The sequence below is a fragment of the Lactuca virosa genome, chromosome 2 (assembly GCF_052849685.1).
Source record: "Lactuca virosa cultivar CGN04683 chromosome 2, Lactuca_virosa_CGN04683_v6, whole genome shotgun sequence".
Taxonomy (NCBI): domain Eukaryota; kingdom Viridiplantae; phylum Streptophyta; class Magnoliopsida; order Asterales; family Asteraceae; genus Lactuca; species Lactuca virosa.
In genome coordinates this window covers 191,128,994-191,187,144 of record NC_136427.1, presented here as the reverse complement: position 1 = coordinate 191,187,144, position 58,151 = coordinate 191,128,994, and the positions used below count along the sequence as shown (strand labels likewise).

At 37.1% G+C, this 58,151-nt stretch overlaps 3 protein-coding genes across 3 annotated transcripts; 2 read left to right on the top strand and 1 right to left on the bottom strand.

The window, feature by feature from the left end:
• Positions 1-13,752: 13,752 nt before the first annotated feature.
• LOC145159899 (putative transcription factor At3g04930) lies at positions 13,753-15,396 on the top strand. The gene has a single exon (XM_079078955.1). It carries the CDS (start codon positions 13,905-13,907, stop codon positions 15,126-15,128), a length of 1,224 nt encoding a protein of 407 aa, XP_078935081.1. The 5' UTR covers positions 13,753-13,904; the 3' UTR covers positions 15,129-15,396.
• Positions 15,397-16,346: 950 nt separating this feature from the next.
• Positions 16,347-19,365, bottom strand: LOC145159898 (receptor-like protein 7). Its single transcript, XM_079078953.1, has one exon. The coding sequence runs from the start codon at positions 19,335-19,337 to the stop codon at positions 16,470-16,472; it is 2,868 nt and encodes a 955-aa protein (XP_078935079.1). The 5' UTR covers positions 19,338-19,365; the 3' UTR covers positions 16,347-16,469.
• A 6,120-nt stretch (positions 19,366-25,485) lies between these two features.
• LOC145159897 (Splicing factor, CC1-like protein) lies at positions 25,486-30,145 on the top strand. The gene is made up of 13 exons (XM_079078952.1): positions 25,486-26,242; positions 27,476-27,551; positions 27,654-27,710; positions 28,111-28,166; positions 28,260-28,491; positions 28,572-28,658; positions 28,778-28,852; positions 28,937-29,020; positions 29,109-29,173; positions 29,239-29,419; positions 29,524-29,612; positions 29,699-29,813; positions 29,903-30,145. Exons 1-13 carry the CDS (start codon positions 25,641-25,643, stop codon positions 29,942-29,944), a joined length of 1,761 nt encoding a protein of 586 aa, XP_078935078.1. The 5' UTR covers positions 25,486-25,640; the 3' UTR covers positions 29,945-30,145.
• Positions 30,146-58,151: the final 28,006 nt, after the last annotated feature.

Genomic DNA, 58,151 nt, shown 5'->3' with positions numbered 1-58,151 from the left:
TCTTAGACAATTCCCAACGCATCACAACCTCAATTTTGTTCGGGTCCACAAAGATACCACCCTGGTTGATGATGTACCCCAAAAACTGCACCTCACGCAACCAAAACTCGCATTTGGAGAACTTGGATAAAAGCCTCTCCCTCCTCAAGGTCTCCAATACCTCCCTCAAATGTTGCTCATGCTGCTCCTTGGTCTTAGAGTAGACCAGGATGTCATCAACAAAAACAATCACCGATCCAACATCGGTCTGCACACCCGGTTCATGAGATCTATAAACGTTTCTGGAGCATTGGTGAGCCCGAATGGCATCACCACGAACTCGTAATGACCATAATGAGTTCTGAAAGCCGTCTTCTGAATATCCTCATCCCTAATCCTCATCTGATGATATCCTGACCGAAGATCGATCTTGGAAAACCAAGATGCACCATGAAGCTGGTCAAATAAGTCGTCGATCCTCGGAAGTAAGTAACGGTTCTTCACCGTCAACTTGTTCAGTTCCCGATAATCAATACACATCATGTGTGACCCATCCTTCTTTTTCACGAACAGGATCGGTGCTCCCCATAGGGAACTGCTTGAATGAATAAAACCCCTGTCTAGCAGCTCCTATAACTGCGTAGACAACTCCTGCATCTCAGGCGGAGCTAGGCAATACGGAGCATTGGCTATCGGAGCCCTACCCGACATCAAATCAATCCGGAACTCAACCTGCCTCTCGGGAGGCACTCGAGGCAACTCCTCGGGAAAAACATCGGGAAAATCTCACACAATAGGTACCCTGATCAACTTTGTCGTCTTCTCTGCCCTCGAATCCGAAACATAAGCTAGTCGAACTGAGAGTTGGCCCATGCGAGGCTCTCTCACCATGTATGACCAGTTCTCCTCCACTTGGGGTTCGAACCCTCACCAACTGCTGCTCACAATCAATCACAACTTCATTGGGTCCTAACCAATCCATCCCGATGATTACTTTCAATCCCCTCAAAGGAATCGGTACGAAGTCGCTAGGAAACCTCTCGCCAAACATGTTCAGAATACTCCATTAAGACACTCTTTAAGATCTTACACTCATGCATGGAGCCATAACAATCATCAAGTTAGCATTTTTATGATTTAACCATGCCAAAGAACCTCCGATCTAACATTCCTAACCTCTGGAGTTTCTCAAACTCACAAGAGAGGATTCATGGACCCAAAAGTGGACTTCTACAAAACCCTAACTCAAACTGGCAAAAGGAATAGCAAGATGTAAACTTTTTACCTCCAAAGGCTCTCCCAGATGATCTAGATGCAGGATCTACAAGCTCTTCCACGTTTAAGACTTGCTCACCACTTTATTTTCCTTGATAACACACCAAAATGAGGTTACTTAAGGCACCTTTAAGCTCAAGAGTCACTCTCAAAGGAACTAGGGTTTTAGGGACGTTTGAAAACAATGGAGGTTGGTAAGGAAGAGGGTTCAAGGTCATAAATGAGCTTAAATAGGGCTCAAGTCTGAGATTTAGGGTTTTAGCCTTTGGCCTCGTACACCCCGTGTACATGCATGTACACCCCGTATACGAGCCTCATCCATCCGAAGCATCCAAATGTGTACGCTAAGCGTACATACACGTATGCCCAACGTACGGAGGGTCCTGATTTGCAACTTTTAAGTTCACTAAGGGCTTGAAATGAAATACATGGATTTTGGATGTTACAGCTAATACGCAAACTCACTTGGTAGGATATGCTGACTCTGATCATGGAGGTGATTTGTTGAATCGCAGATCACAGGCATGTTATATTTTCATCATGTTCGGATGTGCTATCAGTTGGAAGTCAACATTACAAGATACCGTTGCTTTGTCTACAACTTAATTGTTGGGTTTTCTACGCATCAAATACACTCTAAAACTAGGCAGCGGAAAAATCGAAACAAAGATATACCTAAGTGTACATGCATCCTATGGATCTATGGCTTCATGTTAACTACATCAACCCTAGAAAACAAAAACATAAGTAAGAAAACATACCTCTTATGTAGCCCTTGTTCTCCATGCTTGAGATCTTGAACCTCCATGAAGTTGCTTGGATGAAAGGATCCAAACCAGAATCCCTCTAATGGTATCACATCCAATGACACCAAAGCGTGGAATAAAAATAACTAGGAGAAGGGTCAATTTCACAAACCCAAAGGGGTTAGAAATCGTCCCTAAGAGAGGGAGGAAGAAGGGTTGGCGAATACTTTAAGCCAAGGTGCAAGGAGGAATGAAATCCATAAGGCCCTATTGATAGCCTTGGATGCCTCCTAGGGTTTAGTACTCCTTCCCATGTGGGATGGGAGCATAACCACAAAATTTCACTCCTTTCCCATGTGGGATATAGTGATTTTCATCCAACCCTAATTCCATAAGGTTCTGGAACATTCCTGATTAACCAACTATCGATTAATGAACATTCAACCCTTTAATTAATTAAACTGTTAATTAATTCCCATAATATATTTCCAAAATATATTTCCAATTAGTTTCTAATTAATTATTAACCATAATAATTAATAAACCAATTTCTCCTTTATTTATTCTACTCAATTTGGGTCTTGAGGGCAACCCAAAAAGACCCTGCTATTATTAGAAATATTACCAATAGTTAATGACCTTGGACACTATTCCAACAGTCTCTCACTTGGACAAGTCATCAACTATATGAGGACCAATATTTCTCCAATAATCAACAGAGAGTTAGCCATCCAATGCAACTACCGAACTCTTGATCTAATCAAGATTCAGCCCTTAGATAAGTGATCAACTATCCCTTCGTTCTATGATATCTGTATGAATTCGAGACATGTATAATGGTCAATCTCAGAATTCAAAATTATATTTCCCGATATAGATTTGTGACGACTGCATCTGACTACTAAATTAAACACATCAATTCCAGTCAGAGCTCGGCCAAGCACTTTAGATGGCAGCACCAAATCATCGAGGGGCCCATAGATATCGCTTTTCTTATTAAGGCAGAAGGAACGAATAAACTTCGACTACATAGTTTTTGTCTATTTCATCATGTCACACATGGACATACCCTTTATAACTACCAGTTACGGTTAGCGTTGGAGTAGACCAATGCATAACAGAATCATAGAGCAAAACCCCACATGTATCTAGGTTTGAAGAATAGAAGATATTATCGTCTTAGAATTACTTGTGACTGAATCCATGAAGTAATCTCTAAGCGTGGGTTGGTCCAATACTTAAATCTCTATTAAGCACTCATGAGTGTTAGCGCAATCACTATGCAATCAATATGGATAATCCACCAATACTCATGACAGTCTTGAATCACTACTTACTTCCAAGAGTATGACCGACTGTGGACGTTTGAGTAAATTAATCCTCGGGAAGTGGGTTCTAAACATGCAAAAGTGAGAACGCAGTGATAAGCTAATTGAAATGACCGAACTCCATCATATATTAAGATCACCACTTAATAATCGCCAAATCAAATTAAACTTATACCGCTTAAAGTTCTCGGATTTTTAAAACAAACCAAACTAAGAGTGTTTAAGCAAATCCATTTACAAATCTAATGCCTCTCGACTTTGTTAGACTGTCAGACATGGTCAATGACATCGACTTATGGAATGGATCGACAAGATTATCTTTCGATATGAATCATTGACTATGATGTCTTTACATTTGACTCACTATCAAATGTGTTGGTACTTACTGAGTATGTTTCATGTGAGCTCGTGTGACTTGGGATCCATACTCGAGGTAAGTTCACCCAAAGTCACAAGAAACTTCATAAGGACCATCAATGATTGAATTTCAACAAAGATGTCACTAATGAATCTCTTTCAGTCACATTGTCCACTTTACAATTTAACCAACTGCAATATACTCTAAGTATGTTAAATCCACTATGGTGTATTACCTGGTACTCTTTCAAGCTAATATATCACCATTCAGTAAAAGCACTAATTCCGACTGCGAATGGAATTGACTTTATTAGTGCGGAACTTAGCATCAATGTAACTCTTACAATGATCTCTTCCATACTATCAAGATCATCTCTTCTGTCCTCCAAGGACACTTAAGAATGTTCGTGGTCTTGATTCATTGATTCTTGCCAAATTGATCTAATCAAACTTGTCATGCTCAAGGCATACGAGTCATTAGATCTAGTACATGTCATGGCATTTATGATCGATCCCATAGCAGAAGCATGTGGGACACGACTCATTTGCTTTAGCTCAATAGTAGAACTAGGACATTAGCATTGCTCAATGTCATGCCAGCCTAAACTCCTTTTTGAGTTCTGCATGTCGAGTTTCCTCAACATTCAATGTACTTTGGCTTAATCCAATGAATCACTTTAATCTATCTCCATAGATCCTTATTATGTATGTGTTTTGTATCTCCCATGACTACAGTGCTCCCACTAGCACTGACATATATATGGCTTATCTATGTTTCTTGAAATTCAAACTCCTTGAACATTATCATTGAAACAAAGAATCTAATTACTCCCACTATCTTTGACATATATATGGATTATCTTTATTTCTCGAAATTCAAACTCCTTGAACTTTCTCATTGAAATAATGATCCATCTTGCGAGATGCTTATTTCGGTCCATAAATGAACTTGTTAAGCTTACACATCTTTCAAAACCTATCTTGGTTCAATTATGTGTTTGTTCCAATCCATGATTGTCTCTACTTGAAGATACACTTGCACTTAAGGGCTAAGGTCAAGTGCTTGATCTACCAAATTACAACATACATGGATTGAATCTCGCTTTCCATTTCCTCCTTCTATGTTGTAGCCTTTAGGGCCTACCATAGCTTCTGATAGTTGGTACACTCTGATTTCTCCATACCAGTGACTCATTTATCTCAGTAATATAAACTCTTATATAACTAGGTTCATGATGTCTTATATTAGATAAAGAAGAGGTGGAGGTATGTCAGTTTCCTTAATAGCTCTTTCAATCCCGGATTGAATGCTATGTCCAACTATAGGCCTCTCATTGGTTGACTCTCGAATCTTATCAAGAGCAATGTGGCTCCACTAGCTCTTTTGGAAAACAACTCCCTCTCTTGGAAGATTTCCCTTTGAGCAACATACACTTTGTTCTCAGAGGGATTGTTAAACAATTATCCAAAATGCTTGATGGGTTTTTCAACGAGGATAACACATCTCTATTCAAAGTCCCAGATTGTCGAACGCTTCACGACGAGTGTAAGCCTCATAATCGTAGACTTCCATATATGGCAGGCAGGATAGAATCCCACTTCACATATCATAGAGTGTTTCAAGAACCTACATAGTTGGCACAAGACCAAAGGACTTCTTGTAATACTATTCATGGTACAATCCACGAATTGTTAGCAAACATATCGCGACTCATCTAGTACAAAATCAATGAACGATTTGTTTCTCTATCCAACTAACACTTCCTAGTGGTAGTGTTTTGGGCGGAGATAGATCATGAAACTCTTTCACGATCACTTAGATGATCGATAAAGTTTGGACTGAGATTCTCACTATGAGTGTCTCATCCTATTGCCTAATTTATTCTTAACTTCGCTATATGAGAGCTCTAAACACATGAGAGGTTCCAGACTCACATTCATACAAAGTTGGTCTCACTATGTATCGTGGTTAATCTGAACGGTCCATTAGTGTGAACCAATTCCAACAGATACTCTCATCACCCAGTGACACATTCATCATCTATCTTGATAAACAATATTTGCATTTATCATAAGACTCGAGGTCAAATGATATCCAAAACATGATCCAACTGGATACTTGGTAATGCATTTCTCATTTATGTATCCAAGACTGTGATGCCACAAATACATTTCACTCAAAACTTTAGATGTATTTGAATCAGTACATATTGTGGTCATTCTGAACGATCAATTAGGTAAACTAATTTCAACAAATATTAACAATAATACACCTTATTCAAATATTCGAATCAACTTTGAAATATTGCTACTATACTAGTTTCATAGATTTCATGACTTTCTTTTAACATGTTAGAATGCTCTACATTTAAATAAGTCAGAACTATCTCATGAATCATAGTATAAACAATTTCAATTATAATACCATAGACTAAACATTTGAAGAGAATTGTCCTTTGATCCTATGAATGTAGCAAGGGCTTGACATTCATGATCAAATTATATTCTCCATGTTTCAGTCTTCTTACTTCATTTTAGCAACTGCACATTCTTGCAAATGTCAGTTCTTAATCCTTAGTTAAATACTCAAGATTTAGAAGTAATGTTTTGATGGCATTATAAATCCATATATTTGATTGAATACCAAACATGGAAGAACTAGTCATATTTTGATCCAATGGAAAGTAGCACGGGCTCGTGATCCATGATCAAATTTAACTTCTTCATGTTCCAGTCCTTTCACCTCAAATATACGTTTGGAGAAGTTTGTTTTCTTAGTCCTTTTCATGTTATGGAAACAAATTGCTATCAGAACATGTCTCAGAATAAGCCTTCCTTTGTCTTAGGTAGTTGGTCCTAGATTAGGTATACCAATTGCCTTTTAAACCATGGGCAATTGGCTTTCTTCTTCTTGACACTTCTATTCATGGTAGTAAAATATGGGAGTGTTTTGAAGTATGAGTTTCTATGATTGGCCATGTTAGTTCCAAAAGGACACCTTAACATGTTACACAACTCCTTAATGGATATTCCAAGTTGTTCATATCAAAATCAGAATGAATTGATCATATGCACATGTTAGCTAGTCGACTAACCATAGTCAACTCCTAACTCAAGGAAATTCCATTTTACTTCAATATGTCAATTTACAACGTACATTTGATAATTGCTCTTTCTAACAATTTAGAATGCAATGTTTGAAGTAACCTAGGAAGAGCTTTAACAAAGGCATGATCTTTCCTTTCGTTTATGAGAACTATTCCCAAACTACGAAATTGACAAGATTGATCATCCTCATAGCTTATCTTTTCAAAGGTTTTATAGCATTAGATTTTAGTGGATAAGGTTATAGACATCATTCAATAACAAATTCCATTACAGTTTGTTTTACTTATCCTTAGAAAATAATCACCCTAAATAAAATTATGTTAGAAGGCTAGGATCCATATTTGGCTCCATGATGTGTAAAGGGATGCTGTAAACACAGCATAAAGTTATTTAGGTAGGTAAAACCCTTTTCCAATTTCGATCACCACGAAATTCCTAGATCTTTGAGATTCATTGACTATCAATGACATGTTAATCTCGGATTATCTTCATCTCAAATTAAATTAAGGGGTCGTAGCGGATCACTGAACAGATGGTGAATCGACCATACAAAATCGCGTGGTCCCCGGCTCAAGTTACGCTTGAGATTCGCAAGTTCCACATCATTCTCTACCTATACTCTCAAATTGACGTGTCGGTTAACCACGCGAGCTCCATCAACAAGTTATAAAGAGAATGTGCAACTTTTATGGATAACATAAGATTCACATTAAATAGATTGAGAATTAACCTTGCAAAATCGCATGTCCCCCGACCCAAGTTACGCTTGAGATTCGCGAGTTCCATATCATTCTCAACTATACCCTAGATTCATATGCCGGTTAACCATACGAGCTCCACCAACATAATATAAAGAGAATGTGCAATTTTCATGGATAATATAAACTCACATTCTATTAATAAAACGAGATTTTGTTTTATACTTGTATTTAGAATACTTTTAGATTGACCATTATCACTATCAAACCCTTTCGGTAACTCCATTCTCAAAATGCAATTGGGCGGTGAGGGTGGTAAGCGCGAAGCATATTAAAAACCGACCTCATTAGGAATCAAAGAGACCTCCTTAAACCCCTACATTAGAACGGGTGAGCCTAGTCGAGGTAAGACTGACAATGTCAACATTTAAACACGCGATGACGCATGTTGTAACTTTCTTATACATATAATAAACACAATTCTAATATATATAAATACAAGGGGTAAATTTAAAACTCTTTAAATTTAGTTGTCTATTATTAATTCTGATTAATTGCGAGGACGCAATGTAACAATTAATAAATCATTTGGGGTTAATATTCAAATTTATAAATCCATATTATAAATAATATTAAATATTTAAATTCACTATTTAAATAACAAATAAATATTCAAATTCAAATAAACACATTTAAATAATATATATCAATTATCAAATAAATATTCAAATTCAAATAAACATATTTAAATAATATTTATCCATTATCAAATAAATATTCAAATTCAAATAAACACATTTAAATAATATTTATCAATTTTCCAGATTTAAAACAATTTATTTAGGTATTTATCCATATTTAATAAACCTTCATATTTGAAAAATGGCAAAAATCCGAAAACCCTAATTCTGTCGAGCTCACGTCGTGAGCTCCTAGCTCTCACGTCGTGAGCTGCGACTAGGATTTTAACCATTACGAAATTTTCAATTAATCTTCTATCATTCAATTTCAAACAAGTTTTTACAGAAAACATGGATCTAGGGTGAATGTAACCATGAACCAATGGCTCTGATACCACTGTTGGGTTTTCTACGCATCAAATACACTCTAAAACTAGGCAACGGAAAAATCGAAACAACGATATACCTAAGCGTACATGCATCCTATGGATATATGGCTTCATGCTAAATACATCAACCCTAGAAAACAAAAACATAAGTAAGAAAACATACCTCTTATCTAGCCCTTGTTCTCCATGCTTGAGATCTTAAACCTCCATGAAGTTGCTTGGATGAAAGGATCCAAACCAGAATCCCTCTAATGGTATCACACCCAATGACACCAAAGAGTGGAATAAAAATAACTAGGAGAAGGGTCAATTTCATAAATCCAAAGGGGTTAGAAATCGTCCCTAAGAGGGGGAGGAAGAAGGGTTGGCGAATACTTCAAGCCAAGGTGCAAGGAGGAATGAAATCCCTAAGGCCCTATTTATAGCCTTGGATGCCTCCTAGGGTTTAGTACTCCTTCCCATGTGGGATGGGAGCATAACCACGAAATTTCACTCCTTTTCCCCATGTGGGATGGAGTGATTTTCATCCAACCCTAATTCCATAAGGTTCTAGAACATTCCTGATTAACCAACTATCGATTAATGAACATTCAACCCTTTAATTAATTAAATTGTTAATTAATTCCCATAATATATTTCCAAAATATATTTCCAATTAGTTTCTAATTAATTATTAACCATAATAATTAATAAACCAATTTCTCCTTTATTTATTCTACTCAATTTGGGTCTTGAGGGCAACCCAAAAGGACCCTGCTATTATTAGAAATATTACCAATAGGTAATGACCTTGGACACTATTCCAACATTAATCTGAGTACATGTCTATGAGGGAAGGAATAAAGGATGATATATGGTTATATGGGCTTATTCAAAGTCTTGGCATGAAGGTGGGGAAGTCAGTATTGTACTGTAACAGTCATAGTGCATTAAATCTTGCAAAGAATCCTATGTATCATGAGAAGATGAAGCATATGGATGTCATATTGAATTTCATTCATGACATTATGGAAACAAATAGATTCTCAATTCTGAATATTGATACCAAGGTGAATCCAGCAGACATATTAACATAGTCGTTGCCTATGAATAAGTTCAAGCTTTGCTTGGACTTGGTTGACGTTTGTAGGAGGTAATCCCCTTCGGGTATCGATGGCAGGAAGGGAGAGGATGTTCTTGTTTGATGTGGAGTTTAGATGATGATCAAGTCAATGTGGATATTGTTAAATGTGACTCGAGTATTTGGATTATTCTCCTGGAGCTTTTAGAGCACTTAGATCACAATGGAGCACTTGAGGTTCATGGAGCATGTGACAAAGGAACGGATCATCTGAGATGGTTTTGGATCTTCTGACAAAGGAAGGAACGGATCTTCCAAAAGGGGGTTTGGAGAAACTTGTAGTGGCTTGGAGCAATTTGGAGTGATTTGGAGTAACTTGGAGTGGCTTGGAGCAACTTGGAGCACTTGGAGAAACTTGGAGCAACATGGAGAAACATGAAGAATGAAGTTGCACCATGTAGATGGAAGTTGCGCCATCTTTATGGATTTTGCACCATGGGGTTATATCTTGTGCCATTCATGAAGTTTTTAGGCCAAGAGGAATGGATTTGCGCCAAAGGAAAGGATGTTACACAATCTTTTAGTCATGTTGCACCATCATAAAGGGAAGTTGGGCCAAGGAGGAAAAGTTGTGCTATCTTGATGAGATGTTGCGCCATGGAGGAGATGTTGCGTCATCATGGAACATCTTGGTACATGATGCGCCATCTTGATCCCCTTGTTGTGCCATGTTGATACACGTATTCTTAGAAGATGATCATGCTCAAGAAATACACCATGTTGTGCCACTATGATGTATGTTGGACCATTAGCGTTCATGATGTGCCACCTGTACATTATGATGCTCCACTATGGTGAAGGTGGTCCATCATGTGTGTTGTTGATGCTCATGGGTTGTATGACATGGATGAATGTTCTAGAAGATGCTACATGGCGAAATATGATTGGTTTTCATCATTCATGGGCCTATGGGGCAATGTGCTTGGCCCGTTAATGTTTTAGGTTTGATCCCTTAAGTATAAATATGGATGTATGCTAGGTCATTTTGTATCTTGAATTCTAGAGTGTTAGGCAAATCTTTGTGAAAATTGTACTTGTAACCTCTGTTTGAGAGCTTTGAAATAAATAATACTCCCCTCCTGCCTGTGGACATAGGTCACATTGACTGAACCACATAAATATTGTGTCTTATGTGCTTTTGGTTTTGCTAGTTATCCGCTTTACTTCCTAACAAGCAAAGATTCACACAAAAGAGGCTTAAAAATCTTGGAGGGTGGGCTACAGTTTAGCCAAGAGTCTCTCGAAAGGGTGAAGGCTGAGGGTTGATAAACCCTAGCAGTCACATCTCCTTAAATAGGGCTCATGATCTGATACTTATGGTTTTAAGCCCAATATGGCGTCGTACATTGGCCATTAAATGACTACAACGTTGTGATGATGTGGCAATACCACGTCGTGGTAATCCAACTACTGCGTCGCGGGGGAACAAAATTCCCAAAATCAAATTAAACTTTGAACATGGAAAGAAGTATTTCATACCTAAGATTGGGTGTTACAGTTTGAAACCACTTTATTTGGTAATTTTATTTTATGTTGTGGTGTGGTCTTGGGAAATAGGCAAGACAAATTACTCTTTTAATGATGTTATATGATTCTCCATAGAATTGTATAAAGTTATAACTATTATATTTAATCATGAATTTTCATGCGAAAATGCAAAATGATTGGCCTTTTACATGATCTGGTTCTTGGTTATTATGAATTCCATTCAAGTTGGTTACAACTAATGGGTTATCAAGATGGAACCTTCTTATGGACCCAATTGGTCTTTTTACATTATTCAATTCGACCTTCTTATATGAGATTTTGTATTTTTTATAATTATTTACCAACTTTCATCATATATTTTATCAAACATATTTTATCAAAGATATACATTTTATCCGGTTAAAGCAGAATAGAAGGGTAAAATGGTCATTTGCAACAGTCAGTACAACCAATCAGATGTGTAATCAAACAACATGGTTTCAGTCAAAGTCAAATGTAGTCAGAGCTTCAGACCCAGTCGGACGTTAGTCGGTTAACAACTATCAAACAACCCCTGATATTGTTAATTTTTTTAGCAATTACATCTAACAAAATAAATCTAACTACAAATGGTTCTCTATGATGAGAGTTTTTTGGTAGGGTTTCGTCTCGTCGGTGATCACAATGAAGTGTTGTTATTTTAACCTTTTGGATTGACTTTGATTTTTTAAGGGATTAATTTTTTTTATAGCAAACACATCCCCTATATAATCATACTCCTAATTCTATACATTTTTCCACGACGAGATTTAAACACTAAACCACTAGGATGGGACACATTTCCTTCACACATAGAAGTTTTATGGATCACACTTTTTACGTGAATTAATTGCATGGTCATGTTTCTCGAGGCTACTTAAAGTAGAAACATGGCTAATACAACCATATTAATTCCGTCAAATTGCTAAATTAAATATAATCCAAATGCCAACCTAAATGTAATCCATATATAACATAAGTATAATCAAAATGGTAAGGATAATGTAATCTAAACAAATAAAAGATGTCTCTGATTACTTGAACACAAATAATGATCATAGTAAATTCAAACAAATGTTGAAACTACAAATTTCAAACAACTTAAGAGATGTAGGATATATGTACGACATTCAAAGGAAATTCAGAAGTAGGATGTATGTATGACATTTAAAGGAAATTCAAAATTTATTAACTTTAAACAAATGATGTAAATAGAAACTTCAAAAGTACCATTGATCATAATCCATTCATACATGTACACAACCATCAATAACTTACATTCAACTAATCCAAAGCATAGTATCTACTTACCAAAATCCAATTACCAAACTAAAAAATAACAAAAACTTACAACCATCCACATATATCCTACTTACCTACACCACCATACCAATAACCTCCAATATAGACAACTAAATTGTCCTTCATCTCAACATCCTCACCACCATTTTTACTATCACCAACAGACTGTCCTCTCTACATTGTCGTGTTCCCGACTGTTATTTTCTACAATATTATTCTCCACCTTCTCCACCACATTTGGAATTATCAAATGTTCTTCTTCATACACAATTATGGCTGGGGATTTGCAGCCTCTTCAACAATCTCTATTCCTTCATACACCATAATGGCTAGGGAATTATCGGCCTAATGTACTCAATCTTCATCTAGTGGGTCATCATTGAGATAGTTTTTGCATTCCACTATTGGGGAGGAAGAAATGTCATGATTTATGTAAATATAGATTTCCTTGTTGTGTGAAACAAAATGAAACATAAAAGGTGATGTCTTCACCATCGTCTATGGTTATTAGGCTACTGTCTACATCCAGGGGATCAAGAAAAAATGACAAATAGGAAGACTTTTATCTTACTTGAGTTCCCTCGTCATGGTATAAAGGTCTAACATGGTAAAATTCTTTATGTCTATGATATCAAAGTAGTCAACCTCACCATTAATATACATCTTTCCAAGGGATGGGTGAAGAAACTATTGTGATGCATCTTTATGTTTAATATGTTATGATAGCCTCTTATGGATAAGCATGTATGTCAATAATGGGTTTAAGGACTAATAAATTTTCATATAGAAGAATTGATAATCAAAGTAAATAAAATACAATAAAGAAATGTTCAGAAATCTAAATAAATGTATTAAAAAAACACACATAGAATCGAGGCTTTAGAACTGTAAAACGTTTACAATCATAGCTTACAAACTAACAATCAAATGAGAAGAACAAAGTACATATTGCATGCATTGTCTAATTTATCAACTCAGTTATCATTTAGGGTTCAATGGTGATAAACGATGAGCTTACATTAGTGAATTATAAACGAAATTGAGAAAAACAATGACACATATTAGTGAAAAAGACGAAAATACCCTCACGCATAAGGGTTCTTGATGGAAGCAAAGTGATAGAACGTTAGTAGGAATGACTAATTTTGCTAATTGCAACAAAACTAATAATTGAACATATGTAATTTTGTCTTAAAAGAATTGGTCTAATTTAATTATTATTCAATGAGTAAAGTGTTCCATCTCTTAATAGGAAATTTTAATTTATTCTGAACGGTACGAGAGAAAAAGAAGCCAACACGCCACGCTCCTTCCCGTGGTCCTCCACCCAAGCCTTCCTTTTCACCACAGGCCTAACCCAGCGCACCCAACCTAACCCCCTTCTTTGTTTGGCACCCAACCCTAGATTCAACCACCATGGGTTCCCAAGAAGACGACCACATCGCCACCGTCTACGGCGAAGATCTAGACGAAGAAGATGAAAGCGAAGACGACGATCTAACCCTACCCAATCAGAACGTTGATGAAGACGATGTTGATTTGGTTGATGACGAGGAAGAGGATGATTCCGTGTCCTCCGGCGTCGGTGGAGTCACCATCGCCGTAGCTGGTGTTCCCAACGCCAACACCACCGTCGCCGCTACACCAACGGCAGCAATAACTGGTACGGTTAACGCCACTCCCATCTCCCGATCTGATGGTGTTCTAGAACAGAGGAAGATCGTGCCTTTAGACGAGTCTCGACGTCTGTTCCAGCGGCTATGGACAGATGAAGATGAGATTGAGCTGTTACAGGGATTCCTTGATTACACCAACCAGCGTCTTGTTAATAACCCGTTCCACCACCATCACCATGATACAACTGCTTTTTATGATCAGATCAAGAATAAATTGCAGTTGGATTTCAATAAGAATCAATTGGTTGAGAAGCTCCGGAGATTGAAAAAGAAGTACCGGAATGTTCTCAGTAAGATCAGTTCCGGCAAAGAATATGTCTTCAAGAGCGCCCATGATCAGATCACTTTCGAGCTATCATGTAAGATATGGAGCTCCGAAGCTGCTCTCGTATCCACTCCTGCAACTGCAGATGTTGCCAGATTCGAAGACGAAGAACCCAATAACCCTAACCCTTACCCAAATCCTAACCTAAACCTTACTTTTAACTTGAACGAGCAAAACGGTAACGGCGTTGCACATCCACATCCACATCCCAACAGTTCAGAGAAGAAAATTCCCCGATCAAGAAAGCGATCAAGGTCTAGTGGAGTCAAAATCGAGGAAAAAATCATTCAACAACAACCCCCTGCTCCAGCTGTGGTAGAAGGGGTTTCGAATTCTTCAAATCCAATCCCAAACGTGGTTGAAGAAACTGTGAGGAATTATTTACTACCATTGTTCAAGGAGTTGCTCGATGGTTCACAGAACATGGGTCGTGGCAATTTCAGGGGATTAAGCTCAGGAGGGATGAATTTTGATCCTTTTTCTCTTTTCGGATCTATGAATTTCCCATTTGGGGATATTACTGATGAGAAATGGAGGAAGCAACACATATTAGAGTTGGAAGTTTGTTCAAAGAGATTGGAATTGGTGCAGGATCAAATCAAGTCACAATTGGAAGAACTGAGGTCAATGAGGAGGTAATAAGAAATAAGAAATCTTAATCTATGTATGTAATCAGTGAGTAAATTCTTGAAGTTCTACAAGTTCTTCAACCATGGCTTTTAAGTTCATAAGTTATATGATCATTTGATCGATAGTGCATACTGTTGTAGGCAATTTACTCTGTTTAGATTTTTTTATCTTTTTTATCTTTTTTATCTTTTTTCTTTTTTATCTTGAAGCTTGCTGTTGAATAAACTTGATCATGTGTTTAGCCGTTCATGGCTAACTCCATCATGAACTTTGTGCATAGACTTAGTCGTATTAACTTATACATTCGCATAATGTAGTTTTACTAGTTGATAATCTTGATTTATGTGTTGAATAATTTTGATTATGTTTTTAGCCTTTCTTGGTTTCAAATCATTAGTTGAATGTTAATTTTGAAAGTATAACATAAAGTACACCTCACTATGTTATTGTCACAACATAGTCAAAGTCAAACACCTAACAAATTACATTTTACTTTTTTAATTTTTTACTCATATTAATTAACTGAACTTTGATAGTGAAACTTATTTAAAAAAGTTTGAGACATTTAAATGGTTGTTTGGTAGCCTTTTACTTTTTGAATTTGAATTTATATGAAGATTTTTAATTTTTATGTTTAATAGCATTTTAATAATTTTTAAGAAAAAAATATTCTAATTTTCCAGTAAATCTTTTTCCCTTATATTTTTATTTCACACGACTGCCACTTTTTTCCATCCACTGTCCAATCCGATTTCTTAAAAATCTAGATGTTAAAAAGTAAGAGATTTTAAAAAATTCAGATCTTAAAAGTTATGTAAATCGGTCCTTTCTATGAAATATGCAATGATATTAACACTTTCCAAAATGTATACTACAAATCATAAACATAATATGCTTAATTTAAGCGGCATTTATCTATCTATCTTTTCCATAAAACGTCAAACTAGTATTATTTCGTTGTAAATGGGCTCCAACATTAAACATATGCATTTTCCATTTGTTTAGAAAGTCCTTGTCACGATTATGAATTATTGATAGGATATTTCCAAAGAAATTGCGAAACAAGTTACTAATTTTTTTATTTAATTTGTAATAAGGTTTAAATTGTGCGATGTTATTTTGGTATTTCACTATTTTGTTAAAAAGATTAAACATTGAATTTTTTTTATCAACTTACGTATAACACGAGCATGAAACCTTAATTCCAATTACACAAACACCAAATACTGCACCTTAAATAAATTGAATTGATCTAAATTAAAAGTAGCTTGAAAACAAAAGAATAGTATGACTAAAATACATTTAAAAGCTTCTTTCATCTTCGTAAAATAACTTGACTGAGTTTCTTCTCTATACGATCTTCCTCTTTGTGAATCGATCAATATATCTTGTATGTAGAAAGCTCCCAATAACAATCCCAATAACTAGCCCACTTCCAACTCCACAAAATACAAACACCCAATCAATTCCTTCACTTGGGAATAGGGACTCCGATTCATCGCTTGTTGGTTCAGGTCTTGATACATTCCAATTTCGACAATCATTGGATAAAGGTTCTCCACATAATCGAGGATTCCCTTCATACGAGCTATTCTCAAATGTATTAAACTGATTCCCTTGTGGTATACGCCCATTAAGATTGTTGAATGACACATTGAAAATAGCAAGAAAGCCGAGTTGCACCAATTGTTGAGGAATTTCTCCAGATAGCTTGTTTCGAGAGAGATCTAAAGATTCGAGATTGTCTAGGTACCCCAATGATGGAAACACGCGTCCCTGAAAATGATTGTTGGAAAGATTGAGTGATTCAAGCCCTCGAAGATCTTGGAGTGATAATGGAATATCCCCTTCAAAATTATTAGAAGAGAGATCGATAGCTGTGAATATGTCTAAGATACGTTCGAACTGTGTTCTGACACCTTTGTGTATTAATGTCATCGAGTATGGCCTTTGTGACGTGAATGAGTTCAAGGACATCAATGATTCCAAAACAGATGATTCGCCGTTATAAACCGATTTCATAGCATTCCAAGTTTGGAAGTATTCTTCGTGCAATTGACCACTGAAATTGTTGTTAGAGAGGTCTATGATACGTAACTTGGAGAATTGTGAAGAAACATTTGTCGAATCTTGAATTGCACCATATAATTTGTTAGACCTCAAAACTAGAACTTGTAGTTTAGCAAGAGTTCCCAACCAGATTGGAAAGACATCATCAAAAGAGTTATCTCTAAGAGAAAGAACCTCTAAATTGGTACAATTTGTCAATGATCTTGGAAGTTGACCCGTAAACCCATTTTCGCTCAAATCAATACTTTTCAACTGGCTTCCATGTGTAAACCCATTCATCATTATGCCATGGAAGTTGTTACTTCTCAGATTCAAAATGAACAACGAATTACTTAAGCTACCCAAACATAAAGGAAGAGTTCCTCTCATTTTGTTAGAAGACAAATCTAACACTCGAAGAGATTTCACTTCACATAACAATGATGGGATTTCTTGTGTCAGATTATTATTCGAGACATCATAAACAACTGTGGTTTGTGGTGGAATTGGTAGTTGTCCTTGTAACCGATTATTCATCATGAAAAATCCTTCTAAACGTATCCATGGTAGAATACGAGGATTCTGATGAAAGCCAGTGATATTATTATACGTAAGATCAATCACCCCTAATGTTTCTCGACTGTTGTTCCAAATCCACACCGGTACAAGACCCTCAATTAGGTTTTTACTAAGAAGTAAGGCTGACAATCTATTTTGAAACCTCAAAAAAACAGGAAAATCCTTCAAATTTAATGATGTTAGTTCTAATCGGCTCAATTGTGGTATGGTGCTATTGGTGTAGTTGTTGGTGGACACTAACGATATTGTACCATGACCTAACGCGAGAGTTTCTAGTTTGTTGAGACCTAGGAATATGTCTATGTCTACCCTACCACTGAAGTTGTTTAACTTTAGGCGAAGATCTTGAAGACTTTTAAAGTTGGAAAATGAGCTTGAAATTGGCCCTTGCAATTCGTTATCTTGAAGATCTAAGATTGTGAGTTTAGTGAGGTTGAAAAACGAGGATGGTATATGACCACTAAGAGAATTTTTTCCTATTGCAACAACCCTAAGTTTGGTTAGGTTTCCAAGAAAAGGTGGGATTTCACCATACATGTTCGTACCAGTTAAATACAATTTACTAAGTTTAGTTAGCTTTCCAATCCAATTAGGAAAAGGACGCTTCTCGAATTTGTTACCACTTAGTTCCAAATAATCAAGTTCCAAAAGACTTACCAGTGAAGGAACGAAGCCTGTGAATTCATTTCCAGCAAGACGCAAGCTAGTGAGTTGGGTCAAGTTGGAGAGTGAACCTGGAATACGACCCGAGAAAGAGCATCCAGTAAGGCGCAAATATAGCAAATGGTTTAGGTTGCTTATGGATTCTGGTATAATTCCAAAGAAACTTGTTAAAGCTACATCCACATATTCAAGCAAGCTGTTGTTACGAAATCCAGGAAAAGAACCAATGAGATTGGTATTGGATCCCAAACTAAGAATTTTCAACTTTGGTAGCTCAAATATGGCTACAGGGAATTCACCCCGAAGTGAACAAGCGAATAGCCTGATGGAACTCAAAGAAGAAAAGTTGGCCAAGAAACGAGGCACAGAAGAATTAATATCAACCCCGGAGAGATGGAGTTCTTCAAGTCTTGTTAGGTTTTGCATTAGATGGAGACCATGACTTTGAAGCTTTAATGGATTCCCTGACATGTCTAAAGAAGACAATTGTGTCAACTTCGAGATTTCACTCGGGATTTCGCCGGTGAACCCAGAATCAGAGAGATTAAGCGATCTTAATTGCTTCAAACGACCAATCTGAGGTGGGATTTCAGATTCAAAAAAGTTGTTCATGGCTAGGTTGAGTATTTGGAGATTAACAAGGTTGAAGAGGGTGGAGCTAGAGTTGATATGCCCGCAAAGAAAGCTTTCACTCAAGTCAAGGCCAATCACTTGACCATACTTATCTTCCTTGCTGCACACCACTCCATCCCATGAACAACAATCAAAACCAGTATCCGATGAGTTGCTTGTAGGCTTCCATGAGTTAAACTTTTGCAACCAACGAGCATCACAAACTGCATCATCTTGATTAATGATGCTTTGCTTAAACTGAAACAAGGCTGAGCATTCTTCATCAAGGCTTAATGATGAGACTGTGATCAACATGTATACAAAGGAGATGGTTTGCAACAAGTTGAAGTGAGCCATGGGAAGAGGGTTTGATATGTTTATGATTTGTGGACGTCCATGTTCTTTATATAGACCGTTGTGTGTATAATTAATATTCAACTAACTTGGAAAAAATGTCACCATTGCTGTGGGAAAGAGCGAAGTGGGAGCTAATAATCAACTATACAAGTCAAAAACCAAAGACTTTTGACGAAATGTATAAGATTTCAAGTTAAAATCATAGTTTATTTGTAAAAGATTTTTTTTTATTTGGAAAAAGACAAATTAATATATTTACAGTTAGGAAGCTTAACAATCACTTTCAGTTTATCTGCACAATAATAATTAAAAGTTACAGTAAAAGTCTTATGTTGATATTTTTTTAAAAACTTTAACAAGTAGAATATGTTAAAGATCAACTGGTTATTCTTGTAATGATTTTAGGAGATTTATTATATGTTATTTGTGCCTTTAATAATTGTTCTTATATTTGGTTTGCGATCATCAGCATGATTTGTTGATTACATGTTTAGATTGAAAAAGTAAGTAATCTAATAGGAAAACAGTGAAATAAATAAATGAAAGCTGACCTTTTCTTGTATTTGAGAAAGTGATGTTTTTCTGGATAAATTGTATTTGTCTGAAAAATTATTGAAAAAATAATATTGTTTCTTGACTAAATAAATAAATATTTTGTTTTATCCATCAATAGTATTCTATAATAATAAAAACATTTGTTTGTTTATATATGTATTTAACATGACACTTAACCAATATTTTTGGCACAGTTAACTAATACATCTAATACATACTACAAAATATAAATTGAGAAAACTTTTTATTTGTATTTTTATTTTAGAAAAATTCCGTATATATTCTTGTTAAACTTTAAAATATCGTATAATTTATCCTGCGTAAAATCAAAGTATCGTATAAACCTTTCCTAACTGTAAAATATCGTATTTATCTAAATATTTTTTTAAAATATTTTATAATTAATTTTTATATTTATAATCATTATAATTTTAAAAAATTAAATAGATTGACCTTATTGCCCCTAAATATGAACATTCTTTTAACATATAATTGAATGACCATCTTGTCCCTTAGCCTAACCTTCTTGAATGATCAAGAGACTCACACTCTTTGGAACGAGAGCCATAGTTAAGTGTCCGATCTTCATCAACATCTTCAGGTTCCATTTTCTCATGTTGTTAATCCAGATCAATGACTACCGCTTGCGACACCGAATCGTCAGCCACAATCTAATCTAAGTTATGTATGTGATTCTTCCCCGTTCATAGCATTGATTGCGAGCAACAACAAAATTTTAGGGTAAATCGATTTGGATTTTTGAAGTATGAATTTAACTTCTTTTTTTTTAACTCCGTGGCTTGATTTTGTGATACTCATGTTGATCTTGGTTACAGTTGTTAAGGTTCACAAAGCTGTAATGCGGAAAGGAAAATCTTAGAATTCAGGCAGAAAATCAAGATTCTAAAAGGATTTCAAGGAGATGCATGTGAAGCATGGACAATTTGCAAGTGGACTAATATCATCTTTATTGTATTCTATCTTTTTAGTATGTGACAGTTTTTTTAGTTAAAATTTAAAATTGTAATACTTTTGTTTGGAAATTAAAAGGCGTATTGATGTGTAGAAGAAGATGGTTGTCTTCTTGAATATGCTAATGGAAATCCCATTTTTGATTTGCGGAAATCTGAATTAGTACCTATAAATGTCATTGATTCCGGAAAGGTTAGGGCGTTTTGACAAGTTACATAAAGTTAGTTGTGACATCTCCAATTTTTGTGGCCAAATAAAACTTTTTCTTTATGCTTATTTAAAACATAGTATTCTTTATAAAGAATATATTAGTGCGTAATTTGTCCCAAAACACTTTCATTGTAAGATAAAATTAACATCATGACATTTTCGAAGAAATGTTTTTCATTAATATTTAAAAACCTCAGATATCATAATTGATCCAGAAAGCATAAACATAAACTAGTCATTACATGCCTTACAACTGTTTATTATACTAATGGCCTTAAACTCTTTAAATCTCTCAATGGACTTAAATCACTATTCAAGTGCCTTCGTACTGCCTATTTATGATACAAAGAAATTGAGTGGGTCATGTTTCGAAGCCTGTTGAGCACATAGGCTAACAAGCAACCAATTTCCATTTTACTATTAACGGAACACGTTGTCGTATAGGACTAAACGCGAAACTTTGAAAAAAATCATAACTTCCTCATACGAAGTTAGATTTTAACATTCTTTACATCTATGGGATCGCCATCATGACTACTACAACTCTTATTACGATTATTTATCACAAAATAATCTTTTATTTTTATATTTTATATTGCTTCAACGATAAATTCTAAAATAAAATTTTCTATAAATATTATATACTTATAATATTTGTTCACGTAACCTGCATATATTAAATAGATATTTGTATAGCCCATAACACGTATAACGAATAACTATCCTATTCTATGGTTTTAATTATTCAGTAAAATGAATAATTATAATCAAAATCATTACTTAAAACGTCTAGCTCTAACTTAAATGTGTTACATTAGTCTTATATTTTATAGGTGTATGTTTAGTGATCATTGGTTGGGTTGTTAGTTGTTCATCTGTGTGTATTCAAATGTCGATTAGATCAGAAGGCGTCAATCTCCATTTACATATAGCTGGGGGTAATTTGGTCCATCCAATGTAAGGCAAAAGGGTTTTAATATTGAAGGGCAATTTGGTCAATTAGCTTTTTTTTTGATAAATTAAAATGATTATAAAATATAAAAACTAATAAAAATTGTTTAAAATATAAATTTAGGCAAATACGATATTTTAAAAGTTAAGAAGGTTAAATACAAAATTTTGATTCTAAGATGGATAAATACAATATTTTAAAGCTTAATAAAACTATATATGAATTCTTATTGGTTATTGTTAATAAGTTGAAGTAGATAAGTTAGGATGCAATGTCACAAAAAATCTTGTCATTACACAAAAATCACTAGATTTTGGATAACTATCATAAATTTCACTAAATTTTATATATATATATATATATATATATATATATATATATATATATATATATATTTTGTGTTTTCTTTCCTTCAAATTTGACATCGAAAATGTGATGTCACAAACTAGTGAAACGTTATCATACTATGTGAACGCCAAATAATCAGAATGTCATTAAAAATTGGTAATCAACAGACAAAATTGAAAAACTTATGTTCAAACTAAAAAAACAATATCAAAATTGAAAATAAGTGAAAACTTAATGCATTTCGTTACATTTGCACTTTGTCTATGAACATGTTTATGTTTTAAAAGTTTTGTTTGTATTTTTCTAGTTTTCTTAAAACTATTTTTATCTTATTTTATAATATTTAGAGGTTCGTTTTTATAGAATTGATATATAAATGATTTTTTTTACAACATATTCAACATGTTTATGCCTTTTGTTAAAGATATATATATATATATATATATATATATATATATATATATATATATATATATATGTTATAAATGATGTTCTTCATTTCTTTTAAACTGTTTTAAAGTACTTTTTCACATATTATAACTAAAATATAATTTTTTCCGACGTTTGGATAAACATGATAGGCTATATGTTATTTTCTATGTGAAGACATATATTTCATTTGAAAACTAATTAAATCATTAGGCCGATAGGAATGGTGCCGGACTAACCGAGCTCAACCTCAACTCCGTCTCTACCTCATTTTACTGAAGTCCGTGCCAAAAGGGAAGGGAAGAAAGAATAAGAGAGGATGAGAAAATGTATGAGTGAGAGAGAGAGAGAGGAAGAGGTGTCGAGTTAGGGCGCCAAACTCGTCAAGCCGAGTCCATAGCGTGGTGTAGGGGTGTTGATCGGGTAAAATTTTCGGGTTTCGGGTAATTCGGGTCGGGTAATTCGGGTTTTTCATATAAAGAAAATTACCCGTTACCCTACCCAAATTAAATTCGGGTAATTCAGGTTTGGGTAATTTGGGTAATGAGTCGGGTAAGGGTAATTCGGGTATTACCCGATTTTTTAAAAATGAAGCAGTTGCAAAATCTAGCAAGTAATGAGAAATTTGACTTTCTATCACCCATGTTTCCCCTTATATCCAAAAATATGATCCAATATTTCATCCTCTAGAAAATATAACTTTACAGAGTGCATTTATGAAACTCTTGTTATTTCTTTGGTTGTTTTTAAACTTACAGATCCTTTCACAGTTCAATCTAACGTGAAGGAAAAATTATAGTATTTTCAACATATACTATAACCTAGGATAGAATATCTTCGATACAACATTCTTATCATCTTTAAACCAATCACTATGTGATTTTTTAAGTAAAAGGTACAATCTTGGAGGAGATATTTGATGCGTTGGAAGAGAATAAAAGGGGAATCATATAGCGAATGGACTTTACATACTTTCTTGGAAGACACTAAATGAAGTAAAAGATAAAGAGAATAAACAAGTATAAGAAAAGTCAATTTAAAGCTACTTACAAAAAGGAAAAGAATAGTCACCTAATATATCCAAATAAGGCCTCAACTCATCCAGATGCCGGATGGCATTTCAACTCCAAATTATTCAAACAAGATCCAAGACGTTTCCTGTGAAAGAGATAACATGTGCCCTTTGACCATGACATTGAAAACTATGTTACTTGAGACCTTCCTACAAACAGTTTGTTGTTTTCCTGGAAAGAGAATATATAACAAAAGCAATAGGGAACACAATATTTTGAAAAGAATACTTCAAAGTCATTATCCATGGAAGTCAAGTACAAGAACAATGTGCAAGATACAACCCCCAAGACCACATTATTTGTTAAAGGAATCTGATCACCATTTCATATTATAATTGTAATTGCTTACATAAAGCCAACTACAATACAACTTTATACACATAAAAGCCCTTCTTCAATCAACAGTAGCTAGATTTTACTGATTACATGAGCAGTAAAGGACAGTTGTATCTTATTAACACCAATTTCTACACAAATAGATCATTGGAGACCTGCTTAAATTCTTGCATCTGCTTGAAGTTAATCCAAGGCGAGGCGGCGACGGGGACGACCGACTGGAGTAGTGGAGTTGATCTCGATCGGTGATGAACACGGAATGAAATAGAACGAGGGTTTTTTGACGAGAAAATAGAACGAGGGAGGCAGGGAGCTGGGAATGGGATTTGGACTTTGGACGAACACGGAATGAATCACGGATAATAATAAAAGATATTGGGCCATTATTTGTTTAATAAATTTTCGGGTAATCGGGTATACCCGAAACCCAAAACATTTACCCTTTACCCGACCTAAAAAAAATCGGATTACCCAAATACCCGAAAATTTTTACCAGATACCCGATTTACTCGATACCCGAAAAAATCGGACGGGTAATTCGGGTAACGGGTATTTTTGACAGGGCTAGCGTGGTGTTTGCCGAGTCCAACTCGGATTTGTTGAGTGGGTGTCCAGTCTACTCCCTACAGCCTTTTTATAACCATTTTTTAACATATATGCAATCTCTAGTTACTTACATGATAAATTTGTAGATCTTACCACTTTTGTCCGATCAAAGTTATAGATTACTTAAACTTTAATGAATATAAATGATTTTATAAAAACCTTTATAAATTTAAATGAATTTTTTAAAAATAAAATAACAACCTTTTGAGATAAGGGAAAACCTTATAAAAACTCAACATATTTTTATCAAAGTCTTAAAAAAACCATTATATTATTTATTTTGTACGTTAAAACTCTTATATTTTTTAAAATGTATTATTTAAGGCATTGAGCTCGGTAAATCCAAGATAGACGAACATGCTAGGTAATCAATCGATTACCAACATTTTGATTGTTACAATTTATTAGATTAAAAAATTTCAAAAAAATGTAACTGTTTAAATACACTAAAAAAATAATATAATGGTTTTTTTAATCATTTCATGAAAATATATTAATTTTTATAAGGTTTAGAAAACGTGAAATAAGAACTTCAAATATAAGAGTGCACTAAAAAAAAATAATATCCTGTTTTTTTTAAGCATCAAAATAGTTTTTTGGAGTCGGATAAAATGTTAAAATATAAAGTTATTTTATATTCTCTACGGAAGAAGAAGCCCTAAATCTAATCCTTTCTCTGAAGCCAAATTCCAGTCCGTCATCTCTGTCGAAGAATTCACGAAAACTTCGGCTATCAATTCAATCCTTCAAAATTCAATTTGGACTAGGCAAAGTGATCTCATGGACTTCGACGAGTATGATTACTTGGAGAAGACAGTCGACGAGGCTGACAACCGGAACGGCTCTTCTTCCAAGGCCAAGGACGGCGGCGCCGAACAGAGCGAGAAGGGTTACAGACGGAGGGACAGAGAGGAAGGCGACGAGGAAGATGGCCGAATCGTAGAAGAAGATCGGAAGAGTAAGAAAAGCAAAGGAGAGGAAGAGAACGGGAGTAGGAGAGACAGAGAGCGTGACCGTGAGGAGAGGTCTTCCAGGTCAGAGCGTCACAGGAGCAGCGGTAGAGATTCGGAGAGAGATGTGGATAGAGAAAGAGATCGGCGCAGAAGCAGTAGAGATGGAGAAAGAGATCGAGATAGAGAGAGGAGCTCAAGGGATAGGGAGAAGGATAAAGAGAGAGATAGAGAGAGGAGTTCGATGGACAAAGATAAGGATAGAGAGAAGGAGAAGAAGGATAGAGAAAGGGACAGAGAGAAGAGGGAGAGAGAAAGGGAGAAGGAAAGAGAAAGGTCCAGAAGGAGCCGCAGTCACTCCAGGCTTGAGCGAGAGCGTGAGAAGGAATTGCTAAGAGAAAAAGAAAGAGAACTCGAATCAAGGGAAAGCAGGTGAAAAAGTCTTTTCCTTTTTACTAATTTTGCTTCCACAATGCATTCCTGTAGTCGTCTTATATGCAGATTGGTTTCCCAGTGGATGATTGTGAGTTCAAAAGTTGAAATCATAGGTTTGATTATCAGTAGAATATCATTACATTAACTATCTCCCTGCATTTAGTTAAGGGTTTATGTTTATGATAAGAGTGCCTGTTGCTTCACGTAAGAGTTCTTGCAATTGCTTGTTGATCCATCTTAGTTCATGGAAAATTCCCCTAAGAGACTATAAAAAGCATCTAGTTTAGCTAATTAGCAAACCAAGTATGTAGCTTCTAACTTGGGTTGAAATCGTAGATGGAGTATTTGCACATACTAATGAGCTATAACAATGCGGAAATTTCTTCACGGATTCATTGAAGAAAGTGCTTTCCCACAAATTGAGTTGCATAAGGTCTGTTTGGTTCTTTATTTTATATTTGACCTCTAAGATTTGGCTTTGAAGATAATAAGGTTACTTGTGGGCTGAATTCAATCTTAACGAATGATGTATTGAATTTTTAGGTTGGCAATGCATATGGTGCTGTCTCAATCTATGAAGTTTTTGTTCTCTGAGAAGACATTATTGATTTAACTCCATATTTTAGTTTGTTGCAGTGATCTTTGGATAAAAATATGCAATATTAAAATCTGTTGGAGTATTCCATATTTCCATTACCAGATTATACTCTTCTGCAGTGTCTGGAAGCACTGTTTAGTTGACTCAAGAGCTTAAAGCATTGTGTAGATAATATGAGCTAAAAATTATGTTAGCTTAACTAAGTACTAATTCAATCTAAGTTTCTTAACATAAGATTGTGAAAATTCGATTAAATGACAGATTATCTTTTCTTTGACCATTTACATGTCATATCTTGGAAAAAAATTCAAGAAATGTAGCTAGTCAAAGTCACTTTACAGATTCTGAGATGAATGATTCAGTTATATAATACTGTAAATGATGCATATAGGATACAGTGAGACTTTTGCCAACATGGTCTTTAACATTATGAAGCTAACAGTCTTAAAACAGTAAAAAAAAAATATAATTGTTCACATGTTTCTTCAAATCACTGGGAAAATATCATGATGTTTAAGAACATATTATGTGCACTTTAAAGATTCAAAAAAAAGGGTAGTTATGGCATTTTGATCAGTGTTCACCCTTGATTTTTTTTTTTCTCATTATACTGTAAGTTGTTTATATTGCAGGAGATTGAAAGATAAAAAAGAAGCAGAGCCTGAAGCTGATCCAGAAAGAGACCAAAGAACTGTTTTTGCTTACCAGGTATATGTTGTGGAGATGAATTTCACCATTTTGACTTTATTTGACTTTTTTGTTCCATAAAAACTAATATTTACCACTTTCTTTGTTGTTTTCATTTTGCAGATGCCACTGAAGGCAACTGAATATGATGTTTATGAGTTCTTTTCAAAAGCAGGAAAGGTAATGGACACAATGCTTACTCTTTCAATTATTTTTAATTATTTTGTGTATTATTATTATTTAGTTTCCACACGTAGTGCATGATCAACTTATATACACCAGGTTATAATTTATGAATTATGATTTATTATTTACACAATATGATTACTTGTTATTGAGATATATCTCCTTCCTGTTGCAGTAAATGCTCCTCTATTGACTTTCTTGTATCCCAACATGATTCTATTATAGTGGGGTGAGTGAATTTTTATGGACATATGTTAGTCAATGATCTTTGTGAATGTGAGCTGTAGCACCCTCCAATGTGGTAAAAATTAAATGATGGTATAGCAGCAGGGGTATATTCGTCCTAAAACTACGTTTCTGTTTTAAAATTTTGTTATTTTCTCATCTTTTTCAGGTTAGAGATGTGAGACTGATCATGGATAGAAATTCAAGAAGATCAAAAGGAGTTGGGTATGTCATACATTTCTTTAATCTTTAATCTTTATTCTATTTTTATATGTTTTATTGTTTATATCTTAAAAATCATAATTATTTAAATTTCAGGTATATTGAATTTTATGATGCAATGTCTGTGCCAATGGCAATTGCCCTTTCGGGTCATTTACTTCTTGGTCAACCTGTCATGGTCAAACCTTCAGAAGCTGAGAAGAATCTTGTCCAATCTAATGCTACAGCTGGCGGGACAGGTGGCATTGCGGGTCCCTACGGGGCAGTTGACCGGAAACTTTATGTTGGAAATTTACACTTCAACATGACTGAACTCCAACTCAAACAGGTGAAAAGTCAACACATTTTATTCAGTCAATTGTAACAGATAAAATATATAAATTTTAAATATTTCATAATCATTCACAGATTTTTGAAGCTTTTGGACCCGTGGAGCTTGTCCAACTCCCCACGGATCCTGAAACGGGTCATTGTAAAGGTTTCGGGTTTATTCAGGTCACTTTTTAAAATTCTAATTTCAAATTTTCAATATTTCTTTCTTAGTTATTCACTTATTTATAATTACCAATATATAACTTTTTATTTTTTATTTTTTATTTTTTTTATGTTTATAGTTTGCTCAACTTGAGCATTCGAAGGCTGCACAAAGCTTAAATGGGAAGCTTGAGATAGCTGGGAGGACAATTAAGGTGAAATTTGTGCCTGTGTATTTATTTATTTATTTTTTATGTGAATGTTGACTTTTAGGGTCAATGTTACATTTTTTTTTGTAGGTATCTTCGGTTACTGATCATGTTGTTGCACAAGATTCAGGAGCAAAAGCTGCAGACTTTGATGATGATGATGGTGGAGGTTTGGTGAGTATTTCTTTTTTTTTTGGAATGTTGTGTAAGGGGTAAAATGGTCATTTAGTCTAATTCAGATGGTTTATCGGGTACTTTACAGGCTCTAAATGCGCAATCAAGGGCAATGCTTATGGCAAAGCTTGATAGAAGTGGTATTGCATCAAGGTAAGTTACACATTGTGTGCTTAATTTCATTTTATTCAGCAGAATTGACGACATTACCCTTGCAGTGTTGTTCCTGGAGCTCTTGGAGTAGGGGCAAATCTGGTGAATGGGTCTGGCCCAATTCAAGCGATTAATGGGCCATCTACAACAATCCCTGTTCCAGCTTTAGCCCAAATGGTTTCAGAACCTGTTGGAAACCCTAGCGAGTGTTTGCTTTTGAAAAACATGTTTGATCCATCTACTGAGGTTTGTTTTTACTTTTTACTTTTCATTTTTTTTTAATTATTAAATTATTAAATAAATTCAGCATGTTTTTGTTAGATTTAAATTTGAGGTGGATTTACTTATAGGTTGAGCCGGACTTTGATTTGGATATAAAAGATGATGTGGAAGACGAGTGTTGTAATTATGGAAGAGTGAATCATATCCATGTTGATAAGTATGTGTTCTATATAAAGTATAAACATTGTTTTATTTATTTATTTATTATTTTGATATATATTAATTTGATAATTATATTATCAGGCACAGCGCTGGTTATGTGTATGTGCGATTTGAAAGTGTGGAGGCGGCTTCACGAGCTCAACAGGCAATGCATAAAAGATGGTTTGCACGCAGATTGATTTCAGCAATATTTTTGGTTAGTTACTTACTTTATAATTAATAATTATAATTATGTGTTTGTGTTGTACAATTTTATTTATTTATTTTTGACTCTGTCAAATTCAGCAACCATACGAGTATGATGCAAAGTTCAGAGATGCAGCTTGATTATGTCACAACCAGATAATTTGTTGTCAGGTTTCTTAATTTTAGTTTTTTTGTTAGAGACATTTCCGGTTTGCATGTATAATGATATTATGAAATTGGTTTATGGGAGGGATATCATGTTTGATAAGTAATGTTGATGAAGTCTATGTGAATTGTTTAAGACTGAATAATATATTTAGGCGTATTCTCAATTACAATTTATAGTTTGTGCATAATAATAATAATAATGTAGAAGCTAATTCTAAATTGATATTGGTGTTATACCACGCCACAAAGCTCTTTATAGGCACAATTTGAAACATGAATTTAGCTCAAGAAGCTAAAGTCCAACAAGGTATAGAAGATGCCAATTCAAGAGTGGTGAGCATGGTTCATCAATTTCAAGAGTCGGATGATATTCTCAGAGGATGTAACCCTTATTTTACTGCACTTATTCCTAAAGTGCATGAACCTAAATTTGCGAATGAATACGCCCCCATAAGCTTTATAGGATGTCAATACAAAATTGTTGGCAAACTTGTGGCTAATCACATATGTGGTTGTATTTGTGATATTATTAGCATGGAACAATCAGCTTTTCTCAAGGGCCGACTACTTTTAGATGTCCCATTGATGCTAAACGAGATGATTATAGGTTGGGCCAAGGAGCATCATCATAAGCTTTTGGTTTTTAAGGACTATAATTTCTTAAGATGAGATTATTTAGACGAATTCCTATAAAATATGGTATAAAATATGGGGTTTGGTGATAATTTGACAAGTTGGATTTGTGGCTATCTAACTTCTTCTATGGCTTCTGTCGTGATTAATGGTTCCCCACATGAATTTCGGCTTCAAAGGGTGTTGAGACAGGGAGACCTTTGGTGCCTTTTTATTTATTTATTTATCATTGCGATGTATGGATTACACGTAGCTTTACAAGATTTGGTTTTCTATAATATATTTTCCTGAGCTAAAGTGTGTAACAAAGGTGTGGTTATTTCTCATTTCTTGTATGTAGAGGATGTTATCTTTTTTGGTGAGTGGTCACACTCTAATGCCAGAAGCTTCAATTTTTCTATTTAACTTATGGTCTCACAATCAACTTACTCGAAAGTAAGTTAACTTAAGAAGAACAATGATCTCACTTTTTTTGGGAATATATTACATTTTTTTGTTGAGAATAGTAGCTAGTATTCGGAGCTTGATCCCAATTATAGTAAAAATGTAGTAATTAGTCCGTTTGTTATCAAAATGGTGGTTATAACTCAATTATTACCAAAATAATATAAAAGACCCATTTTTGTTAAAAATAACCATTTTGGCCAAACAAAAGCGAAATTTATAATAAATGTCCACTTTTGTTAAAAATAACATTTTAAGCCCAATAAAATCGTGTTTTGTCAAATAAAGTCAATTTTTATCAAAAATGACATTTTAAGCCCATGTAACCATGAATTTCCAAATAAAGCCCATTTTAAAGAAAATTTACACTTTTGGCACATAAAAACCGAGTAGGCCCAATAAGAAGCCCATTTTGACAAAAGTAACATTTTTGAACCTCAAAAAACTGTGAATGTCATAAAAAAAAACCCTTTTTTTTTTATCTAAAAATGACTCTTTTGACCCCTCAAAAACCGTGAGTATCATAAAAATGCTCACTTTTGCTTATTTGTCAAATATGGCCCCCTTTTTAGGTTTTCTTTAGTTTTATAATATCCTTTAACATGTTTAATCTTTTCAACATCATAATGAGTTACATAAAGTAACTTGTTTTTCTAATATCTTCAAGACTTGGAAAATATATCGAGTTTATGAGTGTTTAACATAGTTTCTTAACATATTTACATAACATATCATGAAAATACACACAAGCATGCATAAATACTTAGATTTAACACAAAACCAACTTGTATTCTCCCCCAAAAGTTAGTAAATCACGAAAAAGGAGGGGTATGAAGCTCACCTTGGTGTTAGCTGGGTTTTGAAGAGAAGAATGAAGAAGATTTTTGGTCTTGAATGCTCCTTTGAGGGGATTTTCGAAACTAAGAGAGTTCTAGGATCATAAACACGAAAATAGTGTGATTTTGAGGAAAAATCTTAGCATAAGATGAAGTTAAACATCTTGAATGTGAAGTAACTTACCAAGTTTTTAAGTTTGAAGACCTCCTTGAGCTAACACACACCCCCACGGTTTTACAGGAGGAAAATAAGAGAGAGTTTTCCTTTAAGAGTGAAGAAGAAAATAAGGGTGGTGGTGGTGTTCTTTGGCCGAGAGTTTAAGGAGAGAAGAGAGAAGAGAGGTTAAGGTCCTTGCTTAATGGTTAATTACTCATTGGCCGAGATATTTGATGAACATATTGCATGGATGTCCTCCATGCAAAAATTATGTGTCACCATTAGAATTAATACAACATTTTTTTTAAACATATATAGGGCCGAGAATTAGGAGAGGGAAAAAGAGAAAAAGAAATATTGGGCTTAGGTTTTTATGATGAAATCGAGTATATTTAAGCCCAATAAGAAATTTTTCGGCCCATGAGGCCCACATATGAGCTTACGGCCCAAAAAGGGTAAAAGGAATGGGTTTTTGGCCCAATGAAAACAAATGAGTGGTTTTCGGCCCAATAAGACCCACGAAGGGTCTTACGGCCCAAAATACTATTATTTAATAAATGTAGGTCCAACTGGGGCCCAAATGAGGATTCTAGCCCAAAAGAACCAAGTTGAGGGGTTATTGGCCCATTAGGCCCAATAAGAGAATCCTAGTCCGTTAAGAGGTTTGAACCGCGATGTTAGGGTTTCAAGCCCAAAGTTGAGTGAATGCAGCGTATTGAATTAGGTTTAGAGCTTTCACGAGGAAGTTTCAACTTGAATTGTCATTTTTGAATGAACCACTTGCATTATATCAAAATTAAGGTTACAAGATACGCTAAGAGTTATTTACACATACACAGAATTTCCTAGCCCAAAATGCTCGTTGTGACACAAGGGAATCCTGGTAAGGCTTACTGGACTGCAATAAAGAACATTCTCAAATACATGCGGAGGACTAAGGATTGGGTCCTTACCCTAGGCGGGAGTGATGACTTGAGAGTGGTGGGGTATAGTGACGCCAGTTTTCAGACCGACAGGGATAATTTTCGCTCTCAGTCGGGCTGGGTATTTACCCTGAATGGAGGAGCAATCACTTGGAAAAGTTCCAAGCAGGAGAGAGTAGTTGATTCAACGTGCGAATCATCAAGTGAAGCGGCGAAGGAGGCGATATAGCTGAAGAACTTCATCGGATATCTTGGAGTTGTACCAGCTATAAAGGAGCCTATGGAGATTTTCTGTGACAGCGAGAGTGCAGTTGCCTTAGCCAAGGAACCAAGGGATCATGGCAGATCCAGGCACATCGATAGAAAATATCACTTCATTAGACATCGGATAGAAGAAGGACTCCTCGTAGCAAAGAGGGTATCGTCAGAGGAGAACCCAGCAGATCCCCTCACGAAGGGACTGAGTAGGGTTAAGCACTTACAGCATGCGAGGCGTATTGGGCTGAAGGACGATATTAGTTTTAATGATTAGATAGCTTTGAAACTTGTAATAGTTGAAATGTAATTGACATTTGATGATTAAATAAAAGGTGTTTTTATTTATAAGTAATGTTACTATCTTGTGTCAATCATTTACTATTGTTTCACTTTGCATGTTTTGACTTCTAGAATAATTATATTATTCAAACTATCCACAGTCGATCATACTTTGGAAGTAGGTATTGAGGCAAGACTGTCATGAATTTGGCTTGTAGATTGTCTGAATTGTATTAGACATAACAAAGGATTGCTGCAACATTCATGAGTGCTCATAAGGTCTGAGTATTGGATTAAACCCACGCTCACTTGTATCACTTCATGGAATTTATCTCGAGTGATCGTGAGACGGTAATATCATATAAGTCTTCAAACCAAGATATATGAGTTGTTGACTATGAGTTGGTTATACATTGATAGTGCGAAACCACATCAGTAACTTGATGCTATAAAACGTGTTGTTGTGTACAATTTAATGAGTAGTTAGTACAAGCATATGAGTCGAGTTTATCAGTTCCTTTTAGTCCTTGGAGGATTAAAAGCGATATCTTGGGCCCCTCGATGATTTTGTTTTGACTTATGTGTCGGGTCCCGGTCAGAACTAAATTGATGTGTTCAATTAACTTCTATGTCAAACAAATCGGAAATCGGGAAACAAACAGCTGGACAATAAGTATGACGATGTTCCATGTATTTGTCCGGCTGATATCTTGAACATAGGATTATATGATCACTTATCTAAAATGGTACGTGTAACACCCAGTTTCAGGTACATATTTAAATTTAAGAAACTTCATGTTTTACTCTGGGACTCGGCGAGTTGGAGGCTCAACTCGTCGAGTAGACTCGTCTTCTGATCGGGGGGGGGGGGTTAAGTGACCTACTCGACGAGTCGGGAGACCGACTCGGCGAGTAGGAGTTGTCTGGATGAAACCCTAAATTTGAGGGTTTGCACCCTATTTAAACACCTTAAGTGGCCTCCACTCCAGCCTCCATCACCCTCAGACCCCATCCTCGAAACCCTAATTAGTTGTGTGTGTTCTTGAGCTACTTTGGTGCCATTTTTGTGATTTGAAGCTTGGAGAAGAAGGAAAGGACTGGAGATTCAAGAAGAAGGTTGTACATCGAGAGTCTTGGTTGCATTTCCAGCTTGTTTGAGGTAAAAAGCTTCAACCTTGACTTCCTATTTGTTAGATCTTCTTTAGGGCTTGAATCTTGTCATTTTTGGGGGCATTTCTAAGTCAATTCGGGTTTAGAGTGTAATGTAGAGTGATGACTTCAGATCTTGAACCTTAGAGGGTTCTCATGGCATAAAGGTGCCAACTTTGTTGCCACAAGCACCCCATGCATCTTGTAGACTCCTTTTTATGGATTTTTGAGCCAAAAATCCCATGCATGGACAGCAAGTTCGTAACTTTACGTATAAAAGGGACCCTAGGAGGCTAGATCTATGATCTGGATACTTTGAGACATACTAAAATCGACTGTCAAGTTTTGGACAAAAAGGGATCGACGATTCATTCATGGGACTCGCGAGTCGGGTTGTATTCCCCATCAAATCCCTTCTGTTTATGGACCAGATGCTAATATAGAAGAACACTTAGTTGTCTAGGCTCATTAGGGACCTGGAAATCATGGAAATCGACGAGTGGATGAACAAACTCGGCAAGTTCAAGTCAATGTCCCAACCCCATGAAGACAGACTCGACGAGTTCAAGGAGAAATCGACGAGTCATAGACTAGAGACATTCATACGGATGAAGATAAACTCGACGAGTTCAAGGATAAACTCGGCGAGTCGGTTGAAGATGGTCCCGATGTTATGGTTGAAGGAGAACTCGTCGAGTTCTTGCTAGACTCGAAGAGTAGAGCCGGAGGTTGTAGCATCTTGAAAGAATAGGGGCTCGATGAGTTGATGGACCAACTCGGCGAGTCAAGTCAACTGGATGTGGACTTTGACCAAAATTGACTTTGGCTTTGACCTGGACTTGAGTTGACCCTTGTAAGGGAGGGTTGTGGGTACGAATTAGTAATCAAGGAGGGTTGTTGTGTAGGGATTGAGGAGTTGAGACAAGTGGATTTCCGTACCGAGGACTGTGCAGACACTACACGACATCGAGGTAAGTTACCTTCCAGTAGCGGTGGGTCTACGACCACAATGCCGGCCCACCAGTAGGAGTTGTTTGTTAGATGATTGTCTTTGTGATATTCATCTAGCTGTGCTACTACCTGAGATGCTTATGTGCTAGTATGATACGTTTTATGTGGTAGTGGTAGTAAGAGGGGAATAGTCCCCAAGTTCGGTTGTTAGGACCGAGGGGTAGGTCGGACACCCCGGTATGTCTAACAGGGGTAGGTTGAGCACCCCGGTATGCTCAGCAGGGTAGGTCGGGCACCCAGATATGCCTGGCATGGGGTAGGTCGGGCACCCCGGTATGCCTGACAGTATGTGTTACGTATGGTATGTGGTATGATGGGGGAACTCACTAAGCTTCGTGCTTACAGTTTTTAGTTTTGTTTCAGGTACCTCTTCAGCGAAGAGGAAGGAGCCGGCGCGGTAGCTGCACATCACATTCACACAGGATTCCGCATTTTGAGATCTATGGGATTGTACTCTGGTTTTATTATTATTCGAGGATATGTTTTGAGACACATCATGATGGTTTTTATGGATTAATATAATATTGGAAATGCTTTTACAAATGATTTTATATGTTACTTACTTTAAAACAAAAAATTTTGGCTTGAAAATTTGGGATGTTACAGTACTTCTAAGTTCGACAAAGGCATTTAAGAGCCACGATTTCTAGTCGGATCTTGAAGTTATACTTACAACTATAGTTATTAGACTTATCCAAGTGGGAGATTGTTGGATAAGGTGTCTAAGTCCATAACTATATTTGGTATGTACTTGACCCGAGAGTAGCATGGTCCATTTGGGTTGCATGGCACTGGAACAATCTGAAGGATGGAATTTTGAGAGGAGGGTATTTATGGTTTATTAATATATTATAAGTTCTAATATATTAATATGCAATCATATTATTTAATTAGTATTGATCAAGAATTAATTTGTAATTAATTTTGTGATCAAAAGAGACTAATTAAATATATGGGGATTGATTGTGTAAATCAATGATTCTTATGAAGTGGGCCAATGATCCATAGTTCTTTATGTTGGGCTAAACCAATGTCATAACCCATGGATAGTCCATGGAGGTTTAAACCCATGGAGCATGAGGAATATGGAAGGTCATGCACATTATGGTTTGCATGGTGTAACCTTAGTTTTGCCACACTATATAAGAAATCCCTTGGCTACCAAAATCGGCACCTAAGTAAGCTTAGAAGAGTGCTAGTCGAATTTGTGAAGCAAGTAACCCTCTCTTAAGTCCTCCATTGTTGGTGGTGTTGTGTGAAGCATTTGAGGCATCACATTTCGGGTGCTAGGCTCTTAAAGGTCTATAAGGTTTCAAGCTACAACAAAAGGTATGTCATTCAACTAGATTTTTGTATTGTATATACTCCATAATATGCTAGTTAGGATGATGCTTTGGAAAAATGAAAGTTTGCATGTATAATAGAGAAAACATAGATCCAAAGCATCTAGAGTTGCATGTACACCATAGGAGTGTTAGAATGCTCAAAACCCATCATGGATATGTATAAATGATGTATGAGGTGGTTGTTGTAGGTATTGGTGGGGGTGGGTCGGAGTAGGTATATATGATGTTGGTGGGGGTAAAAGTGTATGGTGTGGGTAGGTGGATATGGGGATTGAGGATGTGGTAAGGTAGGGTGCTGGTGTGGATTTGTAAATACGGGTGAGGTATGGGTTTGTAGGTGGGGTGATGTGTGGGGGTGGTTGTTTGTGGTGGTAGGGGTGTGTGAGGTAGGAGTAGAACTTATCATTTAGGGGTGGGTGTGTTGATGTGTGGGTCTAGGTGTATGTAAGTGTATGTAGACGGGTATGGGTGTGTGTGTGTGTAGGTTTACATGTATTTAGAGATGGGTTTAGGTAAGGGTGGGTGAATATAGGTATTCAGGATAGAGTGGTGTATACGTGTAGGTTTGTAGGTGCGTATGGGTGGTTGTGGATTAGGGCTTGTGGTTCATTGATTAATGTAATACCCGCAGATTCAGGCTAGTCAATTTAGAGATAATAAGCGTTAAAAATGACTTTTAATAGAAGATTATTTAGGATAAATAATCTTAACCAAAGTCATAGTATATGTGACAAGGATTCTGTATATATAACGCTAAAATGTGACTTTGTATGAAGAAGTTATGTTTCTTCGAAGTATCGTGGTTAAACCGACACGACTTTGCATATTGTAAAAAGTGAATTTTTGATAAATTACTTTTTAACCTAAGTGATCTAAACGAAATTCGTAGTAGTCGTTAAACCGAGAGCACACATATAGAGAACGTCTAAATCTAACTTCATTAGAGGAAGTTATGATTTTTTCTAAGATTCGACATAACAGTGTATAGCTCAAAAATCAAATTTGAGATCGGTCGATCTTTAGTCGAGGCAATCTAAACGAGAATTGAAGATCTCGTTAATAGGATCCCAATGATATAAGGACAGACGAAAACGGACTTCGATAACAAGTTATGCATTTTCTATGAGCTTTAACAATCTAAGCTTGTGTGAAAAAAATAAAGTCAAAATTAGCCGACATAGTCTAAATGAAAGTTGTAGATATCGTCAAGAGCTTTCTTGGGATATAAAGAACGACAAAAACGGAGTGTGCATCACATGTTTTTAGCCGGGTGTAAGGTTTTATAGATATCTAAGTTATGAGATATATCTATATTGTTTGGTAATCGTTGGTTTTGTAAGTTTGATAATTATAAATTATTATCATAATAATATTATGGAATTGAAAATCTTATGTGTCTCACCAGGTTTTCCAACCCGACCCACCCCTTTTTGTGCATCACAAGTAACAGTGTTAAGACTACTAACGACTTGAATATGATGCAAAGTGATTAAAGAGAAGACTTGCAATAGTGTTCAGGACCGTTAGGTCTTTACGTTGTACCATATGTTGGGTATCGGTTATGACATCCTTATAATTTTTTATAAATTTGAGACAATTGTTTGTACTTAAAATGTTTTAATGTACTGGGATTTTCCGCAAATAAAAGATGTTATGAATTTTAATAGCGTAAAGAATTTTTTTTTTCGGTTCTGGAAAATAGGGGATGTCACACACCGTGACCCAACTATTGGTAGCATCGCGGTCATTCCACAGCAAAACATTCACATATAACATTCAAATCTACCGCCACGACCCATACCTTAGTCGCGACGCGATTCCCCTAGCAAAAACCTCTTTACTCATTAAGCACTCAATCTCTTTAGATCAAGGCTTAGATTTTCATATATGATTCTATCTAGGGTTTTAATGGATAAAGTTTCCAAATTATTAAATTCTAATGGCTAGAGTCAAATCGATCTAAAATCCTAACTTGATTAAGTCCATTAAATCTCATAATCTTGTGCATGGATGCAAAAGAACCCATGCACATTCATATTTCTTATTCCTAAAGTCTAGAAACATGCCCGTTTGTAATCTAAAGTTATGTAGTTTCTCAAACTCCAGGAACATAAGGTCAAAATGATTAAAAGTGGACAAAAACCAAAAGACATCCTAGATTTAAGCATATTCTGGAGTAAAGTAGCAAACTTTATCACTTACAATGCTTGAGAGAAGGGTAGAAGGTAGATTCTTCACTGGACAATAAATTTGCAAGCTTCACATGCTTCCTTTTCTCTTCAAAAACTCCACACACACCTCAAAACTCTCACAAAAACACCATGGGTACTAGAGTTTCGATTCTGGAACAAGGAGGCCGAGTTGGAGAAACCCTAACATGTTAACATCATTATATAAGGTTCACGGCCCGAGATTCATGGTTTTAGGCCCCAACTACTTCGTGTCATGACATCTAGATGTCGCACCACTACTTATTGACGTGTCCCAAGTTAAGACTTATAGAAGCTATTGACGCCACTACTATGACCTCACTTTGCCTCAACTTATCCCTTCTTTTATCTATCTCTAATGAAAGCAGTAGATGAAATCCACAAGCAATATTTTCAACTTTGCATACATCCCTTAGCTTGTATAGATGAGCAGTATCGGCCGTAAGAATATCACTAATCATCATAAAACACATTACATTGTTGCTATATTTGTTTTTATCTATGTAAAACATTCCATGAATAGGATTGTCCATTAGATTATAGCAAACAAACTCAAAACCAACTGTAAGTTTGTTATTGATATCTTTAACACCAAAAGACAACTATTGACTCAGTCATCCATCAAGCATTCATCTTGTTCTTTTTTCACACTTTGGTTCCTTAGGGGGCAAATTCCTGGCTTCAGCTAGAACCAGGTTTACTTTGTGTAATTTCTCTACCATAGAAGATATAGCCATTATGAGATCCTGATATAGAATGCCCTTATATTCTTCATTAATCATTAGCATCTCCTATTATTCGTTGTATCCATACTTCACTCACACAATCATTAGAAACTCTTTTGGGAACGTATCAGCTCCACTTGTCTTGGTCAAATGCACAATTATGATTTTGCAACTTTTAGGTTTTGTGCATATGACCTTCACAGTTTATGCAAAAATAATTCTCCTAGAGGCAAGGTCAACATACTTCTACACGTTTTCTCTTTTATTAATTTTTTGTAGATCCCTCCTTTGTACTTCTTTAGCAATATCTACTTAATGGATCTTTGTTCTTGAATGACTGTCTCAACATGCAACTTTCTTATTGACTATTTGTCTAGCCTTCTCCACATATATATTTATGTCGACCACAATCTATTGAACAATCATGAGGGCCTCTTTAATTTTCTTTCTCCATTGTGTAGGACTCGAGAGTATCTGCAAGTCTCTTCTTTAACATGGAGCTAATAGGGGCTTGATATTCACTGTTGTAACACCTCGTTTATTTAATAAATAAATAAAATAAATTAATGAATGAATAGTAACCCCAAATCAATAATTATATAGCAAGGTGTTGGTTTCGAGGAGTAAATTGGCATAATTTAGAAGTTGGGGGTTAAAAGTGTAAGTTCCGGATTGGTTTTGTAAATAATTATGAAGGTAGGGACCACTTGGTAAATTATTGGGACTTAAGATGGATAGATTATGGGAAGCAAGGGCTAAATGGTAAATTTTGGACTCAATTTGTAAAGAGTTTTGAAGGCTGGGGTTAAAAGGGTAACATATGGACTTTATTTGAGAATAATTTGTAAAGGAGGGGCTGAATGGTAACTGTGGGACAAATATGAAAGGAATTATGTGAGCAGGGGTGGGAAGAGTAAATTATGGACTTTCTGTGAAAAGAATCCTATGGGGAGGGACCATTTGTGACATTATGAAATGAAGTTTGAGTGGGCGTCGGGTAAATAACTTCCGCTAAACCCTAACCCTAGGGATGCATTCAGCCGCTACCATTCACCCTCCCAACCTCCGACGCCACAACACCTCTGTTGAGGTCTCCAACCACCACCACGAACCTGTTGTCGCCGCTATCTCTGGTCCAATGCCGCCATAGATTGCCGCTAGAGGAGCTGAGAAAACCGAAGACCGACGTCGGGAGGAAGTGTTGCTGCCGTCCCAGCCAACGATGTTGCTGCTGGAGGGTGCCGTCAGCCTCCCTGGCGTCGTTGCTACTCTAGTCGCCGACGAGGACGCGAGCAGGCGCCTCCTTCTCCTGTCGCGGCTGCTGTCGTCGTGGCTTGCTATCGCCATCACCGCCCTCTTTTCCTTTTCTTCTGTCCCGCCGTCAGCCACGACCTGCCGCTGCCATCACCGCCCGATGATGTTGCTGCTGCTGTTTCCGTTGAAGACGAATTGTTACCGGTTCGTGGGTTGCATGCTCGCGTGTGTTGTGTTGTTGTGTGATTGGAAGCCAAAAGAAACCACCGACACCAACGTGAGGTGGTAGCTGTCATCGTGAAACAGCCGCTGCCGCCACCGTGAGCCACCAGGTAAGTGGTTGGACCTTTTGAGCAAATCGGAATCGTATGTGTATAATTGTAGATGGTTTGTTTGGCCGGAAAATTTGTAACACCCCGTTTATTTATTAGATAAATAAATAAATTAATGAACGAATAGTAGCCCTAAAATAAATAATTATATATCAAGGGATGGTCTCGGAGGGCTAATTGTCATAATTTTAGAAGTTGCGAGTTAAAAGTGTGAGTTCCGGACTTAGTTTGTAAATATTTATGAAAACAAGGGTTTCGTGGTAATTATTTGGACTTAATTTAAAAAGGAAAAGAGGTGGAGGGGCTGAATATGTCATAATTAAGATATTAGGGGCTGTTTGGTAATTCATGGGTCGAATTTGAAAGGAATTTATGAATTCAGTGGCTAATGGGTAAATATTAGATTTAAAGTGAAGAAGATATTGTGGGGAGGGACTAAAAATGAATAAATGAGTGAAAGTTTCAAGAACACGGGACTTATACCCGACGAATGTTCCCTCCCTCTCATTTTAATGGAACAGGAACCCTAACCCTAATGGATGCTCAGCCGCCACCACAAGAAACTACCCTAGCCGCCATCGTCGGTGTCGAGTCCGACCGCCGCCTCCTTGCCGTTGAAGCTGGAGTCCACCGCACCAAAGATCGCCGGCGAAGCCGCTGCCAGCGACGAAAAGCAGCACAAAGACGCCAGCAGCGGGCTGTCGCTGCCCTCCTCCGGTGATACGAGTTATGTTTGCCACTGTGCAAGTCATGTGTGAACATGAAGCTCTCGGTAAGGATCACAACCATCCATCTATTCCTTTCTCTTCGTTCTTTCTATGATTTGGAGTAGTTTACGTCGACAGGGGCTGACGGTGGCTTTGGATCACCGTTTTTGTGTTTCTGATCGGCACCTGCCACCGTAGTGGCTGGGTTGGGAGTAATTCGGTGTCCAGCTCTTGTTTACGAGTGTGTGTGTATATGTTTGCTCGGTTGGGGACAAAGAAAAACCACCGCCACCACCGTGAGGTGGTGGCTATCGTTGCAACCGCTGTTGCTACTGTCGTTTTGGTGCTGCTGTCGCCGCCATGAGCCGCCATGTGGGTGGTTGAAGTGTTTAGTGCAACATGAAGTGTGTGAATGTGTGTTTGGTGTAGCTGGAAGACCGAGAACCACCACTGCCACCACCATGAGGTGGTGGATGCCGCCATTCACCATCGCCGGCCACCACGAGGTGGCTGTTCATGCATTTTATTTTCTTTTTATGTTATTTGGAGCTAAGCATTGTAAAATTGTATTAGTGGCTAGAATAATGAAATGAAAACTCAAACCACCACCGTAGGGTGGTGGCTGCCGCCTCCTGCCACCACCGGCCGCCGTGTCGGGTGGCGGTGTGCTTAGTTGTGTTGGGATTGCTTGTTGGATGTTTGGACAATGGACTAAAACCCTAATGGGCCTATGAAACCCTAACGGGCCCAGTGAAGCCCTAATGGACCCAAAAGCCTAAACATGTGACTAATGGGTGTAATAAACCCTAATTGACCTAAGGAAAACCCTAATAGGATTAAGGACTTGGTTTTGGGCCTATTGGGCTAAGATGGGATTGGGAACCCTAATTAGGGTTTAGAAAACCCTAATATTGGATTTATGGGCTTGGACTTATCGGGACCCACATTTGGGCCATTAGAATGGAATTGTGTATTAAGCCAAATCACACCATGAGTTATTTAGAAGAGTGATGGACTTAATGGATTAAGTCCTTAATGGGTTAAGTGAGAAACACTTAACCCTAATCGTCATTTTATGAGAAACCCTAATTTCACTTGGGTTTTTTGTTGGGCCTTTTTATTGGGCCTTGATGATTGGATTATTAATGGGCCATCCAAAATCAAGCAAATGGACTAGAATAATTAATGGGCTTTGAGGTAAGGACCATATGAGGAGTTGGGCCCAATTTGGAAAATTGGGCCATAGATGGGCCATAGTTTGGGCCTTTATGATTATGTGATATTGGGCCATTAGAATGTTGAATGTTGGACTGGACTAAATGGTTGGGCCTTATGGTAAGACCTTGTAAAGGGTTGGGCCCAATTTGAAAATTTGGGCCATATGTTGGGCTTTGACTCATAGTTGACTGTTGGCCCTATGGATTGGGCCTTGGGCTTGAATAAAGCTAAGTTAGGGGTAAAGTAGTATTTACCCCAAAGTATGTATTTATGGTTATGTGTTGGAACCCGATTATTAATTTGGTGATGTTTTGATATTGACAGTTCGGGAATCTGTCATCCAGCAGCTGGGGGTTATTTCTACGGGACTTCAGCAGTGTGAGGTGAGTTACCTTCCAATAGGGGTGGGTCTAAGGCACCAATGTCGGCCCACCAGTAGGTGATTATGTTTGAGATGATTATCTTTGTGATAATTATCTGGTTGCCACTATTTGATATGCTTATTGTGTTTGGATGCTAGGAGATATGTGTTAGTAGTAGTAGGGGTGCAATAGTCCCCAGTTACCGGTTGAAAGATACCGAAGACGGTTACCGGTTGAAAGATACCGAAGGGGGGTGGACAGAACCCATGCATGCCTAGCAGTATGTTTATGATATGTTATTATATGACCAGTATGGTTATGATATGCCATTATGTGAGCAGTATGTTTATGATATGTTATTATGTGACCAGTATGGCTATGATATGCCATTATATGATTCAGTATGTTTATGTTATGTTATCATGGAACCAATATGTTTATGAAATGTTATTATGTGATAGTGATAGGGGGTGAAATAGTCCCCGGATACCGGTTGAAAGATACCGAAGGGGAGGTTAGCTCCTGGTTACCGGTTGAAAGATACTGAAGGGGAGGTTAGTTCTCGAGTAACGGTTGAAAGATACCGAAGGGGAGCCCAACTCGCAGTTATGCCAGATAGATACCGATTGAAAGATACTGAGGGATAGGCATTATGTGGTATGTGGTATGATGGTGGAACTCACTAAGCTTCATGCTTACGGTTTTCAGTTTTGGTTTCAGGTACTTTGTTTTCAAGGAAAGGAGTCGGCTCGATCGCAGCGCATCACACTATGTTTTCCGCACATGAGATCTTTAGGATTACACTCTGATATTGTTTTATATTGACATGTTTTGACTATTTACACTTTGGTTTTGATATGGGATGATATTATGGATGATATTATACTAAATGATTTTATAATAACTTAATTAAAATTGAATTTTTGGTCTTGAATTTTGGGATGTTACAAGTTGGTATCAGAGCCTTGGTTTGAGGGTTTCAGGCACACTCCCGGGTGTGTCTGAACTCCAACTAAGGACTTGGTATGAAAATTTTCAAAAGTAAAATCTTTTATAAAAATAAGTTTGAAAAGAATTTGAAAGAGAAACAAACTTTGAAAAGAACAAGGTGTGTGATGTGTGCACTCATCCGAGCTCAGGTAAGTCTTCCCCAAGATACCCATACATGTTATGTTATGATATGATATGATTATGAGAACTACATGCTATATTATGGCTAAGGATCTAGGAAGATGCCTTATATGCCTGTTGTATGTGCTTAATTAGTTGCACGATAGTAGTGATCAGTCAGTGATAATATAGCATGTTTAGGTTATGCCTGATTGTATGAGCCTTTGAATTGCATGTACAGATCCCTGAGTAGAGGATAGAATGGTTTGATTGGAATATGATGGTTAGATTTTCCGTTGTCTTAATGCTGCTTGCTTTGTGCTTTGTGGGACTCTTAGTAATGTGAGCTAGCTATATTCATGAGGTAGCTAGTTGACATTACTGTGAATTTTTCAGCAGCCGAGGACTGGTTGAGTACAGGAATCTAGGAAAGCATAGGATATGTTTCAGTGGGTTAGTAGTGAGGTTTAGTGAGACTGGGTGTACCAGTTTGAGGAAGTGACGTGGAGGATTCGAGAGGATTGCTGAGGAAAGTATGGATATGTGTGGAAGGTAGTATTGGGCCCGTACTACTGAAAGCACAGGATCCATACTTGAATCGGTGAGAGTCTTGGAGAATCTGAGAAGCTTCTGGGAGGAGTTTGTGACCCGGTTTGGGGACAGAGGATGTTCCAGTTGTTGCAGCTTAGCCATTGGCAAATGAGCTAGTGAGTGTGACAGGGTGTCAGACCCTGAAGGATATGGTTTCCAAGAGCTGCAGATGCGAGATCGATTTGGAGCACCCTGGGAAGAGAGGGTCGTGCCAGGTGCGTATGGTAAAGGGTCTTGGGAAGAGACCCATGACTTTTAATCAGTGGGTGAAAGGCCAGGAGGGCCGGAGTTAGTGCAGCGTACACGGGAAAGTGCGCAAGGGAGTTGACATTCCAAGGGTTTAGGCTGCTACAAGAGTAGCGGGGTTGATCATGTCAGCTGAAGGTGATCAGTGTTCCTCCAGATGTGCGGGTATGTCATCTTCTACTGCTGCTAGATGGATGTTGGGAATACGTATCGCTTTGGAATTATGAGTGAGTTTGGATAAGTCAGATCTCGGGTCGGTTTTCTGTTAGTGTATGGGTTATCAAGTATCATATATTCCATCCTGCATGCCGAAAGGTTCTTGATGAACCCACAGAAGGACGCATCTTGCGGAGTTGTTCCGCATGGACCGTTATCATTCCGGAACTTTTTCGGGATCTGTGCAGGAGTATTATTTAGAGGATACTCGGTCAGGGTTAGAGCGATAGTTCTTCATTCAAGTCAGCGTTCAGTGGTTCTATCATAGCTCAGGTATGGTCGACAATTGCCTATGGAAGAACTTTGGAGTTCAAGTCACAACCGTTGCTAGGGAAGGATTGGTAGCATGAAGATAGTGGAGTCAGTTGCGAGTGTTGGATGCATAAGTGGTTGGTCATCGGATGTTCAAGAGAATTGTATTTCTGCATGGACTGTGTACGGTTAGAGTTCAGTGGTGCTGCGAGATTAGGAGTGGGAACGAGGACTCGTCAGCCAGAGTAAAGATTAAGATCTCTAGCTGCTAGCATGAGAGGTGGTCAGTTAGTATGGAAAGTGTTGTAAAACTACGAGGGTAGCCGTAGCATTCACTAGTGGACAGTTAGCATGGGAAGTGTTGTAAGACTGCGGGGGTAGCCGTAGCATTCACTAGTGGCCAGTTAGCATGGGAAGTGTTGTAAGACTGCGGGGGTAGCCGTAGCATTCACTAGCGATCAGATAGTGATAGAATGTCGTGAGACTGCGAGTGTAGCCGTAACATTCACCAGGTTGGTAGATGGCATGAGCGTGTTGTTGGAACGCGGAAGGAACATGTTAGGGCATGTCAGACCCAACAAATAATAGGGGTACGATATACTCCAAAAGAATCCCACTATATTGCACTAAAAGGTAGTACAAGGCAAGCAGGGTCGATCCACAGAGACACAGGATAATTAGTCTATACCTCTTTGTGCAAGGTACTATGGTCACCAACAGTAAAGAGGGGGGGGGGGGGTTTGAGTGTAATGATGTAGCAAATCAATTTAAAACACGAGTAAACAACTAAACCAATGAATTAAGTTCAGATTTTGTAAGGACTCCAACTCCATGTATGACAATCTAGCAATGTGAATCAAAGATGACAAGACATTTGTTTCATTCTATCTAAGTTGGTACTTGAAAGTGTTAACAAGCTCTAAAACTTTCCATTCACCACATTAATCAATCAAAACAAGCTCTTTGATTAATCCTAACCTTACTAACCTAATCTAAACAAGCTCTTAGAAGTAGATTAAAAGATTGCATTAAGCTTATTGTGAATGTTTCCAACAACACCCAATACTCCTCACAAGCTCGGGAGCGTAAGAATGTGTGAAAAGATTTACACTAAATTCATTCATAAGAAATCAATTTAATGCTTGTTACTTAGTTCAATTCACAAAACAATTACGGATTTTGCAAAATGAATAACTTGAATGACCTAACCCTAATTCAAATGGCCAATAAGAATCATTATTAGAATCAAACATTCGATTGAAGTAAAATCAGTTTCACTAGATAGAAATTAAACACAAACATCAGGTCATATGATTTGATTCACAACCAAAAAGTCAAAACATGAAATTGGAGAAACTAGGGTTCTAGCCACACATGGCTAGAACAAGATCACAAGTCTAAAAGATGAAATTAAGTGTAATTACAACTTACAAAAACGAGAATTAATGTTTCCAAATGATTAATGGACAAACCCTTGTAAAAACCTTCGAAATCCCCTCTAAAAATATGCTCTGATATGTTGTGTCCGTGTAAAAATGGCCCTCAACCTGTAATATGAAAGATAGGAAAAACTGCAAAAAGTTGGTTTTTGGGTCGAACACGGCCCGTGTTAAAATAGGCTAAACTGACACGGGTCGTGTTCAGCAGCCAACACGCCCCGTGTTGATTTGCACTAAACTGACACGCCCCGTGTTCAGCATGGTCAACAGCTCCCATTTTGGTCAAACACGCCCCGTGCCCACTTTTCAGTGTAAATTCAACACGCCCCGTGTACCTCTCTGACTCCAATTCCAAACTTGATTTTTCCAACTTTTTCGTTCTTCGCCCGATCATCCCGAAATCTTCACCAATGCTTCCCGGCACTTCCCAAAGCGCGTTCCAACCTCCGGTTTACCTGAAAAAGACATAAAAGTGTGCAAATAAGGTTGTTCTAGAGACTAACATGAATATGATGAAATGAAAGAAAAAGGAAGAACAATTGTGCTAAATAGATGCATGGAATGGGACTAAAAGGTGTGCAAAAAGGTGCACAAATAGCACCTAACAAATCTCCCCAAGCTTAGACCTTTCTTGTCCTCAAGAAAGAACAAGAACCGGACAAACAGGACGATTTCTAGATGGCAAAAAGAAACATAGAAAAAAATGTGGATAGAAAGATCCTAAAAGCTAAGAATGAATGCATGCGATGAAAACCATGAAAATGAAACATATGTACAAAAGATACTTAAGGAACAAAAATTAAACCAACGAAAGATTTAAGAACACAAGTAATCTTTTTATTTATTTTTATAAATATGGACATATACGATCAAACCTTACATCAATGGGGCTCCAATCATTAATACCTAGGCGATCATCCTGCTTCCTTCCACATATCACAGACTCCCAAGGTGAGGAAGACCCGAAACGGTGTAATCCAATAATCCAACCCTAGTTTTATTAAAACTTTATACCTTACTAAGCTTTATGGGCGAAAATAACATAGTCCGGATCTCATGTCCTTAAGACTAGATGGCCAAGAATCAGAATCGACGCATCCTTAAGAACCCGTCACGGCGAATCAGCTTTCGCTGAAACAGTGAGCCCACCCGAAGGGGCCCAACTCCTATGCTTTCACTTTTTCGAGAGCCACAAGTATCATATCACACAGTTCTTCATTCGCCAGATTTGACTTTGAATTGGCTTTTGATTTGATTGAACTTTGATTTGTACTTCGTTTTGAATTTGCATTCTTCAATCTTCATTTTTGGAATTTCTTGAGATTTCTTCGTTTTGGCACTTGAAATTCTGATTTGGGTACTAGATATGACAGTTGTACCCTTCCTTCTTTCCTGACTGTGTGGATCTGATACTTAAGCTCTCTGTCACCGCGAGGGTAACGCGTGTCAACAAATAGGTCCGTGTTCTGTGGGTCCAGAGTTGTCGATAAGGATTCTTTTTAAACATTCAGAAGCAAATCATCCTAAAGCTGTTATTACCGCCCAAAAAACGTTTCAATATAATTTCTTTTTATTATCTAAGGCTAGGGTCTCGAATTACGGTGTTTGGGTCCCCTAGTTATGACAGCTGATTCTACACTTCCGGTAACTATCCGGTCGCCTCGGGTATTTTGTTTTTTTCATTTGATTTCTCGTTTTCCCACTTCATGAAGCTATTGTATGTAAAGAGTGTCATCATCTCGTACATTTTTTTTTTGTTTTTTTTTTTGAAAATGCATGCATGAATATGAAATGCAAAAAATGGTAAAATGCAAAAACTTGAAATAAAAACTCTTTTTTTTTTTGAAAATTCATGAATGAACCTAGTGTACAACTCTACCCCTCCCCAAGCTTAAAGATAAGCATCGTCCCCGATGCTCGGAGAGGGCGGAACAACCTATCTAATCACCGGAAGGTGGTGGGGGATGGTAGTCGGGTTGGGTAAGAGTCTAAAACAGTCACAAGTGCATACATATTGAATTTTAAAGCAAAATATGAATGATTAAAGATATGGAAAGAATTTACCGAATCGTTCTTGGAGTCTTGCAGTTGGTGGTGAGAACCTCCTCTTCAACCCCCCCCCCCCCAAGCTTGCCTACATAAAGTATCAAGCCCAAAAGCACAAAACAGATTGTGAAAGTTTCGGACCTAGGGGTTCTTGGAAGAGAGAAATTGTTTTGGGGGTGAGTTATGGGTGAATGGGGGTGATAAAAACCGACGTTTAGACTTAAAACACATTTGTTCAGCAGCCAACACGGCCCGTGTTCTTTTAGTGTAAAATCACACGGCCCGTGTTGGGGGATTAAAATTCTGCAAATGGCTGAACACGGCCCGTGTTGGGCATAAGGTAAAAAAGACACGGGCCGTGTACCCCTCTGACTGTGAAAATGTTTGCCTCGCTTGAACACGACTCGTGTTCAATATAAGGCAAATATGAACACGGGCCGTGTACGGCTCTGTTTGCCACTTCCCACTTTTGAACCCAAAAAATCCCCTCTCATTCAAATGAAATAGTTTTGCATCCCGAGGTCCGTTTGGTGATTTAAAAACATGCTTAAATGCATTTGGAACATTAAAAACCAAAAACTCAAAGAAACGGAAATGTTTTTAAAGAAAAAGACAAAAATACCCCCGGGTTGCCTCCCGGTTAGCCGCCCTTGTTTTAAGTCGTTGGCTCGACGTTGCCCCCGAATATGCTTCGTTCTAAGTATGTGGGCCTCTCCAACACATCAATCTTCTTGTCACCTCCTTCAACGGAACCTTCAACCTTCCTTTGGCTTTCTTTTTGCGCATAAACCAAAAAGGACTTAACCCTTTAATATCAGAGATTGTCCACTCAATCCTTTTTTGGTATTTGTTCAGCATGGTTATCAACTCACTCTCTTCCTTCTTCGATAGTTTATTTGATTTGATGACCGGTTGAGTGCTCTCCTTCTCGACATGTATTAGCTTTAAAGGGTCCGGTGGAGTTTTTGCTCCCGGATCTAGTGCTTGTTCCACCGGTGGAAGGAATTTGGCTTTGGTGGTAGGTGGCTTGGGTTTCATATCATCAGTCCTCATATGCTTCTTGTCATCAACAAACTCCAAAATCTCCAGCACCTCATTATTCATATCAAACTCCTTTGCAATCTCCTTGGCTTTGTCCCTGTCTAGTTTTTGTGACAAAACTAACTCTAGAAATTCATTGTTAGACAAATTTAAACCCTTTTTAGTTGAGGGCTGGATCAAATTCACGAGATTGACAGACTGAACATCGGAAGGGACCTTTTTTGCTTCATGAACATTAAAGTTGATAACTTCACCATCAAATTCCATACTTAAAGTTCCATTGTAGACATCAATTTTTGTTTTAGAAGTTTTAAGGAAAGGTCTACTCAAAAGTATGGAACTTGAACTTGGAGAGTCATCATCTCCCATATCTAAGACATAAAAATCAGCCGGGAAAACAAATTCATCAACTTGCACTAACACGTCCTCCAATACACCTTTTGGATGTACCAAAGACCGGTCGGCAAGTTGGATGATCACACCGGTTTTGCTTAATGTTCCTACACCAATTGATTTGAAAAGAGAATATGGTAGGACATTTACGGATGCACCTAGATCAAGCATAGCTCGGGGTACATAAAGATTACCCAACTTGCAAGGCACGGTAAAAACACCGGGATCCTTGCACTTCCGGGGCATCCTCTTTTTCAAAACCGCGGATACATGCTCCCCAACTGTTACGACTTGATTTCCTTTTAATTTCTTTTTAGATACACAAAGATCCTTAAGGAACCTTGCATATCTAGGCACCTGCTTGATGGCCTCGAGGAGTGGAATGTTGATTTGAACTCTCTTGAACATTTGCATGATCTCACTCTCCTCCCGTTCTTTCTTCGTGCTCTTTAATCTTTCGGGAAATGGAGCAGGTGTGGCTTTAGACTCAGTGATGAAGGGCTTCTTTTCGATTGTTTTCTCTTCTTCCTTCATTTCTTTGGTTGCCTCTTCGACCACTATTTCTTCTTCCTTTTGATCAACCGACACTTTTGGATCATCATAGCTCTTTCCACATCTCAAAGTGATGGCACACACATTGTGCCTTGGATTCTTTTCAGTTTGGGCGGGCAACTTTCCTTGAGATTCTAGTTTGCTTACGGAAGTAGCAAGCTATGAAACTTGTTGCTCTAAGTTCTTTATGCTTGCTTTTGTCTCTTGTTGGAAAGTTTGGGTGCTAGTGGCCAAACTCTTCACTATGTCCTCTAAGAACATGCTTGATGAACCCGCTTGTTGAGGAGGGTGTTGTGGCTGCCTTGGCTGAAAGTTCTGTGGTGGAAAAGGTGGTCTCTGTTGGTATTGATTTGGTTGACTTGGTTGATAACTTCCCTGTTGATTTCCTCCCCAACCTTGATTGTTGTTCCATCTTTGGTCATTCCGTGGCTGCTCAAATCCTCTTTGATTTGATCCGGAATAGCCTCTCATGGCTTTTGCTTCTTCATATTCCTCATCTTGAAGTTGAGGGCACATATCGGTTGGGTGCCCCACTTGAGTGCAAATACCGCATGGGCAGGGTGTGGGCTGCACACCTTTGTCTTTGGCCAACATCATTACTACTTTTGTGAGCTCGGACAATTGAGCTTCAATCTGAGGAGTTTGAACTTCCTTTACACCTCGGGGTGCATCCGTGTACCATTCTTCATCATGGCTTGAATGTTTGGAATCTTCAGCCATGTTCTTGATTAGATTGCAGATTTCGGTTGGAGTCTTATCGGGTAAAGATCCGCCACTAGAAGCATTGAGTAGTCTTCTTTCCATTGGGGTCATGCCTTCAATGAAGTACTGTAGGAGCTGATACTCAGTAATCCCGTGCTTTGGACAACGGGCACATAGTTTCTTAAATCTTTCCCAATATGTGTGGAAAGCTTCTCTTTTGTGTTGCTTGATTCCGATAATTTCCCTCCGTAGGACTGAAGCTTTCATCTCGGGAAAGTACTTATCCAAGAACAACCGTGCAAGGTCTACCCAAGTAGTCACCTTCCCCGGTGGAAGGTCATAGAGCCAGTCTTTGGCTGTGTCTTGCACTGCGAAAGGGAATGCCCTAAGCTTGATCTGATCCTCCGTGACATTCTGTGGTTTCATACCCACACATACTACATGGAACTCTGTGAGAAACTTATGAGGATCTTCATTTTCCAGGCCCTTAAATGTTGGGAGTAAGTGAATGAGCCCAGATTTTAGTTCCAAGTTGGTGGCGGCAGGGTATATGATGCAAAGAGGTTGTTGAGTAACCTCTTGTCTTGACCATTGACGGAGAGTTTGTTCGGGTGGGGGGTTTGGAGGTGGATTTCCTCCATGGTTATCTCCCATGGTGTGAGTAGTGGTTGAAGTTTCTGTGGGTATAGTGTTTGGGGTATTATAGGTAGTGAAGATGGTGGAGTGGTATTGTTGGGTGAGGATGGTTGTGATGAGAGTGAGAGACTTTCTGTTTCTGATGCGGATACACTTGAGAGGGGTATGTCCTCCCAAATGTTGATGACCGGGGGAGTAGATGACGAAGAAGTCCCGGAACCCGGTTGCTTCTTACGAAGCTTGGCTTGCTTCCTTAGCTTCTTTGCAGTCTTCTCTATCTTTGAGTCAATTGGCAATGGCGTACCTGTACGAAAAGATCTTGGCATAAAATGTTGGATTAATGTCTAAGTCCATAACTATAATTGGTAAGACTTGACCCGACCCGGCATTGTCCATTTGGGTTGCATGGCATCATGCATTTGGATAGACTATAATTAGAGAAATAACACTTAAGGTTGGTTAATATATTATAAGTTCTAATATATTAATAAGGTTATTTAATTAGTATTGATCAAGAATTAATTTGGAATTAATTAAGTGATCAAAAGGAGACTAATTAAATATATGGGTTGATTGTGTAAATCATTCATTCTTATATATGTGGGCTTGTGATCCAAGATTCCTTATGTTGGACTAAGTCCATGGGGTGACCCATGGATACTCCATGGAGGTTAAAATCCATGGAGCATAAGGAATGGGTAAAGTTATGAGTTACATGGTGTAACCCTAATAGCCACCATATAAAAGAATCCCATGGCTCAAGAAATCATGCACTAATGTGTGAGTGTGAGGGCTAGACGATTTCAAGGAGTGTTCAAGTTTCTCTCAAGTTATTCCAAGTGTATTTGGTGTTGTGTGAACCATTTGAGGTGTCACACTTGGGGCACTAGGCACTCAAGCTTCATGAAGACATTCTACATCAAAGAGGTATGTATTCTATCTTGTTATATTTATTATTTTGTATGCTAGATTAGGATAATACCTTGGATGTTCACAATTGTATGTATAATAGAGAAAACATAGATCCAAGGTATTTAGGGTTGCATGTACACTTAGGAGTGTTAGAATGCTCATAACCCAACAGTGGTATCAGAGCTTAGGCTTGTTTTCTTGTTATACTTGCAAAAGTAGCTGAAAAATCGAGTTGGATGCATATATTCGATTGTTTTGGCTGGAATTGGACTAGGAACATTACCCTAAGATGTTTTTGGACTTATAAACTTGTTTTTGATGTGGTAATGTTCATGCTAATCCAATTTCTAAGATAATTGTCATAATTTCAAGATTTGTATTAGTTTGTATGTTCATGCTAATTTCTTGAAGATTGATGATTTGAATTATCTTGTTCTTATGAGGTTCTTAGATTAATAGAAAAGTTGTGTGAAATAGTTGTTTTCAATCCATTTTAATCTAAGAGTTGATTCCAAAGTGTGTTTTTGTAACTTGTCCTCAAGTTATATGAAAAGTCACATTTAAGAATCATAAAACTCATAAAAGTTGGCAAAGGTTACAAAATGAAGAGTCTAGTTCTAATTAAATGGTTTTATGACTCCATAACTTGTCCTCAAGTTATGGAGGTTCAAGAGTCTCTTCATTAAATTAAAAAAAAAAGTGTAACCTTAATTAGTTCCATAAGTTACAATAAAAAAAAAGTTATTTTTTTATTAATTAGTTTAAAGTCTTCCATAACTTGTCCTCAAGTTATGGAACTTGAAGAGTTTTTTTTTAATTAAAACTACTTTAAACTCATAAGTTATGGAATTAATTAGTTTTGAATAGTTTCAAAACTTGCCCTCAAGTTTTGGAATTTGAAAAGTCTTCACTTATGAATACTTTAATTCCAAGTTAGCCCTTAGAATTTTAAAAGTTAAAATTCAACCCTTATACTTTATAATATTATAAGTTAATAATATTTATATATATGTATAAGAGTAAAGTCAGTCTTACCGTTAGTAGGCCTCATTCACGAAGCCGGTCTATAAGGGGGGTATAAGGTTACTGCCTATAAAATGGCAGTTTAATGGGTGTCCACTCTCACCCACCGCTTCGTTGACTGGTGGAGGGTCATTAGCCGAACGGGTAGGACAAGGACTATAATTCTCCTTTCATTAAAAGTATTAATGATAAATACTAAGTAACTAAACTCTTATTAATACCCAATCTTAGTTACTTAGGAAAATATGAATTTGGTGCTAACCCATGAAATTATACTTTGCACTTTGCTTAAGTCGTTAGTGGAGCGTGTGTGGTTAACCGGCACACTAACCTGGACTTAACAAGGTAGGCAAAGGGTAACTTAATATTTATCATAGTATCGGTGGAGCGTGTGTGGTTAACCGGCACACTGATTAAGGGGTAAATATTAAGGGTACCAAGTATATTTGCATGGTTATTCACACCTTGTTTTGTGATCCTCGGCATCCCAGTCACAAAACCTGAAGGGCACACTCGAGATTGAAACATGCCTTTGAACAGTTCAATGAATCTCAAAGATCTAGGACTTTCAAATCCAATTAAAACCTAATAAATTATTTCGTTTTTCATGGTGGAAATTGGTGAATCGTCATTCACCTACCTTCAAATATTTTATATCTTGGATTACGGCATCCCTCTTCTAAGTTATAAAATAGTTTGTTGGGTCCTAGCCTTAATATTTCATATTGGGTGTCATATTAAGGACTTTAAATCAACTATCTTGAATATCTCCCAAAAAGATGTCTGGTCTAGACATTTATGATCTTCCCAAATCTCTTGAAACAAGCTTTCCTAAATGAAGATGATGTCCCATGGATATCATACTTCTTTCACCTCCTCCAATTATTCTCCCTAACCCACAAGTTCCTAAAAAGTTTAAGGTCACTCAAGCCCTATTGGCAAGGCAAGGTCTAGGTGTGATCACATCTTGGAGATGTAGTCACATATTGACATGCCAGGAGAGTTGGGTGTCAAAGTCTTGAGAAAGTTGGTGGCTCAACTACTTTCTAAGTCACATAGTGAGTTCTTTTGGGAATCCTATGAAACAGACTAAGATAAGACCCTTAATGATCTTATCTATTTGCTAAGATCAACTTCCTAAAACGCTATGGACATTGACAATGATGACATTGGATATCCAGTAAAGCTCTCTCTTCCCAATGGAAAGGGATCGGCCATAGTCAACTCGGTTGACCCAATGGTAAAGAGAGAGGCGAAGTCTGAGATAGTCCCATTATCAAGGGTCCATAGGTAACTATTGCCAAAGGAAGGGGCATTGGTTACGAAGCTACCAAATTTACCTAAGGATGTTAAAGTCAATAAGTTTGGCTCTACTTCAGGTAAAGTCCATTGTCTAACTCTATTAAGTACATGCTGATTCTGATCGCGAAGATGGATTTCAATCGCATGGTTCGGTGATCAGAATTTTTGGGCTATTACTTAAGAGTTATGATATTTATATTGCTTAGGAATAGATAACAACAAGGTTTTCATATGGATTGTAAGGATAAGTTTTTCCGCAAAGTTTTAAAATAAAAGAAAAAGGTTTTGATTTTATTTATTTTAAGTGTCCTTACAATGGCATTTGTGAAAAGTTGTTGCTTATAAGATTCCATTGATAGCAATATTGGAAAAATGGATTTGATTCTTTCGGTTGTGGTAGTGTCTAATATTACCAAATAAGGAAAGATTCTCATCACCCAAGGTTCAATTGGACCGAAACTTGGAATCATGCAAGTTGTATAGTATGATGAATGAGAACTTTCAGCTTGGAAAATTAAGACTAATTCCTTATGTGAATAAGGAAAGGAATAAGGGATCGAGTACACATTCTTGTGCACTGGTCAAGTCCACCACAAAAGATCAAGAAGACTATTCATCATGATTTACTTAAGTTCAGTAAATATGGTTATACTTATAAGTTTAAGTATAAGTCTGTAGCATTGGAGAAGTTTCAATGTGAGACAGAACGAATAAGAAGAATCAAAGAATGGAAGAAAGATAAAAGTTTCTCAAATCTGAAAAGACGGGAGAGTACTTTAGTATCATGTTTATGATCATCTTAATGATTAAGATACCATATCACAATTGGTCCTCTAAAGTCATCTTAGTGCATTCTTATGACTAAGAAGAGGAGTCATGAATTTTTGAAATGGTTAAATCAAAAAGATAAGTCATACTTCGTTCCAAAACAATTCTTAGAGTCATACTCCAAGATTGTAACTTGAGTGACATATCTTAAAGAGGGTTTGTTAACACTAGTCAAATGTAAGAGTAAAAGGTTATCTACTCTTGTACATTTGAAATTGGTAAGTTGTGATGTTTTGGATAAAATAGAGACCAACTTAGGCCAATTGTGTAAAGTGTTAGTCTTGATAAAGAATCCGCACTATCTCTTGAATATTTGACAAGGGAGTCTTATATGTCAAGAGGACAGTGTGAGTCTTAAAGCTCTTGAAAGTTTCAAGACTTAATCAAGAATAAAACCTAAAGTCCTTCACTAGCACACGACTTGAGGTTTATAACCTACCGTGTTGAAATTTTTGTGCCTATTCAAGTTGGCTTTGCATAGGAGTTCTGAGAGTTCTCAATTGGTTGCACAACTACTTGGAAGCAATGGCAGGCACCTGAGCTGCCAAATGGCAAGAATTTAAGATTGCACAAGTTTAATCAATATGAGTTTGGATTTGTCACTAACCTTGTCTTGTGATTATGGTTTTGACAAATCCACATGGATAAGAACACATACACTATTAAATCTAAGTGTCATAAGGTTTCTCTCCGATTCATGAAAATGATGGTGAGGAAACACTTTCACTAAGTAGATTTTAGCTAGATAGCAATTGTGATATTTGCATTCTCAAAGTCGTTAGTGGAGTGTGTGTGGTTTACCGGCACACTAACATGGACTTGTGAGAAGTGGCAAAGGTCTAAACAATTGAGACTATGATTACGGCATCCTTTTTCATAGTTCTAAAATTGTTTAGACACACATGTGAGCTCTCTAAGAGAGGTGTATGATTTTGATAAAGTTTTATCAAAACAATCTAGTATCATAAATCTGAACTTTGGTAAGAAAGTCAGCTGATTTCTGAGTACATGTCAAAGCTAGTGGGAGCATAAGTGTTATGCTAATAA

What these genes read in the sequence shown, in the direction of transcription:
- LOC145159899 (XM_079078955.1), top strand. Translation starts at nt 13,905, where the DNA reads ATGGGTTCCCAAGAAGACGACCACATCGCCACCGTCTACGGCGAAGAT.
- LOC145159898 (XM_079078953.1), bottom strand. Translation starts at nt 19,337, where the DNA reads ATGTTGATCACAGTCTCATCATTAAGCCTTGATGAAGAATGCTCAGCC.
- LOC145159897 (XM_079078952.1), top strand. Translation starts at nt 25,641, where the DNA reads ATGGACTTCGACGAGTATGATTACTTGGAGAAGACAGTCGACGAGGCT. An exon ending in TCTTTTCAAAAGCAGGAAAG is followed by an intron (nt 27,711 to 28,110) that starts GTAATGGACACA and finishes CATCTTTTTCAG; the next exon opens with GTTAGAGATGTGAGACTGAT. An exon ending in TGTTTGATCCATCTACTGAG is followed by an intron (nt 29,420 to 29,523) that starts GTTTGTTTTTAC and finishes ATTTACTTATAG; the next exon opens with GTTGAGCCGGACTTTGATTT.